We start from the raw sequence: 70467 nt of genomic DNA on the forward strand, positions 1-70467 counted from the left end.
AACACACGTATGGAGTGGATGACGTATCCTCCTTCTTGATCCAGCAAGGGGGAAGGAGAGGTTGATGAAGATCTAGCAGCACGACGGCGTGGCGGTGGATGCAGCAGTGATCGCAGCAGGGCTTCGCCGAGCTTCTGCGAGAGGGAGAGGTGTAGCAGGGGAGAGGGAGGTGCCAAGACTTGAGGTGCGGCTGCCCTCCTCCCCCCTTTATATAGGCCCCCTGGGGGGCGCCGGCCCTAGGAGATGGGATCTCCTTGGGGGGGGCGGCCAAGGGGGAGGCTTGCCCCCCAAGGCAAGTGGAGGCGCCCCCACCCTAGGGTTTCCAACCCTAGGCGCAGGGGGCCCAAGGGGGGGGGGTGCACCAGCCCACTAGGGGCTGGTTCCCTCCCCACTTCATCCCACGGGGCCCTCCGGGATGGGTGGCCCCACCCGGTGGACCCCCGGGACCCATTCGGTGGTCCCGGTATAATACCGGTGACTCCGAATCCTTCCCGATGGCCGAAACTGCACTTCCTATATATAATTCTTCACCTCCGGACCATTCCGGAACTCCTCGTGACATACGGGATCTCATCCGGGACTCCGAACAACTTTCGGGTTGCTGCATACTAATATCTCTACAACCCTAGCGTCACCGAACCTTAAGTGTGTAGACCCTATAGGTTCGGGAGACAAGCAGACATGACCGAGATGACTCTCCGATCAATAACCAACAACGGGATCTGGATACCCATGTTGGCTCCCACATGCTCCTCGATGATCTCATCAGATGAACCACGATGTGGAGGACTTAATCAATCCGTATACAATTCCCTTTGTCAATCGGTACGTTACTTGCCCGAGACTCGATCGTCGGTATCCCAATACCTTGTTCAGTCTCGTTACCGGCAAGTCACTTTACTCGTACCATAATGCATGATCTCGTGATCAACCACTTGATCACATTGAGCTCATTATGATGGTGCATTACCGAGTGGGCCCAGAGATACCTCTCCGTCATACGGAGTGACAAATCCCAGTCTCGATTCGTGCCAACCCAACAGACACTTTCGGAGACACCTGTAATGTACCTTTATAGTCACCCAGTTATGTTGTGACGTTTGGCACACCCAAAGCACTCCTACGGTATCCGGGAGTTGCACAATCTCATGGTCTAAGGAAATGATACTTGACATTCAGAAAAGCTACAACAAACGAACTACACGATCTTTGAGCTAAGCTTAGGATTGGGTCTTGTCTATCACATTATTCTCCTAATGATGTGATCCCGTTATCAATGACATCCCCATGTCCATAGCCAGGAAACCATGACTATCTGTTGATCAACGAGCTAGTCAACTAGAGGCTCACTAGGGACACATGTGGTCTATGTATTCACACATGTATTACGATTTCCGGATAATACAATTATAGCATGAATAATAGACAATTATCATGAACAAGGAAATATAATAATCATTTTATTATTGCCTCTAGGGCATATTTCCAACACAAACGGAGGTGACAAACCGCACGCTCTCAACCCTTCTTCGCGTGCTAATCAAGAAGAACATCAAGGAGTGGGAGGAGTGCTTACCCATCGCCGAGTACGCCTACAACCGCGCAAGACATTCGACTACCGGCAAGTCCCCCTTCGAGGTTGTCTACGGTTTCAACCCGTTGTCCCCATTGGACATCCTACCTCTACCACTCCACGAGCGCACAAACATGTACGCGAGTGACCGAGTCAACCACCTCGAGAAGATGCATGAAGATACAAGGCACACCATTGAGCTCCAAGTACAACGACTCGCGACCAAGCTCAACGTCAACAAGAATCACATGATATTCAACATTGGAGATCTTGTGTGGCTACACCTTCGCAAGGAACTCTTCCGCAACGAACGCAAGTCCAAGCTACTACCACGAGCCGATGGACCATTCAAGGTGCTTGCACGCTACAACAACAACTCATACAAGATCGACATCCCACGTGACAAGTACTCCATGAGCGACATCTTCAACGCCAAAGATCTCTCCCCGTACCATGGTGATGAGGATTTCGATCCGAGGTCGGATCTTTCCCAAGGGAGGGGAGATGATGCGGAGCATCCGAAGGTCATCCCCATGGACCTACCATCGTCTCATCAAGTGCCTAGTGGACCCATGACTCGATCACGTGCAAGAGCTCTCGAAACCGAGGTGACATCTCCCCTCTCACAATTCCACTTCGATGATCTTGAGACATGGCTACTACCTCAAACGGAGACATTGTGCATACTCAGGTATCAAGGAGTTAGCCATGGAGACGCCAAGGAGCGAGGAGAATCCGAAGAGGAAGATGGACGCGAAGACGGAGAAGAAAAAGGGCTAAGTCAGCAGAAGCCTGGACGATCCGGACCGCCGTCCGGACGATCCGGCCTCAGCCCGGATGATCCGGACTCCAGCCCGGACGATCCGGATAATGTGGCCAGAGACACCTGAGAAGGCATCATGAAGATGGGCCATCCGGACCCAGGCCCGGATCATCCGGCCATACCCGGACGTTCGGACAAGGTCCCGGACATTCGGGCCTCCCACAGCCGCTCCAGCACAGGCGGACGATCCAGACACCGACCCGGATCATCCGGACCAACCCCCGGATCATCCGGTTGCCGCCTGTGTGCATGACTTGGGCCGAGGCCCGTGTACCCGTTTCGTTCCCCCACTTACCTATTCGCCCCTAGGGCTATAAATAGACCTTCTACTCCCCATTTTTAGGGTTAGCAAATGTTTAGCTCATATTTGTGAGAGAGCTTTGCTCATCCACTTGGTTACCTTCTCCTCGGAGATTCGAGCCTCCACCGGAGAAGATCCCCCAAGCGGATTCAAGACCCCTCTTGAGGGAATAACATCAAGACCTCCTCACGGAGAAGACCGGTTACCGTGTATCGTTCTTAGTTGTCCGTGGATTCGTGTATCTCTCCCTATGTACTCGAGGATCTAGCCCATGTGTGACTTATTCATGTCGGTTTAGTGTTTCCTCTCATGTTTCTTGTTGTGTTTTCTCTGCGTTCGTCCCCGTGTTCTTCGTGATTTCCCCGGGATCCGCTCCTTTCGTGAAAGATCGGGCGATTAGGGTCTCTACCCTACATCAATTGAGGTGCATCCTTTTCGTGTAGAGCTTACCTCAAATTGAAGCACCGTTGTGTATATCAGAGGGACAAGAAAGAGAGAAGATTAGATGGAAGCTTATTGGAGGTTGAAAAAGACCTCACGTAATCACCTCGCGTCTCTCTCGTCTCCACTCATGCAAGGGCCCACTCGCTTGCGCTCGCCTCGGCCCGCCTCATAAGAAATTGCCGATCTGAGCGTTTTCAGCAAGCCAGATCCAGTAGTGCTTTAAGTTCCGTGCTATGCATGCCCAACGGTGTATATAGGCAACCAAACAGGCTAGATTCTTCCCGCGCAGGTCTGGTCGAGGTGTATGCAGGCAACCAAACACATCTCAAGCTCATGGGAAAGATGTCCTACATGATTTCCTATTTAGATGTCTTAAAGTTGGTCTGCCGTATATCTTACCACTTAGGCTCGGGGCGGGAGTTGAACCCTTAGCACTTAAACTTTGCTTTTATTCGTGTGCTTCCAAAAACTTTGGTTAAAGTAGCGAAGTGACAGATGAGACGAGGCACACACCTTAAATTAAATGTTTCTTATGGTCTAAAGGTTGTCTCCCCTGCGAACCTTTTCTGGTGTACGCGGACAATGTCCACGGCGTCGTCGCCGCCGGACGCCAGTGCCGCTGGGAGAGAAAGGACGGGGGCGCTTCCACCGACGTCATCATTTCGTTTGAGCCGAAAAGACAGTGCCACCTTTTCCTTTATCTTTTGCCTCGATCCGGTTATAAGAGTATATTTTATATAATATATAATATTTTCTTAGCTCCAGCCCGGCAAATTTGACAATTTTTATCTATGGATAAAATCATTTCACAAAATGAACCGCTCCTAAATTTTTTTCACTCAGCTGACCTTTTTTAGTGGCGTCAGACACGAAGGCGTCATGCTAAAATCTGAGATGGGCTCTAGACCCATATTGCAATTTCTGAAAAATCTCTAAGGGCCCATGTGGGTTATATGGCACTAGGTGTAGTGGGAAGTTTAGTCCCACCCTGAAAATGGAAGGAGAGTTGGAGTGATTTATAAGGGTTTCTCTTCTACATGCTATTGGAGCTTGAAAAGAGAAGAGACCCTCGCGCACTCCTTCTCTGCCGCCCGCCTCGCCACGCCTCGTCACGACGCGTCGCGCCGCGCCGCGGGTTGTGGGATTGAGCCGAGCCGAGCTCACACCTACGCGCTTATTTTTGCCAGTCACTAACGGAGAGTTTTCTGACAGCTGGGCCACGATCTGAGACGTCGGATCGTGGGCTGTCATGGACTCGGACGTGGGTCGAGCCCACGTCTCTCCACTAGCCGCCACGAACAGATCACATCTGCTCACGCGCACGCCCACCGTCGTTCCTTTGCTGCTGCTGCCGCCGGTGACTCCATCCCGTCCGTCACATACACGGTCGACGGGAGAGCAGGTCTCTGAAACCACGCCCTTCTGGCTCCTGTACGGGGTGAGGGGCGAATAGGTTTTTGGGCAGCGATTACGCGATTGCTCGCTTCCGATCGTCTACTTCCTCTACGTCCGCGTCGCCTTCATCATCACCATGTCCACCGACGCCAACCGTGCCGCCGCCGAGAAAGCTGAAGCCGACAAGAAGGCCGCCGAGGACGCCGCTGCTGCCACCAAAGCCGCGGCCTCTGCATGGCCTACTGGAGGGTATAACTCATTTATCCCGCTCCTGATTATTTTCATATTAGCAGTACTAGCAGTGTGTGTAGATTTGTCTACTGTTTGCTTAGTACGTGCATGTTTAGATCAGAGTCAGTACGTCATCAACTTAGTCAATGCCATGCTAGTGATTTACTCATGGATTAATTTAATCAAGAAATTGCCTATTTACTCAACACATCAAAAACCTATTATGTGTAGGAATTTCTCGGCAAGTGGCTTTGCCGCTGCACTGAAACCGGATAAGTTTACCGGTACATACTTCAAGCGTTGGCAGACTAAGACCACGTTATGGCTCACGGCTATGAACGTGTTCTGGGTCACCGGTGTCTCCACGGGAACGATTGCTCCTGAACAGGAGAAGGCGTTCAAGGAGGCTACCGTTGTGTTTCTCGGAGTAGTTCTTAGCGTGATCGGAGATAAACTGGTCGACGCATATTTACATGTGCATGTCGCCAAGGACTTGTGGGAGGCGCTCGAATCTAAATTCGGGGCCGCCGATGCAAGGAGCGAGATGTATATTATAGAGCAGTTCCACGATTATAAGATGGTTGAAAACCGTCCTCTATTGGAGCAGGCTCATGAGATAATATGCATTGTTAAGGAACTTGAGCTTCTCAAGTGCGAGTTACCGGGCAAGTTTGTCGCGGGCTGCATAATCGCTAAGCTCCCTAATTCCTGGAGGAATTTTGCCACCACTCTAAAACATCAGAGGCGTGAATTCTCTGTGGAGGATGTCATTGGCCATCTGAGTGTTGAGCAGAATTCGAGGACAAAAGACTCGCATGGAAAAGGGGCCGAAGGGACTTCTGTTGCCAACATGGTGAATCAGAAGAACTTCAACTCCCACAACCCCAAGGGAAAGAATGGTGTCCAACACAATACCGACTTCAAGAAGAAGGGTAAGAAGACCTTCAAGAAGAACAAGAAGGACGAGGGCTGCTTGTGGTTTGGTTGAACATTGGGCCAACAAGTGCCCAAACAAGTACAAGAAGCCAGGACAGGACTCCAAGTTTGTCAACATGATTGTGGGCAACAATGAGAATGGTGCAACTGGGTACGGTAACTTATTTACTGTTTTTTCAGTGTTTCAACCCAACGATTGGTGGGTGGACACAGGTGCAGGTGTTCATGTGTGTGCTAACATTTCATTGTTCACTTCTTACCAGGTCATAGGTCACGGGTCCGTATTGATGGGGAATGGCACGAGTGCTTCTGTTCATGGTGTTGGCACGGTCGATCTGAAGTTTACTTCGGGAAGGATCGTGCAGCTGAAGAACGTGCAGCATGTCCCCACCATCAAGAAGAATCTCGTTAGTGGCTCCCTTCTATGTAGAGAAGGGTTTAAGTTGGTTTTCGAGTGTAATAAATTAGTTGTTACAAAATATGGACTCTTTGTTGGAAAAGATTATGAGAGCGGAGGGATGTTCCGCCTTTCCCTCGCAGATTTTTGTAATAAAGTCGTGAACCATATTCATTCGAATGTTAAAGAATCTGAAGTTTGGCATTCACGCCTTTGTCACATTAGTTTTGGTGTTATGACGCGGCTAGCCAAGTTGGATTTAATCCTGAGTTTCACTTTAGCCAAAGGTTCTAAGTGCCTTTCATGTGTGCAAGCTAAGCAACCTCGCAAGCCTCATAAGGCCGCGGAGGAGAACACCTGGCACCATTAGAACTCATACATTCTGATCTTTGCGAGATGAATGGTGTGTTGACTAAAGGTGGAAAGAGACACTTCATGACATTGATAGATGATTCCACTATATATTGCTATGTGTATCTGTTAAATACTAAAGATGAGGCTCTACACTACTTTAAAATCTATAAGGCAGAAGTTGAAAATCAACTTGAAAAGAAAATTAAACGAGTCCGGTCAGATCGTGGTGGAGAGTACTTCTCGAGTGAGCTTGATTCCTTCTGTGCGGAACACGGCATTATTCATGAGAGGATGCCTCCCTATTCACCCCAGTCAAACGGGGTTGCCGAGTGGAAAAACCGTACTCTAACTGATTTGGTTAACGCCATGTTAGATACATCGGGTTTATCCAAGGCCTGGTGGGGGGAGGCTATATTGACGGCATGTCATGTCCTGAATAAAGTTCCGACAAAGGATAATGAGATCACTCCCTATGAGAAATGCAAAGAGAAGGACGACACTCTCGTACTTGCGCACTTGAGGCTGTTTGGCGAAAGTCAACGTGCCGATCCCCAAAAAGCGTAAGCTTGGACCCAAGACTTAGGACTGCATTAATTTGGGCTACGCTAAGAACAGCGTTGGCTATAGATTTCTAGTAGTGAAATCTGAGTTACCTGACCAGAAGGTCGGTACAATTATGGAGTCTAAGGATGCTACATTCTTTGAGGATATTTTTCCTATGAGAGATATGCAAAGCACTTCTAGACAGGAATCTGAGGAGACTCCTGAACCTGCCATCCCTATGGAATATTATGAACAAACACATGATGGAAATCCCGAGGAGGATGACGAGGAAACCCTTGGTAGGGGCAGGAGACAAAGGACTACAAAGACCTTTGGTGATGATTTCTTCGTGTACCTCGTGGATGATACTCCCACTTCTATTTCAGAAGCGTATGCCTCTCCAGAAGCTGACTACTGGAAGGATGCGGTCCGTAGCGAGATGGATTCCATCATGGCTAACGGGACATGGGAGATCACTGACCGTCCCTATGGTTGCAAACCACTGGGATGTAAGTGGGTGTTCAAAAAGAAGCTTAGGCCCGATGGTACGATTGAAAAGTACAAGGCTAGGATTGTGGCCAAGGGCTATGACCAGCAAGAAGAGGAAGATTTCTTTGATACCTATTAACATGTGGCTCGACTGACCACCATTCGAGTATTACTCTCGTTGGCGGCCTCACATGGTCTTCTCATCCATCAGATGGATGTTAAGACGGCTTTTCTAAATGGAGAGCTAAAGGAGGAAATCTACATGCAACAGCCTGATGGCTTTGTGATAGATGGTCAGGAAAGAAAGGTGTGTAGGTTGATAAAATCTTTATATGGCCTGAAACAAGCACCTAAGAAATGGCATGATAAGTTTAATACAACTCTGACATCTGTTGGTTTCGTTGTTAATGAGGCTGACAAATGTGTATACTATCGCCATGGTGGGGGCGAAGGAGTTATACTGTGCTTGTATGTTGATGACATACTGATATTCGGAACAAACCTCAAAGTCATTGAGGAGGTCAAATCGTTTCTATCTCAGAACTTTGAGATGAAAGACCTTGGTGTGGCTGATGTTATCTTGAACATCAAGCTACTGAGAGATAATGAGGGTGGGATCACACTTCTGCAATCCCATTACGTTGAAAAGGTGTTGAGTCGTTTTGGATATTCGGACTGCACACCATCTCAAACACCATATGATCCTAGCGTATTGATTCGAAAGTCCAAAGGCATGGCTAAAGATCAATTGAGATACTCTCAAATCATTGGTTCACTGATGTACCTAGCGAGCGCAATGAGGCCTCACATCGCGTTTGTTGTGAGCAAACTGAGCCGGTTTGTTTCCAAACCGGGTGATGTACATTGGCATGCTGTTGAGAGAGTTATGCCCTATCTGAAAGGTAGTATGAACTATGGACTTCACTATACCGGATACCCGTCGGTACTTGAAGGGTATAGTGATGCGAATTGGATCTCTGATGCTGATGAGATGAAGGCCACAACTGGATATATGTTTACTCTTGGAGGTGGCGCTGTTTCCTGGAAGTCTTGCAAGCAAACGGTCTTAACGAGATCGACAATGGAAGCAGAATTAACGGCATTAGACACATCTGGTGTTGAAGCGAGATGGCTTTGAGATCTTTTGATGGACTTGCCATTGGTTGATAAACCGGTTCCGGCTATCCTTATGAACTGTGACAATCAGACTGTCATCACCAAGGTGAAGAGTTGAAAGGACAACATAAAGTCCACCAAACACATAAGAATGAGATTAAAACCTGTCAGAAAATTAAGAAACTCTGGAGTGATAGCGTTGGACTATGTCCATACGGCTAAGAATCTGGCAGATCCCTTTACAAAAGGGCTATCACGTGTTGTGATAGATAATGCATCGAGGGAGATGGGTATGAGACCCACATGAGTTGCCATGGTGGTAACCCAACCTATATGATCGGAGATCCCGTGAACTAGGACCTGGGAAAACAAGCCAGTGGTGAACTGAGGAGAGTAATTATACTAACCCACTACGTTGGAGATGCAATACTCTTGATACTGTATGGTAGGATGACTATGGTCTTAATGTGTTCCAAAGCTTATAAAAGCAAGATGCTATCCTACAGAGCAATCTTTGGAGGAACACACCTATATGAGCCCGACTGCTGGTCACAGTCTATGAGATTGGGGTGATCTCTAGTAAGCTCATGAATAGGCCAGGAGTGTGACTTATATGCTCCACCCGAGGGGTCAGCCTTCGGCAACCTAGTACTAGTAAGACATGTAGTGAAACTTCTTTACGCCAAACTGACAATTCAAGGCGTATTCCATTGTTCAGTTGTGAAGGAGTGTAGCCACTTGTTCTAGGTGAAGTTCAACCTTAACAGGTCTTCACTGAAACACTGGTATATCGAAACAGCAATTGGAACAGAGGACACAATGGGCCCTCGAGATCTGGTGGGGGATTGCTGAAATCTGAGATGGGCTCTAGGCCCATATTGCAATTTCTGAAAAATCTCTAAGGGCCCATGTGGATTATATGGCACTAGGTGTAGTGGGAAGTTTAGTCCCACCCCGGAAGTGGAAGGAGAGTTGGAGTGGTTTATAAGGGTTTCTCTTCTACATGCTATTGGAGCTTGAAAAGAGAAAAGGCCCTCGCGCACTCCTCCTCCGCCGCTCGCCTCGCCACGCCACGCCTCGTCACGACGCGCCGCGGGTTGCGGGATTGAGCTCACACCTACGCGCTTATTTTTGCCAGTCACTAACGAAGAGTTTTCTAACAGTTGGGCCACGATCTGAGACGTCGGATCGTGGGCTGTCATGGACTCGGACGTGGGTCGAGCCCACGTCTCTCCACGCGGCTGCGCCTATAAGTATGCGGTGTCTCCTAACCCTAGCCGCCATGAACAGATCACATCTGCTCACGCGCACGCACACCGTCGTTCCTTTGCTGCTGCTGCCGCCGGTGACTCCATGCCGTCCGCCGCGTACACGGTCGACGAGAGAGCAGGTCTCCGAAACCACGCCCTTCTGGCTCCTGTACGGGTGAGGGGCGAATAGGTTTTTGGGCAGCGATTACGCGACTGCTCTCTTCCGATCGTCTACTTCCTCTACGTCCGCGTCGCCTTCATCATCACCATGTCCACCGACGCCGACCGTGCCGCCGCCGAGAAAGCTGAAGCCGACAAGAAGGCCGCCGAGGACGCCGCTGCTGCCACCAAAGCCGCGGCCTCTGCGTGGCCTACTGGAGGGTATAACTCATTTATCCCGCTCCTGATTATTTTCATATTAGCAGTACTAGCAGTGTGTGTAGATTTGTCTACTGTTTGCTTAGTACGTGCATGTTTAGATCAGAGTCAGTACGTCATCAACTTAGTCAATGCCATGCTAGTGATTTACTCATGGATTAATTTAATCAAGAAATTGCCTATTTACTCAACACGTCAAAAACCTATTATGTGTAGGAATTTCTCGGCAAGTGGCTTTGCCGCTGCACTGAAACCGGATAAGTTTACCGGTACATACTTCAAGTGTTGGCAGACTAAGACCATGTTATGGCTCATGGCTATGAACATGTTCTGGGTCACCGGTGTCTACACGGGAACGATTGCTCCTGAACATGAGAAGGCGTTCAAGGAGGCTACCGTTGTGTTTCTCGGAGCAGTTCTTAGCGTGATCGGAGATAAACTGGTCGACGCATATTTACATGTGCATGTCGCCAAGGACTTGTGGGAGGCGCTCGAATCTAAATTCGGGCCGCCGATGCAGGGAGCGAGATGTATATTATAGAGCAGTTCCACGATTACAAGATGGTTGAAAACCGTCCTGTATTGGAGCAGGCTCATGACATAATATGCATTGTTAAGGAACTTGAGCTTCTCAAGTGCGAGTTACCGGGCAAGTTTGTCACGGGCTGCATAATCGCTAAGCTCCCTAATTCCTGGAGGAACTTTGCCACCACTTTGGAACATCAGAGGCGTGAATTCTCTGTGGAGGATGTCATTGGCCATCTAAGTGTTGAGCAGAATTCGAGGGCAAAAGACTCGCACAGAAAAGGGGCCGAAGGGACTTCTGTTGCCAACATGGTGAATCAGAAGAACTTAAACTCCCACAAGCCCAAGGGAAAGAACGGCGTCCAACACAATACCGACTTTAAGAAGAAGGGTAAGAAGACCTTCAAGAAGAACAAGAAGGACGAGGACTGCTTGTGGTTCGGTTGAACATTGGGCCAACAAGTGCCCAAACAGGTACAAGAAGCTAGGACAGGACTACAAGTTTGTCAACATGATTGTGGGCAACAATGAGAATGGTGCATCTGGGTACGGTAATTTATTTACTGTTTTTTCAGTGTTTCAACCCAACGATTGGTGGGTGGACACAGGTGCAGCTGTTCATGTGTGTGCTAACATTTCATTGTTCACTTCTTACCAGGTCACAGGTCACGGGTCCGTATTGATGGGGAATGGCGCGAGTGCTTCTGTTCATGGTGTTGGCACGGTCGATCTGAAGTTTACTTCGGGAAGGATCGTGCAGCTGAAGAACGTGCAGCATGTCCCCACCATCAAGAAGAATCTCGTTAGTGGCTCCTTCTATGTAGAGAAGGGTTTAAGTTGGTTTTCGAGTGTAATAAATTAGTTGTTACAAAATATGGACTCTTTGTTGGAAAAGGTTATGAGAGCGGAGGGATGTTCCGCCTTTCCCTCGCAGAATTTTGTAATAAAGTCGTGAACCATATTCATTCGAATGTTAATGAATCTGAAGTTTGGCATTCACGCCTTTGTCACATTAGTTTTGGTGTTATGACGCGGCTAGCCAAGTTGGATTTAATCCCGAGTTTCACTTTAGCCAAAGGTTCTAAGTGCCTTTCATGTGTGCAAGCTAAGCAACCTCGCAAGCCTCATAAGGCCGCGGAGGAGAGACACCTGGCACCATTAGAACTCATACATTCTGATCTTTGCGAGATGAATGGTGTGTTGACTAAAGGTGGAAAGAGACACTTCATGACATTGATAGATGATTCCACTAGATATTGCTATGTGTATCTGTTAAATACTAAAGATGAGGCTCTACACTACTTTAAAATCTATAAGGCAGAAGTTGAAAATCAACTTGAAAAGAAAATTAAACGAGTCCGGTCAGATCGTGGTGGAGAGTACTTCTTGAGTGAGCTTGATTCCTTCTGTGCGGAACACGGCATTATTCATGAGAGATAATGAGGGTGGGATCACACTTCTGCAATCCCATTATGTTGAAAAGGTGTTGAGTCATTTTGGATATTCGGACTGCACACCATCTCAAACACCATATGATCCTAGCGTATTGATTCGAAAGTCCAAAGGCATGGCTAAAGATCAATTGAGATACTCTCAAATCATTGGTTCACTGATGTACCTAGCGAGCGCAATGAGGCCTCACATCGCGTTTGTTGTGAGCAAACTGAGACGGTTTGTTTCCAAACCGGGTGATGTACATTGGCATGCTGTTGAGAGAGTTATGCCCTATCTGAAAGGTAGTATGAACTATGGACTTCACTATACCGGATACCCGTCGGTACTTGAAGGGTATAGTGATGCGAATTGGATCTCTGATGCTGATGAGATGAAGGCCACAACTGGATATATGTTTACTCTTGGAGGTGGCGCTGTTTCCTGGAAGTCTTGCAAGAAAACGGTCTTAACGAGATCGACAATGGAAGCAGAATTAACGGCATTAGACACATCTGGTGTTGAAGCGAGATGGCTTCGAAATCTTTTGATGGACTTGCCATTGGTTGATAAACCGGTTCCGGCTATCCTTATGAACTGTGACAATCAGACTGTCATCACCAAGGTGAAGAGTTGAAAGGACAACATGAAGTCCAACAAACACATAAGAATGAGATTAAAACCTGTCAGAAAATTAAGAAACTCCGGAGTGATAGCGTTGGACTATGTCCATACGGCTAAGAATCTGGCAGATCCCTTTACAAAAGGGCTATCACGTGTTGTGATAGATAATGCATCGAGGGAGATGGGTATGAGAGCCACATGAGTTGCCATGGTGGTAACCCAACCTATGTGATCGGAGATCCCATGAACTAGGACCTGGGAAAACAAGCCAGTGGTGAACTGAGGAGAGTAACTATACTAACCCACTCCGTTGGAGATGCAATACTCTCGATACTGTATGGTAGGATGACTACGGTCTTAATGTGTTCCAAAGCTTATAAAAGCAAGATGCTATCCTACAGAGCGATCTTTGGAGGAACACACCTATATGAGCCCGACTGCTGGTCACAGTCTATGAGATTGGGGTGATCTCTAGTAAGCTCATGAATAGGCCAGGAGTGTGACTTATATGCTCCACCCGAGGGGTCAGCCTTCGGCAGCCTAGTACTAGTAAGACATGTAGTGAAACTTCTTTACGCCAAATTGACAATTCAAGGCATAGTCCATTGTTCAGTTGGGAAGGAGTGTAGCCACTTGTTTTAGGTGAAGTTCAACCTTAACAGGTATTCACTGAAACACTGGTATATCGAAACAGTAATTGGAACAGAGAACACAATGGGCCCTCGAGATATGGTGGGGGATTGCTGAAATCTGAGATGGGCTCTAGGCCCATATTGCAATTTCTGAAAAGTCTCTAAGGGCCCATGTGGGTTATATGGCACTAGGTGTAGTGGGAAGTTTAGTCCCATCCCGGAAATGGAAGGAGAGTTGGAGTGGTTTATAAGGGTTTCTCTTCTACATGCTTTTGGAGCTTGAAAAGAGAAGAGGCCCTCGCGCACTCCTCCTCCGCCGCCCGCCTCGCCACGCCACGCCACGCCTCGTCACGACGCGCCGCGGGTTGCGGGATTGAGCCTAGCCGAGCTCACACCTACGCGCTTATTTTTGCCAGTCACTAACGGAGAGTTTTCTGACAGCTGGGCCACGATCTGAGACGTCGGATCGTGGGCTGTCACGGACTCGGACGTGGGTCGAGCCCACGTCTCTCCACGCGGCTGCGCCTATAAGTATGCGGTGTCTCCTAACCCTAGCCGCCACGAACAGATCACATCTGCTCACGTGCACGCCCACCGTCGTTCCTTTGCTGCTGCTGCTGTCGCCGGTGACTCCATCCCGTCCGCCGTGTTCACGGTCGACGGGAGAGCAGGTCTCCGAAACCACGCCCTTCTAGCTCCTGTACGGGGTGAGGGGCGAATAGGTTTTTGGGCAGCGATTACGCGACTGCTCGCTTTCGATCGTCTACTTCCTCTACGTCCGCGTCGCCTTCATCATCACCATGTCCACCGACGCCGACCGTGCCGCCGCCGAGAAAGCTGAAGCCGACAAGAAGGCCGCCGAGGACGCCGCTGCTGCCACCAAAGCCGCGGCCTCTGCGTGGCCTACTGAAGGGTATAACTCGTTTATCCCGCTCCTGATTATTTTCATATTAGCAGTACTAGCAGTGTGTAGATTTGTCTACTGTTTGCTTAGTACGTGCATGTTTAGATCAGAGTCAGTACGTCATCAACTTAGTCAATGCTATGCTAGTGATTTACTCATGGATTAATTTAATCGAGAAATTGCCTATTTACTCAACACGTCACACTACACTGTGCAACGACTTACAGATAGACGCTACACGTCCGGCCAGCGTCGCATCCCGAACTGACTAAAAATTACTAAGTCAATGTGCAGCGCCTAAGAGCTAGTCGCCACACTATACAGTGTAGCGTCTAGCCTCTAGGCGTTGCACTAGTGATTGCCTACCAAATGAAGCAACCACTAGTGAAACGTCTAGAGGCTAGTCGCTACACTGTATAGTGTGGCGCCTACCTCTCTGACGCTGCACACTGACTTAGTAATTTTCGGATCACACGGGGTGCGACGCAGGCCAGGCGTGTAGCGCCTATCTGTGAGGCGCTACACAGTGTAGTGTGGCGCCTTCGTGTCGGGCGCCACTAAAAAAGGTCAACTGAGTGAATTTTTTTAGAGGCAGTTCATTTTGTGAAATGATTTTATCCATAGGTTAAAATTGTTAAATTTGCCCTCTAGCCCTGAGACGAGAGAACATAGGTAGTACATCACACATATCGAGATAAAATAGATGATGTGACAAACAATAAATAAAGAAAAAGAGGCATGTTGTAACATAAACTAGTTACTAGTAATACGAGTAACATCACACATATCAAAGCAAGATGAGTCTATAACCTATTAAATAAAATGTTGCATATTATCACATATATGTTATTTTCCACTATAAAGATAGTAACATACCTCCTCCGTTCTTGAAAGAGTGTACACTCTTTCAAAGACGGGGGTAGAGTAGTAACATGAAATGTCTGAAGCTTTTGATGATGCGTCGTCGTTTTCGAGCTGCCTCTCTTTGATGTTCTTAAAAGGAAAGTAGCAGTATATGATGATCATCGATTGTTTATTATCTGGAATACATTGAACTTGTTGTTGGACCTGTATTACCCGTACAGAAACTTCAACGGTTTGCAGCCACGACGCATTCTGTGTCGAGCTCGGCCTTGGCGTGTCATATGGCCGCACGCTATTAGGATGTAGTAATGTCTTCTTCTCGTTCTAAACAATAATAATAAAAGGAAAACGACATGATATATTATTATATTGCGTGTTAGCTGATTAATCATCATCCAGGTAGCTCAACAGTTAGAAGAAAAAGGTTTTAGTCGACGTCGCAAAACCAGAATGATCTCATCGCCCATCATGGCACCAAGAAAGGCTACTACGGCGGCGACCCGTCCTCACGCTGAGGGACAGAGACCTTTCACCTGTGCCCGTGTACGTTGTCTGCAGTGTGCGAGTATTCAGCAAAAACTTTTTTTTGACGAACCGCAGCTGGTGTTGCTTTTCATTCATTAAGAGGGAAACCACAGGGTACATGGCATGACCGTAATCAGGTGGCGGAACTATAAAAATAAAGATGAATGAAGAAGAAAAAATACTAAGGGTCTGTTTGGTTTCAATAAGTCACCCGACTTATAAGTCAGGTGACTTAAAACTAATGACTTATAAGTCACGCTTGTTTGGTTGTCACCTGACTTATAAGTCACCTGACACACCTTTCCACACCAATCAACATCATGCAGGTGATGGGACCCCTGCAAAAGAGGTGACTTATAAGTTTTAAATTGGGGTGAAGCAACTTATGACTTATAAGTTGGGGTGACTTATAAGTCAGGTCTGTTTGACAAAATAAATCACTTTTTTCACTTTTCAATTTATAAATTGGTGATTTATTTGAAACCAAACAGGCCCTAAGAACTAATTACAGAAACTAAGCCGACGGTTCCATCCCACCGTACCGCCTTGTTTGAACCAACAAGTCGCTCCCAAAGAAAGAAAGAAATATATTTTGCCGCTCCACGCACGCACGGTGCACGGAGCAGTAAGAAAGAAGACGACCCGCACATTTGGCAAGCGGTAATAAGATTGATTGAAGAGTACGCTCTGTTGACCAGTAGACGACGCGCCGTTCTCCGACGACGGCAGGCCGGCTACGTGTCGCGCGCCCGTGGGCAGGGGAATCTTTTCCACCCACTTCCGGCCCGAGCGATCCGAGGAGGAGACGCGGCCGCGGCCCGCCGACGTGAGCCCGCGGCCGGGTGCCGTGTCTCCGTCCGCATCACGCTCCCTGTGCCTGCTGCGTGCACGGCTCTCGTTCGTTGCCCCCTTCGTTCCAGAAGGAGCGATCCCGTTGAGTGCTGGGAACTGGTGCCCTATCCTCCCCTTCCACTACGTACTACTACTACTACGTCGGTGCCCATTTCTTTTCGGTCTTCTTGTTGCATTTCCTCTTTCAGCGTGTGTGTATTTGTCCATGGCGTGCGGTGCGAAGGACAAGCCATACGATTATAATAAACAATTCGGCGGGCGTGGAATGCATGAGTCTCCAGTGGCCACGATACACACGAAAGAGCTCGATTTGCGCCCTCACCAGAAAGCTCAGAGGAGGCTACTGCAGTGGTGAGATAGATGTATCCCAACTAGAACTCCTCTGTTACTCTCACGCAAGGACCTAACTCTTTATTTTCTTTTTCTTTTTCTAGAACAGTACAAGGACCCAACTTATCCAACATGAAAAAGTGACTAAGAATTCCTATTATATTTCCGTTTTTTATTAATCATTTTCATTCCACAAATGTGCTTTAGTAGTCCACTTAATTACCTATGGATCAGCTCCGAGCTAGGGAAAAACTCTGCGCGAATGGGTTCCTATGCCACACTAGTAAATGCGCACGTGCAATGCACATTATATTAATTGCATGCGTATATTAGGTATGCTATTATTTGTGTATTAATTGTGTGATTAGTGTAATATTTGGTATGCTATTAATTGCATGTTAAACACGTTTAACGCTCGTCATTGGAGCAGTCTAGATTGTTGCATTGACTTGGTTCGACGACCGAGATCAGTTGAATCTGCCTCTTTGGGTCTTTTTATATTGGTATAGATGACGCCTGATTGGTTGGTCAGTAGTGTAAAAAACCGTCAACAATGAGCGAAATTGCGTTATGTGCGATCTACGAAATAACTATCCCCCAATGGCTCTGGCAATATTTTCAAAACAAAAGTCGTGGCAATGTGATAAAATCCTATGGTTTTGTGGAACCCTAGGCCCCTATAGTTTCGGTTTTGTGATATTTGCTCGCTTATTAACACCAATGCGGTTTTCTATTGAGTCAAACCGATATATGAAGTTGAGTATTTATGTCAGAAATGTCAATCTAAATTTTCCTCAAAAATGCCATTTAGGGCATCTCCAAAGGAGACTCAAAGCTCCAGTATATGTTCGGATTGTGGTGTCCGGACCATTTTTGTCAATTTTTGTCATCCAATGAGGACCCTATCGGTACGCGAAGTGGTTATGACATTCGTTTTCTGACGAACTGGAACCAAACTTGGGGGAGTTATGCCGTGGTCCGGACATCTACTTGACCAACAAAAAGATCACCGCGTGGTCCATCACCTCTCTTTTCTCTTTCCACACATGCATGGTCCCCTTTTCGCTCTCTCCTCCCAACCAGATAAATAAGGATTAATTTGTAAAAAGGGTTGGATGTCTTTCTCATGCACCATATGTCCGTGGACCACGTATGGGCATAAAGCATACATTTGTCGTGTCCATTCGCGAGCCAGTTTGGAGAAAAAAACTCCCGCATCCGTTAGCGGACACGGATGCGGGAGGCAGCCATCCAACGCCAGCTGCATATATTTCACAACAACTTGAACCAACCGGACGAAATTCATGCAAACACGGCCGGAAATCATATAAACATGACAAATTTTATATAAAAATGCCGGATTTTCATATAAACATGACGAATTTCATTACAAATGCATCAAAGCGGTGCTAGGTTGGCTCTAAAGTATAATTAATACCTAATCTAAATGATCGCCGACGCCCGCTCCCCGTGTCCGGCCATGAACCAAGAGAATGGAAGCTTCGCCTTTTCCAGCTCCGCCTCGGCGCTCTCCGTCTTCGGAGCCCCGAGAACTGAAGCTGTCCGCCTTGACATCACCGCCAAGCGACTAATAGGCCGAAGATGCTGAGCCCATCAAGCTTGGCGTCGACGGAAGGGGAGGAGCGGTGGCCTTCCTGGGACATGAGCGGCGGCGCTACTCTTACTCACCTGCCGCGGCGCCCGCGGACATGTCGGCTTCTTCGTGGTCGTGGCGCCTGTCGTGGATCTAAGACTGACAGTAGAATGGGGGGTAAGTATGAGGAGGCAAGATCCTAGCTATGAAGAAGTTGTACACGCGAGTTTTACGAGTTCAGGCCCTTCTCGGAGGAAGTAACAACCCTACGTCTCGGTGCCCTGAGGCGGTCGACTGGATTATGCGTGTGTGTGTGAGTTTACAAAAGATGCGAACCCTTGTCCCAGAGGAGGGGGTGGCTTATATAGAGTGCGCCAGGACCCCAGCTCCCCTCCGTTACACAGGATTCAATGTCCATAAAGGAAAGGCATTAATGGTAACATCTACAGTAAAGCGTCATAACTGCTCATAATGCTATGGTTTAAGTCCTGACCGTTGCAGAGTGGAGGATTCCTCATCTTCTGGTGGTCGAGTGTCTTCAAGGTGGTCGAGTGAGCGCGTCTCCACGGTCGAGTGGATGATGGTTTCTCTTTGACTACTTATGATTCTTTGTAGAGATGTCCTTGGGGAGGGTATGTTGGACTAGTCCATGACCCTACCCTAGGTACATAGCTTCATCATTAGCCCCCGAATGGATCAGGGTTTGAGTGAGGAAGGGGTTGAGAACACTTCCGACCCACTCTTTGTGCTATGAATATGCCTTGTCCTGGACCAATGAGTTGAGGTGACGACATCGACTCCTTTCTCAATCGCCTTAGTCCATTCTTGGTTGTTGTCGAGTGAACTTTCATGGTAAAATTCCGAATGATGATGTAGAGGGTGTTTGTCTTCAGTCTGAAAGGTTGTTCTGCTCTCCGCGGATCTTGCGGGATTCGAATTTTGGGAAGTGCGCCAGACGGGCGGAACCGAAGTTATCGGGACGGATTGGGCAAGTCTCCTCGATCCCCGCGCCACCTTTTTTGCCACGTACCACGCGCGCGACTGTTGCGGGATTTGTTTAGATCGCTTGGGTCCACCAGTCAGCCACTCGGTGAAAGGCCTTATAAAAGGTCTCGGGCCAGGCCTCTGCTCCGCGTGCTCCCATTCTCTCTTCTCTTTCCCCCGATTTCTCCGCCACTCTCGCTTTCGCTTCGTCGCCGGACCTCTGTTCGAGATTGACCCGTCACCATGGGGAAGGAGAAGACGGCGGCGCTAGAACGCGCAAAGAAGGCGACCGCGAAGGCGAAGGGCAAGCAGACCAGCCGGGGCGGATCCTCGTCGAGGTCCGGCCTGTCGGTGGGCTGGATCCAGGGTGACTGGATCCGCTCGGCAATTACGCAGGACGACCTCGACGACCTGGTGGAGGGAGGATTGATCCCTCACAAGTCGGCTCGGCTCCCCGGGGATGAAACCAAGCTGCAGCCTAGAGAGGGTGAGTGTGTCCTCCTCGCAACCCACGTAGATCGCGGATTCTCACTGCCTCCCCACCCTTTTTCCGGGGTTTTTTGAACTTCTTTGGGGCTCAGCTCCACCATTTCACTCTGAACACCATCGTCTATCTGGCCGCTTTCGTGTCCATGTGGGAAAACTTCTTGGGCTGTCGACCGCACTGGGGGCTTTTCAAACACATCTTCACTTGCCGTTCCCAGTCGGTCAAAAAGGCCAAGTCGAGTGACGAGAGGACACAGGTGATCTAGATGTGCGGTGGTCTGGGGATCCAGATGAGGACAAGAGTACTGTCCCAGCCATGATCCTTCCTGACTCAGTCCGGGGCTGGCAGTCGAGTTAGTTTTACTGCAAGGATCAGCCAACCCCTGGCCAGTCGACTGGACTTCCTCCTTTTTCCTTGGCTCGAGTGGAGAAGCCTGCTCCCCTGAAGGTAGTTCCAGAAGAGAAGGCGCAGGTCAAGGAGCTGGTTGAACGGGTCGTCCAACTTGTCCGCGACGGAGTGACCAGGATGGATCTGCTGGAGGGCTTTCTCGGTCGACGCATCCAACCTCTTTAGGCGCGTGATCATCCGATATGGATGTACTCTGGGCTCGAGGATACCACTCGGATCCACCCGGAGGAGGTTAGCGAGGATATCTTGGAGAACTGGTTGAGGGGAATCACTGGCAACAAAGACAACCCTCGGGGATCTAGGAGGGTGATTCCATTCGACAACTTGCACCAGCCAGAGCAGGTATATTTCTGTTTATCAAGTATCTTTCCGATTCACCATGTGATGTCCCGTTTGTGGTCGACTGAATGTCCTTTGATTGCTATCCTTTCAGGCCCTCATTGAAATGTACTCGATGCCCAACGGAGTGCAGGACCCAGGCGCTGAAGAAGAAGGGAGCGGGGGCGAGAGCGGCGAGGAGCATTCGGAAGCCGAGGAGGACAAGGAGAGCGATGAATCGACTGATGAGGAAGAAGTCGACTCGCCTCCTTGCAGGGAGAGGAGGTCACACTCATGACCCGGCAAGAGCTCCGGACTTGGTGGCGGCGCCAATCAGGCAGTCCTCGAAGTGCCACAGGACGTCTTCCCCAACGCCGGCTGAGAAGGCTCCAAAGGAATGTAAGGTCGCGCCGCCCCAGCGCCGAAAGTGCCAAAAGCCATCTCCTCCAAACTGCCAAAAGCTTTGCCCCGGATCAAAGTGACTGTTCCTACAATCTCCGGGTAACCATCTGACTTGTCCTTTATGTGGATTCGATTAACTGGGTGTAACCGATTGAATGCTGGCCTTTGCAGTGCTACTACGTCAGGGACCTCTTCACACCAGTACCGGGACGAGGAAATGGAGGATGCGGTAACCTCCAACCCAGGTATAAACTCTTGCGATTTCGATTCTTGATCCTTTTAGGGTCGAGTGGTTCACTTGGGGTTGAATGTTCTGTCTTGCAGCTCCACCCAACATCATTGATCTTCTGGACGACGACGAAGATGTGGCTCCTAAGCCTAGGAAGAGCAAGAAGGTAACAGCTGGCAGGGTGACTCGGCAAGAACCAACTGCAACGCCTCCCGTCTGTCAAGCTGAAGACGCGGGCAGGGCCACTGTGACGTTCGCTGCACCCTTGCCGAGTGGGCATACCACGCGGTCGACCGCACCTGTGGTTCCTTCAACTATCCAATTCCACACCACGGAGCTTCAAGCAGCCGCACCTGGGTCATCTGCACACTTTTTCACCAGCTACCCCGTCCCAGACAACCAGTCGGAAGCGGCTGCAGAAGCCATCCGACAGGCTGATATGATGATGGAGTGGGTGAAGATAGTGCACGAGAGCAGTCAGGCTGCCTACGACGATAGTGCTGCCCTTCGGGGCAATGTCCAGGTGAGTAGACTTTCCGACTGTTTTTGTTCTCGAAAAATCTTCTTCTGCACAATCTCCAGTTGTTCGCATTGAATTAGAGCACCCACTGGGTGTCGTTGTCATTTTTGGTAGTTTTTCTCTCCCACTCGGTCTTGCCGAGTGGGACCAGAACTAGTGGGGGCACGCTAAGTGCACCCACTGGGTGTAGTCCCTGAGACCGCAGTCGACTGCTGGCAGTCGACTGTGGTCTGAGTTCTTCTTTCTTGACGACACAATTGTTCCTTCTCTCTTTTTCTTTTTTTACTCCTTGCACTCGACTCCGACGGGCCGGTCAAGTCGGATCAGAACCGGTGGGGGCACGCCAAGTGCACCCACTAGGTGTAGTCCCCGAGACCGCGGTTGACTGCTGGCAGTCGACTGGGGTCTGAACAGCTTGTTGCCCACTTCTTTAGGTCTTTTTCACTCGGAAATGAACTGCCTTCGAACCTATCGATTGATCTGTCTCTTGCCTCTTGCAGAAGTCTTATACTCTTAGCTCCAAGTTTGCCGAACTCGAAGAGAAGCAGAGGCAACTCAACTTAGACTTGGAATTGGCTCGGCAAAATCTGAAAAAAAGCTCAAGACGAGGCCGCTAGTATGGAAGGTAACCGATTGCCGACTGAATTTCAATATATCTCTTTGATCTCTTCTTTGCTTCGATTATTTCTTTTGCAGAGAAAATGAAGTTGGCTCTAGACAAGAAGGACTCGGTGTTGGAAATATGCCCTAGAGGCAATAATAAAAGCATTATTATTATATTTCCTTGTTCATGATAATTGTCTTTATTCATGCTATAATTGTATTATCCAGAAATCGTAGTACATGTGTGAATAACAGACACCAACATGTCCCTAGTGAGCCTCTAGTTGACTAGCCCCGTTGATCAACAGATAGTCATGGTTTCCTGACTATGGACATTAGATGTCATTGATAACGAGATCACATCATTAGGAGAATGATGTGATGGACAAGACCCAATCCTAAACATAGCATAAAGATCGTGTAGTTCGTTTGCTAGAGTTTTGCAATGTCAAGTATCTTTTCCTTAGACCATGAGATCGTGTAACTCCCGGATACCGTAGGAGTGCTTTGGGTATACCAAACGTCACAACGTAACTGGGTGACTATAAAGGTAGACTACGGGTATCTCCGAAAGTGTCTGTTGGGTTGACATGGATCAAGACTGGGATTTGTTACTCCGTATGACGGAGAGGTATCACTGGGCCCACTCGGTAATGCATCATCATAATGAGCTCAAAGTGACCAAGTGTCTGGTCACGGGATCATGCATTACGGTACGAGTAAAGTGACTTGCCGGTAACGAGATTGAACGAGGTATTGGGATACCGACGATCGAATCTCGGGCAAGTAACATATCGATTGACAAAGGGAATTGCATACGGGGTTGATTGAATCCTCGACATCGTGGTTCATCCGATGAGAACATCGTGGAGCATGTGGGAGCCAACATGGGTATCCAGATCCCGCTGTTGGTTATTGACCGGAGAGTCGTCTCGGTCATGTCTGCTTGTCTCCCGAACCCGTAGGGTCTACACACTTAAGGTTCGGTGACGCTAGGGTTGTGAAGATATGTATATGCAGTAACCCGAATGTTGTTCGGAGTCCCGGATGAGATCCCGGACGTCACTAGGAGTTCCGGAATGGTCCGAAGGTAAAGAATTATATATAGGAAGTGTTGTTTCGGCCATCGGGATAAGTTTCGGGGTACCTGGTATTGTACCAGGACCACCGGAAGGGTCCCGGGGGGTCCACCGGGTGGGGCCACCTATCCCGGAGGGCCCCATGGGCTGAAATAGGTGGGAACCCAGCCCATAGTGGGCTGGGGCGCCAGCCCCTAGGGGCCCATGCGGCTAGGGTTGGGGGAAACCCTAAAGGGGGCGCCCCCTTGCCTTGGGGGGCAAGCCCCCCACCCTAGGCCGCCGCCCCCCCTAGGAGATCCATCTCCTAGGGCCGGCTGCCCCCCCTAGCACCCCTATATATGGTGGGGGAGAGGAGGGACTTCATACACAGCCCCTGGCCCTCCCTCTCTCCCCGTTACGTCTCTCTCCCGCGTTGTATAGGCGAAGCCCTGCAACTGTGACGCCCTGCATCCACCACCACGCCGTCATGCTGCTGGATCTTCATCAACCTCTCCTCTTCCCTTGCTGGATCAAGAAGGAGGAGACGTCTCCCGTCCCGCACGTGTGTTGAACGCGGAGGTGCCGTCCGTTCGGCGCTTGTCATCGGTGATTTGGATCACGTCGTGTACGACTACTTCATCCTCGTTCTAACGAACGCTTCCGCTCGCGATCTACAAAGGTATGTAGATGAAATCTGAATACTCGTTGCTAGATGAACTCCTAGATGGATCTTGGTGAAACCGTAGGAAAATTTTTGTTTTCTGCAACGTTCCCCAACAGTGGCATCATGAGCTAGGTCTATGCGTAGTTCTTCTTGCGCGAGTAGAACACAATTTGTTGTGGGCGTAGATTTGTCAACTTTCTTGCCGCTACTAGTCTTTTCTTGCTTCAGCGGTATTGTGGGATGAAGCGGCCCGGACCAACCTTACACGTACTCTTACGTGAGACCGGTTCCACCGACTAACATGCACTAGTTGCATAAGGTGGCTGGCGGGTGTCTGTCTCTCCCACTTTAGTTGGAGCGGATTCGATGAAGAGGGTCCTTATGAAGGGTAAATAGAAGTTGACAAATCACGTTGTGGCTTTAACGTAGGTAAGAAGACGTTCTTGCTAGAACCCTAATTCAGCCACGTAAAACTTGCAAACAACAATTAGAGGGCGTCTAACTTGTTTTTGCAGCAAGTGCTTTGTGATATGATATGGCCAAAGTTGTGATGAATGATGAATGATCTATATGTGATGTATGAGATGTTCATGCTATTGTAATAGGAATCACGACTTGCATGTCGATGAGTATGACAACCGGCAGGAGCCATAGGAGTTGTCGTTATTTTTTGTATGACCTGCGTGTCATTGAGAAACGCCATGTAAATTACTTTACTTTATTGCTAAACGCGTTAGCCATAGTAGTAGAAGTAATAGTTGGCGAGCAACTTCATGGAGACACGATGATGGAGATCATGATGATGGAGATCATGGTGTCAAGCCGGTGACAAGATGATCATGGAGCCCAAGATGGAGATCAAAGGAGCTATGTGATATTGGCCATATCATGTCACGTTTATTATTTGATTGCATGTGATGTTTATCATGTTTTGCATCTTGTTTACTTAGAACGACGGTAGTAAATAAGATGATCCCTCATATTAATTTCAAGAAGTGTTCCCCCTAACTGTGCACCGTTGCGACAGTTCGCTGTTTCAAAACACCACGTGATGATCGGGTGTTTTATTCAGACGTTCACATACAACGGGTGTAAGACAGATTTACACATGCAAACACTTAGGTTGACTTGACGAGCCTAGCATGTACAGACATGGCTCGGAACACAGAAGACCGAAAGGTCGAGCATGAGTCGTATAGAAGATACGATCAACATGAAAATGTTCACCGACGTTGACTAGTCCGTCTCACGTGATGATCGGACACGGCCTAGTTGACTCGGATCATGTAATACTTAGATGACTAGAGGGATGTCTAATCTAAGTGGGAGTTCATTAATAATTTGATTAGATGAACTTAATTATCATGAACTTAGTCTAAAATATTTTACAATATGTCTTTTAGATCAAATGGCCCACGTAGTCCTCAACTTCAACGCGTTCCTAGAGAAAACCAAGCTGAAAGACGATGGCAGCAAATATACGGACTGGGTCCGGAACCTGAGGGTCATCCTCATAGCTGCCAAGAAAGATTATGTCCTACAAGCACCGCTGGGTGACGCACCTGTTCTCCCTGCAGAACAAGACGTTATGAACGCTTGGCAGGCACGTACCGATGAATACTCCCTCGTTCAGTGCGGCATGCTTTACAGCTTAGAGCCGGGGCTCCAAAAGCGTTTTGAGAGACACGGAGCATATGAGATGTTCGAAGAGCTGAAAATGGTTTTCCAAGCTCATGCCCGAGTCGAGAGATATCAAGTCTCCGACAAGTTCTTCAGCTGTAAGATGGAGGAGAATAGTTCTGTCAGTGAGCACATACTCACTATGTCTGGGTTGCATAACCGCTTGACTCAGCTGGGAGTTAATCTCCTGGATGATGCGGTCATTGACAGAATCCTCCAGTCGCTTCCACCGAGCTACAAGAGCTTTGTGATGAACTTCAATATGCAGGGGATGGAAAAGACCATTCCTGAAGTATTTGCTATGCTGAAATCAGCAGAGGTAGAAGTCAAGAAGGAACATCAAGTGTTGATGGTGAATAAAACCACTAAGTTCAAGAAGGGCAAGGGTAAGAAAGCCTTCAAGAAGGACGGCAAGGAAGTTGCCACGCCCGGCAAGCAAGCTGCCGGGAAGAAGCCAAAGAATGGACCCAAGCCCGAGACTGAGTGCTTTTATTGCAAGGGAAACGGTCCCTGGAAGCGGAACTGCCCCAAATACTTAGCAGACAAGAAGGCCGGCAAAACAAAAGGTATATGTGATATACATGTAATTGATGTGTACCTTACTAGTGTCCGTAGTAGCTCCTGGGTATTTGATACCGGTGCGGTTGCTCACATTTGTAACTCAAAGCAGGGGCTGCAGAATAAGCGGAAACTGGCGAAGGACGAGGTGACGATGCGGGTCGGGAATGGTTCCAAGGTCAATGTGATTGCCGTCGGCACGCTGCCTCTACATTTACCCTTGGGATTAGTTTTAAACCTTAATAATTGTTATTTAGTACCAGCTTTGAGCATGAACATTGTATCGGGATCTCGTTTAATTCGATATGGCTACTCATTTAAATCTGAGAATAATGGTTGTTCTATTTATATGAGAGATATGTTTTATGGTCATGCTCCTATGGTGAATGGTTTATTCTTTATGAATCTCGAACGTAATGCTACACATGTTCATAATGTGAGTGCCACAAGTTGCAAGGTTGATAATGATAGTCCCACATACTTGTGGCACTGCCGCCTTGGTCACATAGGTGTCAAACGCATGAAGAAGCTCCATGATGATGGACTTTTAGAGTCTCTTGATTATGAATCATTTGACACGTGCGAACCATGCCTCATGGGTAAAATGACCAAGACTCCGTTCTCAGGAACAATGGAGCGAGCAACCAACTTATTGGAAATCATACATACTGATGTGTGCGGTCCAATGAGTGTTGAGGCTCGCGGTGGCTATCATTATGTTCTCACCCTCACTGATGATTTGAGTAGATATGGGTATATCTACTTAATGAAACACAAGTCTGAAACCTTTGAAAAGTTCAAGGAATTTCAGAGTGAGGTTGAGAATCAACGTGACAGGAAAATCAAGTTTCTACGATCAGATTGTGGAGGAGAATACTTGAGTCACGAATTTGACACACACTTAAGAAAATGTGGAATAGTTTCACAACTCACGCCGCCTGGAACACCTCAGCGTAACGGTGTGTCTGAACGTCGTAATCGCACTCTATTAGATATGGTGCGATCTATGATGTCTCTTACCGATTTACCGCTATCTTTTTGGGGCTATGCTTTAGAGACTGCCGCATTCACTTTAAATAGGGCTCCGTCAAAATCCGTTGAGAGGACACCGTATGAATTATGGTTTGGGAAGAAACCTAAGTTGTCGTTTCTGAAAGTTTGGGGATGCGATGCTTATGTCAAGAAACTTCAACCTGAAAAGCTCGAACCCAAGTCGGAAAAATGCGTCTTCATAGGATACCCAAAAGAAACTATTGGGTATACCTTCTACCTAAGATCCGAAGGCAAGATCTTTGTTGCCAAGAATGGGTCCTTTCTAGAGAAAGAGTTTCTCTCGAAAGAAGTAAGTGGGAGGAAAGTAGAACTTGATGAAGTGTTACCTCTTGAACCGGAAAATGGCGCAACTCAAGAAAATGTTCCTGAGGTGCCTGCACCGACTAGAGAGGAAGTTATTGATAATGATCAAGATACTTCTGATCAAGCTCCTACTGAAATTTGAAGGTCCACAAGGACACGTTCCGCACCAGAGTGGTACGGCAACCCCGTCTTGGAAATCATGTTGTTAGACAACGGTGAACCTTCGAACTATGAAGAAGCGATGGCGGGCCCGGATTCCGACAAATGGCTAGAAGCCATGAAATCCGAGATAGGATCCATGTATGAAAACGAAGTATGGACTTTGACTGACTTGCCCGTTGAACGGCGAGCCATAGAAAATAAATGGATCTTTAAGAAGAAGACAGACGCGGATGGTAATGTGACCATCTATAAAGCTCAGCTTGTCGCTAAGGGTTATCGACAAGTTCAAGGGGTTGACTACGATGAGACTTTCTCACCAGTAGCGAAGCTGAAGTCCGTCCGAATCATGTTAGCAATTGCCGCGTTTTACGATTATGAAATATGGCAAATGGACGTCAAAACGGCATTCCTTAATGGTTTCCTTAAGGAAGAATTGTATATGATGCAGCCGGAAGGTTTTGTCGATCCTAAGAATGTTGGCAAAGTGTGCAAGCTCCAACGCTCGATTTATGGGCTGGTGCAAGCATCTCGGAGTTGGAACATTCGCTTTGATGAGATGATCAAAGCGTTTGGGTTTACGACTTATGGAGAAGCCTGCGTTTACAAGAAAGTGAGTGGGAGCTCTGTAGCATTTCTCATACTATATGTGGATGACATACTTTTGATGGGAAATGATATAGAACTCTTGGACAGCATCAAGGCCTACTTGAATAAGAGTTTTTCAATGAAGGACCTTGGAGAAGCTGCTTACATATTAGGCATCAAAATCTATAGAGATAGATCGAGACGCCTCATAGGTCTTTCACAAAGCACATACCTTGATAAGATATTGAAGAAGTTCAATATGGATCAATCTAAGAAGGGGTTCTTGCCTGTGTTACAAGGTATGAAATTGAGCTCAGCTCAATGTCCGACCACGGCAGAAGATATAGAAGAGATGAGCGTCATCCCCTATGCATCAGCCATAGGTTCTATTATGTATGCCATGCTGTGTACCAGACCTGATGTAAACCTTGCCGTAAGTTTGGTGGGAAGGTACCAAAGTAATCCCGGCAAGGAACACTGGACAGCGGTCAAGAATATCCTGAAGTACCTGAAAAGGACTAAGGAAATGTTTCTCGTTTATGGAGGTGATGAAGAGCTCATCGTAAAGGGTTACGTCGACGCTAGCTTCAACACAGATCTGGATGACTCTAAGTCACAAACCGGATACGTGTATATTTTGAATGGTGGGGCAGTAAGCTGGTGCAGTTGCAAGCAAAGCGTCGTGGCGGGATCTACATGTGAAGCGGAGTACATGGCAGCCTCGGAGGCAGCACATGAAGCAATATGGGTGAAGGAGTTCATCACTGACCTAGGAGTCATACCCAATGCGTCGGGGCCAATCAAACTCTTTTGTGACAACACTGGAGCTATTGCACTTGCCAAGGAGCCCAGGTTTCACAAGAAGACAAGGCACATCAAGCGTCGCTTCAACTCCATTCGTGAAAATGTTCAAGATGGAGACATAGAGATTTGTAAAGTACATACGGACCTGAATGTAGCAGATCCGTTGACTAAACCTCTCCCTAGGGCAAAACATGATCAACACCAGAATTCCATGGGTGTTCGATTCATCACAATGTAACTAGATTATTGACTCTAGTGCAAGTGGGAGACTGTTGGAAATATGCCCTAGAGGCAATAATAAAAGCATTATTATTATATTTCCTTGTTCATGATAATTGTCTTTATTCATGCTATAATTGTATTATCCAGAAATCGTAGTACATGTGTGAATAACAGACACCAACATGTCCCTAGTGAGCCTCTAGTTGACTAGCCCCGTTGATCAACAGATAGTCATGGTTTCCTGACTATGGACATTAGATGTCATTGATAACGAGATCACATCATTAGGAGAATGATGTGATGGACAAGACCCAATCCTAAACATAGCATAAAGATCGTGTAGTTCGTTTGCTAGAGTTTTGCAATGTCAAGTATCTTTTCCTTAGACCATGAGATCGTGTAACTCCCGGATACCGTAGGAGTGCTTTGGGTATACCAAACGTCACAACGTAACTGGGTGACTATAAAGGTAGACTACGGGTATCTCCGAAAGTGTCTGTTGGGTTGACATGGATCAAGACTGGGATTTGTTACTCCGTATGACGGAGAGGTATCACTGGGCCCACTCGGTAATGCATCATCATAATGAGCTCAAAGTGACCAAGTGTCTGGTCACGGGATCATGCATTACGGTACGAGTAAAGTGACTTGCCGGTAACGAGATTGAACGAGGTATTGGGATACCGACGATCGAATCTCGGGCAAGTAACATATCGATTGACAAAGGGAATTGCATACGGGGTTGATTGAATCCTCGACATCGTGGTTCATCCGATGAGAACATCGTGGAGCATGTGGGAGCCAACATGGGTATCCAGATCCCGCTGTTGGTTATTGACCGGAGAGTCGTCTCGGTCATGTCTGCTTGTCTCCCGAACCCGTAGGGTCTACACACTTAAGGTTCGGTGACGCTAGGGTTGTGAAGATATGTATATGCAGTAACCCGAATGTTGTTCGGAGTCCCGGATGAGATCCCGGACGTCACGAGGAGTTCCGGAATGGTCCGGAGGTAAAGAATTATATATAGGAAGTGCTGTTTCGGCCATCGGGATAAGTTTCGGGGTACCCGGTATTGTACCGGGACCACCGGAAGGGTCCCGGGGGGTCCACCGGGTGGGGCCACCTATCCCGGAGGGCCCCATGGCCTGAAATAGGTGGGAACCCAGCCCATAGTGGGCTGGGGCGCCAGCCCTTAGGGGCCCATGCGGCTAGGGTTGGGGGAAACCCTAAAGGGGGCGCCCCCTTGCCTTGGGGGGCAAGCCCCCCACCCTAGGCCGCCGCCCCCCCTAGGAGATCCATCTCCTAGGGCCGGCTGCCCCCCCTAGCACCCCTATATATAGTGGGGGAGAGGAGGGACTTCATACACAGCCCCTGGCCCTCCCTCTCTCCCCGTTACGTCTTTCTCCCGCGTTGTATAGGCGAAGCCCTGCAACTGTGACGCCCTGCATCCACCACCACGCCGTCATGCTGCTGGATCTTCATCAACCTCTCCTCTTCCCTTGCTGGATCAAGAAGGAGGAGACGTCTCCCGTCCCGTACGTGTGTTGAACGCGGAGGTGCCGTCCGTTCGGCGCTTGTCATCGGTGATTTGGATCACGTCATGTACGACTACTTCATCCTCGTTCTAACGAACGCTTCCGCTCGCGATCTACAAAGGTATGTAGATGAAATCTGAATACTCGTTGCTAGATGAACTCCTAGATGGATCTTGGTGAAACCGTAGGAAAATTTTTGTTTTCTGCAACGTTCCCCAACACTCGGACCTCGCCGTCGCGCAAAAAGCAGCCCAAGACAAAACCGCTCTCGCAGACAAGAAGCTTGCTTCAGTTGGAATGCTTGAAGGAGAGGTGAATAGACTGAAATCTTGTCTTAATGAAGCTAACCACGAAGTGACCATCCTGAAGAAGGACAAGGTCGTCCTGAACGAAAAGTTGGAGTCTGCGATCCGCAAGAGGAATGACACAGAAGCTTATTTGAGGACCCTCGCCAAGAAGCTTTATCTCGTGCTGGAAGGTATTTCTTTTAATCCGACTGTGTCGATGCTTGCAATTGGGTCTTGCTCGGTCGATGGACTGGCTTTTGGCTACAGAACTCTGCCAAGACTTCGACGAAGAAACTGGAAGGGTCGAGACGGGTCTGGACCCTATCGCTTCTCCAGTCTGCGACGAAACTACGATGAACGTGCTCCGACTGGAGTCCTGTATCGCCAGCGCCACAAGCTACCTCGCACACCTGAAGGAGGTTGTCTCTCGAATCGATTGGATGCTTTGGCCGGGGCGACGCTTGAGAATGATCTGGAACCTCTGATGGCTCGCCTGAACGAGATCCCTGACCGAGTGCAAGAACGGAAGAAATCCTCCGCCCGGTGTGGTGCTGATGTGGCGCTATCCTTGGTGCGAGTCCATTGCAAGGAGGCTCGTGAAGACAAGCTGGCTGCAATCAAAGTTGCTAACACCAAAAAGTATGACTTCTAGTCCTTCATGGAGACTTTCATTGCTGCCGCCACTCGGATCGCTGATGGGATCGATCTGGACGCATTCGTGGAGCCTGCCAGCCCTCCTCCGGCCGAGTGAACAATCTTATGAAACTTGGATACGCTTTAAATTTGCCTCGGAATGTCGAGTGGTTTCTGTAACCGTTAAACTCCTTCGGGCTTGGTGCCCGAGTACTTTTGATTCGCTGCCTGGAACCTTTTAGGATTTATTTGAATTTGGTTTATCTCTGAATGTGCTTGTGTTTGCCTCCGGATGGACTTTGCTCACTGCACCTCGTCTCCCTTGTGGATAGGGATGGAGCGGACTTTGTATTTGTGATGCAGCTTTGAAGGAGAAGGTTGCAGTCGATCTGCACCTCGTCGTCCTTGCGGATGGGGATGGAGCGGACGTTGTATTTGTGCCGCAGCTCCGAAGGAGAAGGTTGCAGTTGATCTACACCTTGTCGTCCTTGCGGATGGGGATGGAGCGGACGTTGTATTTGTGTCGCAGCTCCGAAGGAAAAGGTGGCAGTCGACCTGCACCTCGTTGTCCTTGCGGATAGGGATGGATCTCAAACTTAAGCAAGTGTTGGACTGTCGTTAAGTCTCTTAGTGAGAGGACTTAGGCGAGTGCTCGACTGCAGCTAAGCCCCTGAGTGGTAGGATTGCTCTCCACTCGGTAGGATTTTTCCAAACTTAGGCGAGTGCTGGACTGCCGTTAAGTCCCTTAGTAAGAGAACTTAGGCGAGTGTTTGACTGCAGCTAAGCCCCCGAGTGGGAGGATTGCTCTCCACTCGGTGGGATTTTTTCAAACTTAGGCGAGTGCTGGACTACCGTTAAGCCTCTTAGTAAGAGAACTTAGGCGAGTGCTCGACTGCAGCTAAGCCCCCGAGTGGGAGGGTTGCTCTCCACTCGGTGGGGTTTTTTCAAACTTAGGCGAGTGCTGGACTGTCGTTAAGTCCCTTAGTAAGAGAACTTAGGCGAGTGCTCGACTGCAGCTAAGCCCCCGAGTGGGAGGATTGCTCCCCGAGTGGGATTTTTTCAAACTTAGGCGAGTGCTCGACTGCCGTTAAGTCTCTTAGTAAGAGAACTTAGGCGAGTGCTCGACTGCAGCTAAGCCCCCGAGTGGGAGGATTGCTCTCCACTCGGTAGGATTTTTCCAAACATAGGCGAGTGCTGGACTGCCGTTAAGTCTCTTAGTGACAGAACTTAGGCGAGTGTTCGACTGCAGCTAAGCCCCCGAGTGGGAGGATTGCTCTCCACTCGGTGGGATTTTTTCAAACTTAGGCGAGTGCTGGACTGCCGTTAAGCCTCTTAGTAAGAGAACTTAGGCGAGTGCTCGTCTGCAGCTAAGCCCCCGAGTGGGAGGATTGCTCTCCACTCGGTGGAATTTTTTCAAACTTAGGCGAGTGCTGGACTGCCGTTAAGCCTCTTAGTAAGAGAACATAGGTGAGTGCTCGACTGCAGCTAAGCTCCCGAGTGGGAGGGTTGCTCTCCACTCGGTGGGGTTTTTTCAAACTTAGGCGAGTACTGGACTGCCGTTAAGTCCCTTAGTAAGAGAACTTAGGCGAGTGCTCGACTGCAGCTAAGCCCCCGAGTGGGAGGGTTGCTCTCCACTCGGTGGGATTTTTTCAAACTTAGGCGAGTGCTGGACTGCCGTTAAGTCCCTTAGTAAGAGAACTTAGGCGAGTGCTCGACTGCAGCTAAGCCCCCGAGTGGGAGGGTTGCTCTCCACTCGGTGGGATTTTTTCAAACTTAGGCGAGTGCTGGACTGCCGTTAAGTCTCTTAGTAAGAGAACTTAGGCGAGTGCTCGACTGCAACTAAGCCCTCGAGTGGGAGGGTTGCTCTCCACTCGGTAGGATTTTTTTGAACTTAGGCGGAACGGATTCACGACTAAGCCCACCCACTGGGGGATTTCAAAAGTAAATAAGAACAACACAATCGAATGAGGGAACCGTAAGCTCTTGTCTTTGATAAACAAATTACAAAAGGTGTTGCTTATTACATTTTATTCGAGCGAGTGTTTAAGTATAAAAGGGGCGGAGCAGCTCCGCGTTCCAAGCCCGTGGCTCGTCTTTCTGATGCTTGATACTGTAAAGATGATATGCTCCGTTGTGGAGAACTTTGGTGACGATGAAGGGGCCTTCCCAAGTTGGAGCGAGCTTGTGTGGTTTTTGCTGGTCCACTCGAAGAACCAAGTCTCCTTCTTGAAAGGCCTGACCCCTCACATTCCTGGCGTGGAATCGACGCAAGTCTTGCTGATAAATGGTCGAGCAGATCAAGGCCATCTCTCTTTCCTCTTCTAGGAGATCGACTGAATCTTGTCGGGCCTGCTCTGCTTCCGCTTCGGAGAAGAGTTCAACTCGGGGTGCATTGTGGAGCAAGTCACTTGGCAGAACAGCTTCGGCTCCATAAACTAAGAAGAAAGGAGTTCTTCGAGTCGACCAATTAGGAGTTGTCCTTAAGCCCCACAGAACTGACGAAAGTTCATCGACCCAAGCACCTGTCGCGTGTTTGAGATCATGCATCAGTCGGGGTTTCAGTCCTTTGAGAATTAGGCCATTGGCTCTTTCTGCCTGTCCGTTCGACTGCGGGTGAGCGACAGAAGCATAGTCGACTTGAGTGCCCTGAGAGGCGCAGAAAGCTCTGAACTCATCAGAATCGAAGTTCGACCCGTTGTCCGTGATGGTGCTATGTGGGACTCCATATCTGAATGTCAATTCCCTGATAAAACTGACAGCGGTGCTAGCATCAAGGTTCTTGATAGGTTTGGTTTCTATCCATTTGGTAAATTTGTTGACTGCAATGAGCACGTGAGTGAAGCCGCTTTTGCCGGTTCTCAGCGGTCCAACCATATCCAGTCCCCAAACAGCGAGGGGCCAGATGAGGGGGATGGTCTTCAGGGCTGACTCAGGCTTGTGAGACATATCAGAGTAAAATTGACAGCCTTCACATCTGTCGACTATATCTTTTGCCATCTCATTTGCTCGTGGCCATTAGAATCTAGCTCGGTATGCTTTAGCCACGATGGACCGAGAGGACACATGGTGACCACAGGTCCCCGAGTGGATGTCATTGAGGATCATTCAACCTTCTTTTGGTGTTATGCACTTCTGACCGACTCCAATCACACTTTCCCTGAACAGCTGCCCTCTTATCACAGTAAAAGCTTTGGATCGACGGACGATCTATCGAGCTTCTTCTTCATCCTATGGGAGCTCTTTCCTGAGGATGTACGCAATGTAGGGCACCGTCCAGTCGGGAGTAATGGCCAGAACCTCCATGATCAGGTCGACCACAGCTGGGACCTCGACTTTAGTCGGATCCGTGGCGCTCTTGGGTTGCGGAGGCTCTTCAGTGAAAGGGTCTTCCTGAACTGTTGGCGTGTGAATATGCTCCAAGAACACATTGCTGGGAATGGCTTCTCTCTTGGAACCTATCTTTGCCAATTCGCCGGCTGCTTGATTTTTCAATCGGGGGACGTGGTGGAGTTCTAGCCCCTCGAACTTCTTCTCAAGCTTTCTCACCGCGTTGCAATAACCAGTCATGGCTGGACTTCTGACGTCCCACTCCTTCATCACTTGATTAACTACCAAATCTGAGTCGCCATAGACCATGAGGCGACGGACGCCGAGTGAGATGGCCATGCGCAACCCATACAGGAGTGCTTCATATTCTGCTTCATTGTTGGAGGAATCAAAGTGAATCTGGAGGACATATCTGAGCTTGTCTCCTCGGGGGCATACCAGAACTACTCCAGCACCAGAACCGTTCAACATCTTGGATCCGTCCAAGAACATGGTCCAGTGCTCAAAGTGAACTTGAGTCGGCAGTTGCTGTTCGATCCACTCGGCAAGGAAATCTGCTATTGCTTGGGACTTGATAGCTTTCTTTGCCTCAAACTTGATATCCAAGGGAAGGAGTTCAATCGCCCATTTTGCCACTCGACCAGTTGCATCTCTGTTGTGCAGAATCTCTGACAATGGAGCGTCGTAGACGACTGTAACAGAGTGATCTGAGAAGTAGTGTGCAACCTTCTTCGTGGTCATGTAAATTCCATAGACAAGCTTCTGATAGTGAGGATATCTCTGCTTTGACGGGGTCAAGACTTTAGAAATATAATAAACTGGGTGTTGGACTTTGTACGCTTTTCCTTCTTCTTCCCGCTCGACCGTAAGTACTGTACTGACGACTTGTCCAGTGGCTGCTATATAAAGCAGTAGAGGCTCTTTGCTGACTGGAGTAGCAAGCACCGGCTGGGTGGAAAGCAGGGCTTTTAGCTCTGCGAATGCTGTATCAGCTTCTGGAGTCCACTCGAACTTATCTGATTTCTTCATCAGTCGGTAAAGAGGCAGCGCCTTTTCACCGAGGCGAGAAATGAATCGACTCAGGGCGGCCAAGCAAGCCATGAGCTTCTGGACATCATGCACACACACAGGGCATTTCATTCGGAGTATAGCGCCTTCGGAGGTTGGCAAAGGTTTCAGCGAGGTCGGTCAGCAGGTCAGAACCTTTACGTGACTTGACCACAATGTCATCCATGTATGCCTCCACATTCTGACTGATCTGAGTGAGCAGGCACTTCTAAATCATCCGCATAAATGTGGCTCCGACATTCTTCAAGCCGAATGGCATTGTGACATAACAGAAGCATCCAAACAGGGTGATAAAAGCTGTCTTTATTTCGTCGGGTCCGTACAGACGGATCTGGTGGTACCCGGAGTAGGCATCCAAAAAGGACAAACGCTCGCACCCAGCAGTCGAATCGACTATCTGATCGATGCGAGGGAGAGGGAAGTGATCTTTCGGGCAGGCCCGATTGATATCCTTGAAATCGATGCACATGCGGAGTGACTCATCTTTCTTTGGGACCATGACAACATTGGCTAACCACTCAGAGTGGTAAATCTCTCGGATATGCTCAGCTGCCAAAAGCCGAGCCACCTCTTCGCCGATTTCTTTTCTTTTCTGGACGCCGGACCGTCGAAGATGCTCTTTGACTGGTTTCATTTTCGAGTCAACTCGCAAACGATGCTCAGCCAGTCCCCTGGGAACACCTGGCATGTCAGAAGGCTTCCATGCAAAGATGTCCCAATTCTCACGGAGGAACTGGATGAGCGCTTCTTCCTATTTGGAGTCGGGTGTGGTCGAAATGTGGTTCGGAGCTGCATTGGGATCCGTCGGGTGAATGTGAACAGACCTTGTCTCGCTAGATGACTGGAATGCTGAATCTGTGGCTGGCTTCTTGGCTCGCAGCAAGTCACTCGGGTCTGCATTTTTCTGGTATTCTTGCAATTCTACCACGGCCATCTGGGCATCGTCGATCTTTGAGCCCTTCTGGAAACACTCTTCCCCCTTTTTCTGATTACCAGAGATAGTGATCACTCCTCTAGGACCAGGCATCTTCAGTTTGAGGTACACATAACAAGGTCGAGCCATGAATCGTGCATAAGCTGGCCTGCCCAGAATTGCATGATATGCACTCTGAAAATCCATGACTTCAAACGTCAACTTTTCTTTGCGGTAATTTTTGGCATCACCGAAAACCACGTCGAGTGCAATCTGACTGAGGGACGCAGCCTTCTTGCTTGGGATGACCCCATGGAAACTCATATGGCTTTCACTGAGTCTAGACATCGGAATGCCCATTCCTTTCAACATTTCTGCATACAGAATGTTCAGGCCACTGCCATCGTCCATCAGGACCTTTGTCAGTCGAGTGCCTTCGACCACCGGGTCGACCACCAGCGCTTGCCTCCCAGGGGTGGCGATGTGCGCTGGATGATCAGACTGGTCGAACGTAATGGCAGTCTGCGACCATTTCAAGTAACTGGGTGTCGCCGGAGCGACCATGTTCACTTCTCTGTTGATGACTTTCAATCGACTCTTGTTTTCAACATCAGCAAAAATCATCAGAGTGGAATTCACGTGAGGATAACCATCATCATCTTCTCCTTCACTCTCAGCCTTGTCTGCCTCCTTCTCCTTTTCCTTGGGCTGTTTCTCTCGGCACTGCTGGATCAGGAGTCGACACTGTCGAGTGGTATGCTTTGGATAAATGAAATTACCTTCTTCGTCTTTTTTGGTGTGAATATGTCACGGCAGATCCAACACATCATTTCCATCTTGATCTTTTACTTTCTTGGGGTTCCACGGCCCTTTGGGCTTCCCCTTGAACTTTCCTTGAACCACAACCAAGGCCTCACCCGGAGCAGCTAGTTCGGCCTTGCATTTTCGTTTCCGACTGGAGTTTCCTCCTCCGGCTTCGTGGGCGACTGCTTTGTGCTTGCCGCTCCGCAGTCGCTCTTCCTGCTCACCATTGGCATACTTGGTGGCAATTTCCATCATCCGAGTCAGAGTCATGTTTCCTGTCCGACCGAATTTCAGATTCAGCTCCCGGTACCTGACGCCTTCCTTGAAAGCACAAATTGCCTGATGATCAGACACATCTTCCATTGTGTGGTGCAGTGGGATCCACCTCTGGATATAATCTCTCAAAGTTTCATTCGGTTTCTGGACGCAACACTGTAATTCTGTCAAACCTGGTGGCCGTTTGCAAGTACCCTCAAACGTTCTGACAAACACTCGGGCGAGATCTTCCCAAGTATAGATGCTGCCAGGTGCCAACTGATTCAGCCATACTCTAGCCGAGCCCTCCAACATCAGAGGAAGGTGTTTCATGGCCACCTCATCATTGCCGCCACCAATCTGGACAGCCACTCGGTAGTCTTCGAGCCAGGTGTCAGGCTTGGACTCTCCGGTGAACTTACTGACTCCAGTCGCCAACCTGAAGTTGGGGGGAATCACTGCAGCTCTGATAGCTCTGCTGAAGCACTTTGGGCCAGAGACATGCACCCTATTGCTGGTTTGCGGGCCTCTGTCATGCCCATCTCGATGAGCTCTGTTTCTGTCGACCAAGCCCTGCACGAGAATAGATCTCGCATCAAAGCCTGGCTCCCTGGGGTCAACTGGAATACCTCTTCCGACGCTATTAGGGCGTCTGTCTTCATGTGGCCGCGGCGCGTATGACCCACTCCTTGGAGGAGGCGTGGGCACTCGACGGCGACCATCGCGATCGGCTCGACGATCATACTGCTCCTGGTTTCTGTACTGATCATGCCGCTCTCCACGTCCCTCACGCCTCGGGGGCGATCTCGGGCTATGGGCCGACTGGACCGTATCTGCGGCCATAGATCTGCTATGGATCCTATCCCGTGACTGAGACACGGCCGTATTCTGCTCTCCTGCTGCCCGGAGCAAGGCCCTGATCTGCGCCAGACCTCGGCCAGCTTCTGACTGGGAAGGTTGAATCGACTCTGCTATTCGGGCAGCAGCTGCTAGGTTTTGGATCGGTGTTCAGTATACCTGAGCCGGTGGTGGAAAGAGTTGGCATCGGCTGGACTCAGGAGCACGTTGACGAGCGTGATCGTCGAGTGCGCGCTGGAGGTTCTCCAGCCAAGTGCGCTCAGCCAGATTGGCCAGGCGAGCCTGCTCCAAGGCCTGGGCCTCCGGTGTATCTCCAACTATAGGAGTATGCAGGGCATCCATGTTTCGGCGACGAAGTTCTTCTTTCTGCTGCGAGGAGAGAGGCTTGGGGCGGTACTCCTCGTGAACGCGTGACGGACCGCCGTTCCCGTCACCTCCGTCTTCACGATCGAAGCCAGGAGAGCCGCGTGGTCCATTGACCACCAGGACTTCCGCTGCTGAGTCGTTGCTGCCGCACTCGGATGCAGTCTCTACGGAGCCAGTCGACAGATCGAACAGGCCGTAGAGAGACTCGTCGGGCTCAATCGCCGCGACTTGAGGGGTGGCGGACTGGCGGGCCACCGCATGCTTCACCCGCCGTTGAAGTCTCGACCGGCCGGTGCGCTTGCTCCGGCGGGTCGCAGGGAGGGGGAAAGCCATTGGAGTCGACTGGTACTGGGTTGACGGTTGCCGCAGGAGGACGCCGCGAACGCACGCGTGAAAGTGTGTCGCCCCGCGGGCGGGGAGCGCGTCGACGTCGAGTGGTTCCTCCTGAAGCCAAGCGGAGTCGTCGGCGACAAACACGAGCGCGCCGAGACGGATCTCGCGGCCCTCAGCCAAACCTCCGCCTAGAATCATGGTGATGGGGATCGGAAAAAATTGCAACTTCTCCAATAAGTCGCTAAGACACCGGCTCCACGGTGGGCGCCAACTGTCGTGGATCTAAGACTGACAGTAGAATGGGGGGTAAGTATGAGGAGGCAAGATCCTAGCTATGAAGAAGTTGTACACGCGAGTTTTACGAGTTCAGGCCCTTCTCGGAGGAAATAACAGCCCTACGTCTCGGTGCCCTGAGGCGGTCGATTGGATTATACGTGTGTGTGTGAGTTTACAAAAGATGCGAACCCTTGTCCCAGAGGAGGGGGTGGCTTATATAGAGTGCGCCAGGACCCCAGCTCCCCTCCGTTACACAGGATTCAATGTCCATAAAGGAAAGGCGTTAATGGTAACGTCTACAGTAAAGCGTCATAACTGCTCATAATGCTATGGTTTAAGTCCTGACCGTTGCAGAGTGGAGGATTCCTCATCTTCTGGTGGTCGAGTGTCTTCAAGGTGGTCGAGTGAGCGCGTCTCCACGGTCGAGTGGATGATGGTTTCTCTTCGACTGCTTCTGATTCTTTGTAGAGATGTCCTTGGGGAGGGTATGTTGGACTGGTCCATGACCCTACCCTAGGTACATAGCTTCATCAGCGCCGGGGTGCGTCCTCCTCCTCGTCGGTGTCGCCGAACAACGCCTCGCCCACCTCATCGCTGCACTCCTTGTCGGCGGCCACCACCTCGACCACCCGTTGCTGGTACCGCCAATGGGCGAGGCGGATCTCGTGGGCGAAGCGGTAGGACTCGATCAACGTCTTCTGCCCCGCCAGGTCCGCGTCCGGCGTGGCCACTCTGCCGGCGCCGACCTGCTCGTCTGCCTGCAGATGCTTCTGGAGAGGTTGTGGTTGCAGTTGGTGTTGGCCTGCGCCTGCCGGAACTGCTGGTCCCGCTCCTCCCACACAATGTCCATATAACGGGCATGGGCCTCGCGGATGGTCATGGTGAAATGCACCAGCGAGGGTGGAGCGGATGAGGATGGTGCCGCAGAGGAGGAGGCTGGCGCTAGGTCGTCGGAGGAGGCGTCCTCCATTTGCACGTCCTCCGGCTACCTGCCAGCCTGCCAGTCGGCAACAATGGCGGCCATGACCTTCTTCTGCTCCGACATCAGCCCGTTCCAGAGAGCTTTGGCGGCAGAGGGATGCATGGCGGGGAGTGGTGTGGAGGGGGATGGATTTTGCTATGGTCGGGGCACCGGGGCATCGGTTTATATATCACCGGTGGGCGGCAAAGGGACGGACGGGTGGCGCCGGAGGAGATGCCTTGGCAACTGCGTGCCATCAATGCGGGCGACAAATGGATGGACAGGTGGGCGTCGTGTAGTTTGAACATGCGACAGTCGCCTGCATCGGGAAGCGGCGCTCTCTTGGCCGGCGCGCCGCTTTAATGCCGCGTGCTAGTGAGCGGTTGCGTCCGCTCTGGCCAAGCATGAATGCAGGCGCTGACGCTCTGTTGCTGCACTGAATGAAAACACGCGGGAGAGGAAGAGGTTTCTGATGGGCCAGGTCAGTCAGAAGCGGGCTTGGGATCGATCCGGACTCCTGCAAACCTTTCCCATTTTTGTCTCCGGTTTGCGGAAAAAATCGCGCCCGGACTGCACCGCGGAACGTTACAGACCCGTATTGGATGGCTTTCGCGGTCCGAATCATTGCGAGATGTTTGCGGGTCGGCGTTGGAGATGCCCTTACATCATATTGATGTCCTTGCCAAACTTCATATATGTGCGGTCAAACTTCAAAAGTTATTGCATTAGAAATTCCTTTTGAAGTTTCACTGTACACATTTTGAATTTATTTAGATGAATGGGATGTAAAGGGCGTCTTACTATTTTTTTAATTAATAATTGTGAATAAATTAGAAACGTTTGACCACATGTATGATGAAAGTTCCGTCTATTCCTTCTTGAACGAAGTATCACCTTTCCTTCTAGAGATTTTTGCGTAGTCTGGAGAACAAATTCCATAGCAAATTGCCGTCAATCTGTATTCCACATCGGTCTCGTGAAAAATAACGTGAGATCAGAATATATATAACACGGTTCTCTCTGCCCCAGCTCAAGCTGATATCTAGTCTCACCTATAAGCTCGACTAGGCACAAATCTGTTGTCACTTGTCACGGTGAACTGGGCCTATATTAATCTTTTTTGTGCACATATTTGCCCCAAATTTGGGCTCCAAACCACCCCCATGATCATTTTCCAAGCCTTTAATTCTTCTGCATGCACCAATTAAGCTCCCAGGCGACGGCGAAAACAGTCGATCGGACGTGCATGATCCTTGCGAGCGGTAGATAGATAGATAGATGATCGATGAGACATACGTGCATGGAGCGGTGAACCTCTCAGCTGGCGAGTCGTTGTCTGAAGGAGGGAAAAGAAGAGGCCTGATCCCATGCAATGCAACGCACCTTCGTTTTGGCTGTGTCCCTTTGGAGACTGGAACTGGAGTTGTTCTTTTTGGCGCCTTCGCGGGCGCGCAGCAGGGTTGGAAACGGCGTCCCTCTCGCCGTGGGCTTTCTCGGCCGTTCGCGGGGACCGACACCGACCGGGTGGCGGGAGTGGGTTGTTGTATCGCGGGCCCCCGATCGACTTGTCGCCAGCATTTGTATTTGTTCGTTCTTGTGCTTTGGATCACGTGACCAAGACGACGGGAACTCGTCCTCCTGTAAAAGTAGTTCTGCCGACCTCTATTCCATCCGTATATACCGACGAAAAAAAAGGTTTTTTCAAGGGGCGCCCACGAAAAAAGGCGTGAATAACTTTTTTTAAGAAACATATGCAATTTTATCCATACTCATAACAATTATAGGTACACTAATTTAGATCAAAAATCCAAGAAAATATAAAGTAACTCTTATGGCTAAGATTTTACAACATTTGTTTTTGAAAACACCTTTTTTGCGGTATCAGTCTCTGTTAGAAAAAATACTCCAAAGACTCCAGTAAAAAGGTTGCAATTAAACCAATTAACTTCACCCGCACGAGTATTACCAATAATGATTTTTAAAGCATCTTGTGTCATCTATCCAAAAAGATGTGAAGTCTTGATTGATAAACGTACCTTTTCTTTTTCTTGGGCTGGGGATGATCCCCTAAAAGTGCAGCTCTTCGGATCACAATATCTTCACCACGATGTCGATCAAATTTTTTTTGCAGAAGCCCGATCAATCAAAGATTTCAACTCCACAAAGAATCAAACTAATAAAAAAAAGTTTGACATACCAACATAAACTCATCAGATCCGAATAATCGGATCTACGAGGACCGAAAACTCTCTAACCTCATGGCACCGCCAAATGAACAGGAGTAAATTTATTCTCACAAAAAAAACGATGATCACTCGATGATAACGAAGAACAAAGAACTCCTGAAGATGCGAGGTCCTCTCACCTCTCAGTGCCTAGAAGGCAGCCGGAGGCAAGGGGGCCAAAAATTCTCCGGTGGCGACGGCAACCCTAACCGAAACCCTCAAAGCTGGTGTTCGGCAAAAAAAGGCGCAACTATGTCTTGCCAGATTCGTCACCTATAGGCATCCGACACCAGGCCGACCCGACACTCCAGCATGACGCGAGTTCGTTATTCTGTTGTTGTTTTTTTCATTTGGTTTTTCCCATTGTTGTAGCCCGGATTATCTCAGGTTTTCTATGAATTTTCTTTGGTTTTCCATTTATTTTTCCACTTTATTTTATTCTTTTTTGTGTGTGTTTTCTTTGGTTTTCTACCTTTTTGATTTTCTTTTTGTTCTTTTTCTTCCATGCTTTTCTTTGTTACTTTTTTCTTTTTTGATTCTTTCTTTGGTTTCACACGTTTTCTGTGGTTCTTTATTTTTTGAACACAAGTCTACATTTTTCATACACATATTAAATATTTTTTACAGATTAGGATTTCCTTTTACACAGGTTTATTTTTTTAACATATGATTACATTTTTTCAATATATATTACGATGTCAACTTTTTTTCATACATATTGCAAATTTATCGTATACATCTAAAACATTTTTATATAAACTTTTCACATTTTTAAATATTCCTCCGATCCAAAATAAGTATCATGATTTTGGTTCACAACAACATGTTTTGACCATTTTTTTGAATACATGTTAAATATTTTTAAATACGTGTTGAAACTTTTTTTCGAACTAAGCAAACATTTTTCTAACATTGTACAAACATTTTTTAATATTCACACGAACACATATTGGAAACTTGTGAACATTGTATAAATGTAACGTACATTTTGTAAATGTATGGATCTTTTCTTAGTCACCCAAACATTTTTGTAATGTCCAATTTTTTTCATACACATGATTTACATTATTTACTTTTGTCATTCACAATTTACATTTTTATACATCAAAAATATTTTTCTATACACGTTTAATATTTTAAATAAAAGATCATTTTTGTAATCATGTAAAAGGTTTTTATAATATATGTGTGTGTGTGTGTGTGTGTGTGTGTGTGTGTGTGTGTGTAAAGTAAAAAAATTAGCACATAACAGAAAGTACAAAAATGTGAATAAAAAATATGACATGTTGTGGAACACGTTAACAGGGCCGGTCCAATAGCTGGTCATGGCAGGCGAGCCGTTGTACAATTCGCAGCGGGCGACATATAGCCACCCCCACAAAATGAATGTGACGGGCTGGCAAGCTGTGGCCCACTCCTCTCTCCGTGGCCTCCATCCATGCGGGAACATATCTGATGCATCAAGGGAATTGGTGCTACCGATGCACCAAACTCCGTTGCACATTAAAAAATGTTCAAAAAAATCCAGAAAAAAATTAGTTTATCGACACAACATCAATGTATGTTGTCACAAAAATTTGAATCAAAATTTAAAACAATGCTCAAGATACAAAAATGACAAATTTGACGTCAATGTGCTAATGGGCCAAAACTGAAGCCCAACTTGTGTTATGTACTATTCAATGTCAAATTTGTTATTTTTGGCATCTGAAGCAATGTTTCGAATATTGATTTAAATTTTTGTGACAACGTACATTGATGTTGTGTCAATACGCTAAATTGTTTTTGGATTTTTTGGAATATTTTTTAATGTGTAACGGCGACCGGTGCACCGGTAGCACAAATAGTCCGGTGCACCAGATACATCCCCCCATCCATGCTGCGCGCAACGCAGAGGTACCAAGACTGAGCCGGCGCACAGGGAGGCACCGAAGCAAAATGGTGTTTATAAAGCGAAAAACTAAGATGCTGCTCGTGTGGTTTAGCTAGATGTTTGAGTTGTTTTCCCCTGCGCGGGCTTGAAACTTTGTTGCTCAGCTGTTGCGAGCTTTTGTCTTGTGTTCTTTTGGGGTTGTAGGCTCTGGATTCTAGTCACTGAGAATTGGTGTCGTCAGGTTTTCGCCCCACGGTGAGTAATCTCGATGGCGAGTGCTCACAGTGGGTTTTCCGGCGATGCGTTGGACTCGCTTCCCCTTTTCTCCTTTCTTTGAACTGCTGTATTTTCATTATGTTGCAGTAATAGAAAGGGGTAATGCCCGGTTCAAAAAAAAATAACGTGAAAAACTGCAAAAAGAAACAGTGTTTTTCTGCGGAATCAAAATTATGACGTCCCATTCCTCTACGTGTGCTACTAGCCACTAGAGCTTATGGCTACTAACACATATGCCAGCGTCAATGTTATAAAGAACTCACTGCAGCGGGATATTTGAAGACATTTCGAAAAACACAAACAATTTTTTGAGAAATTGGAACAAAATATGAAGTTCAAAAATAATTTTCAAAAACATAAACACATTTATAATTTCATTTTTTTAAACAATAACAGAAATTCTAATCATGAACTTTTCAAATTTCAATCATTTGAAAAAATTAGAACAAATAATGAAAGTCTGAATGTTTTTCTAAAAATACTGAACAAAATTTGGAATTCTAATATCGTTTTGAAAAGCACGTTTGCAATTGAGAATTTTGAAAATATATATTAGAAATATATGAATATATACATTTTAAATGTGAGAATTTTAAATTCTGAATATTTGTCACTTTTAAAAATATATGAGCATTTTTTAAAACCCAAACCTTTTAAATTTTTGAAAATTTGAATTCCAAATATTTTTTAACAAATTTTATTTGTTTTGAGGAAATGAACGACTTTCGATATTCGTACCATATTAATATTCGTGAACAAAATTTATAATTCCTGAACAAGAAGAAAATATTAAAAAATAGTTTATAAAAATTAAAATGATAAACAAAAAGGAAAAGTAAAACTAAAAAAAAGAAATAAAGAATAGCCGGAAACTAACGAAAACCTTTTTAAAAGAACTAATATAAAACTTGATCGTCCTCGAGCAACATAAAGAGAAATCCGAATCATAAGGAACTCAGTTGTTTAAACCGAAATAATGAGAATGTTTTGGTTCACTTACAATCGGTACGCCTAGATAGACCTCCGCTTCTTGACCTGAGAACTTAGCATAGCTGTAGCGGTGGCATGGTTATAGTGCAAGTGTTAGTGAAGTAAAGATAATCAACACAGAGTTCTTGATCTAATAGATAAAACAACTTTGCAACACTATATTCTATTTATTCTAGACAACACTTGCTTGCCGGGAATGCGCGGAAGAGTTTTCTTTTGATAAAGCCAATAAAATGTAGGTTAGGGAGTGAAAAACATATAGTAAAATATGATACTCTAATGCTCTTAAGCACATCCACAATCATTTCCTCCTCAACAGTCTCAAGCACTTTATTCGAATCATTGTTCTTTGGAACTTTGATTATCACGTGAAGGGATTATGCCAACTAAGTGATCATGCATAGGTTTTCGTTGTGGCTTAATGTTTGGGAACTATGGACCTTTGATATATGTCTCTTTCGAGCTATTTTGATCAGTCCCATGTATTTACCACATACACACCATTTCAAGAGAAAGCTAACAATATGCGTTTGCAGTGTTGCCACTTCGTACGGTAACAAATTCATAGCCGAAATCCGAGATATCGCTCTTGGTGGATCGTTCATTGGCTAGCAAAGTCCTCAACATAACATCAAGAAAGGTGACGAAGCCACATTTACACACGTACACGTGCATAGAGTAGCGGGCCATGGCACCAGTAAGGAGCTAAAGCACCATATAAAGATACAACATAGATTTTTGGCATAATCTCGTTCACCCTTAAACTAAGTTCCTATAGACAAGTGCTATTAAGTCTATTAAAATTAATAACATGGGGTTGAGCAATTCAAACATCACTTCTAATACAAATTTCTCAAGTCCCAAGTCTTGAAAGACTTTCCATTGTGCATAGCTATTCTTGATTAATATCATTTCATTTAAAAACAGTCCCACGGCGAATCTTGATTGTCTAAACTGAACAGAACAAAGACTACAAAATTATTTCGGCTACTGGAACAAATTGTTTGTCTTAACTATCATGACTTACTCCCATCTCATAATACTACTACATCTACTCTAAGTATTCCAAGTGTAAAAGACGGGGGTCGTAGGACATACCTTCACGATTGCGAATTTACACACTTCTCTTCCTTACTCTTGCATTCCTCGTTGTTCTGCGTTGATTAACTCCTCTGAAAACAAAATGTAGATGAACTCCAAAGGGCAAGATAAAGAACAAGAGCAAAGCACAGCTTATTCTATTTTTTTGGTTTTTGGTTTTTTGAAAACTAACTTGCAAACGAAAAATTGCAAAGGAAAAATAAAAATAAAAAGCAAAATAAAATAAAAGCAAAGTGATGGAACAAACCAACACGACCGTTTTGAAGCTCATCGAGTTTAAGTACAACCTCATTACAAATTATTTAAGGACGCGTCTAGCCAGCACCCGTTGGCTGGCTAGTGCCCCCGAGCACACACCCCCAAAAAGTAAAATTCTGTCCACACCGTCCTAGAAAGGAAAGGTTGTCCCCATCCCATGTGGCCCTCAACGGAAAACATCTTGCCTCCCCACCAAGTGGTTCCATCACTCCTTCCTGCTCATATGGAGCACACAAGTTAGGAAAATGCATCTCGTGCATTTAGTTCATTCAGAAAAACGTAAAAAGCTATAACTTCGAAACTGAGCGTCAAAATTAAATTTCGTTTTCACCGCTTGCTTTCTTGCCATGAGCTCTTCGAAACAAGACGTCATATGGGTATGTTTGACCGAACTTTTTTTTAAGAAACTTTGATGCTATCTGAGGCAACTTTGGTGTTCCAGGAAGCAATTTTGCAGTATCAATGAACACAAGAAGACTTTGGTGCTATATAAGGCTACTTTGATGCTTCCCCTAACTTTGCCTACAACACTACAAAGTTAGGCAACTTTGCCACGAAGTACTTTCCCCGAATATTATCCTAGCCTACAAGTACTTTCTAGTACTATAAGGCAACTTTTTTCCTAACATTATCCATGTATCAAATAATGGGTGTTGATTATGTTACAACCGAAATGGTTTGCATATTTAAGTGGACCAAACGACAAGCTATTTCCGTGTATCAAATTAGTGGATAACAAAATATCTACAAACTTAGTTGATTTAGGCAAGTACTGTCTATATGTAGGCAACTTATCCTATTGAAAATAACAACTTTTGGGCAAACTAAATTAATTTGTTTCTAAAAAATATATTTGGGCAACTCGTGTCAGCCTCTCCAGTAATTAACTATCATGTGTTGGGTAAGTTTTGGGCGAAAATAAAACCCAACACTCTCAAGAACGGATCTCTAGGCAACTAGCGCCAGCATCTCTAGGAACTAACTGCTATACGTCGGGCAACTTTTGGACAGTTTCGGTTCAAAATGTCGACGATTCCACCCCTTGCATCCCCACGCCGCAAAACCACCCCTTGCAGAAAATCATCGATTCGCCCAAAAACCTGGGACTGCGCATACCCCTCTTCAACCATGCTTAGGGGGGGAGATTTTGAGATACTTACTGGAGATTTGCGGGCCAATTCTCGACCACTAGGAAAAAGATTTTCTGGATCTAGCTCCTCCCTGCTAGGTGGTCACGACACATAAATGGTGGCGCCCTCTTGGCTCTCGCTCCTAATTCGCTTGCTGGTTACCGGCACTACAAGACCTCTCTCCTCAATCTCTTACTGGTTGCCACATTCATATGCCAAAAACATTTATTCTGCGCAACTTGCTGACATTATTAGGCAAGTGGGTAGGTTACTGTAGAATCATTAACTTAGAAGAAAGCATAATCATCAATTATAAAAACTACTACATTCTCAGGCACAAGTTGTGTAACTACTACAACACTCATCAGACAAAAATCAAATCACCAACCTAACATGCAGATCATGCGCAAAGGTCTTTGTCATTCCAGTCTGCAAGAAGATCCTCTATACGCATCGTTTCCGACGAACACCCGAACACCGACACAACTTCATCATCCTGGTACCAAGAAGCAAAAAACAAAATTATATTGACAAGTTTTCAGTGCACCTATTTTCAGTTTTCACACACAAGAAAACATCCCTCAGATGTCACTAAATCACCTTCTGTGTGAAAAATGTACAACTCACAACTCCTTAAAAAAAGCAAGCTATAAGGAGGACCAATTCATGTAAAACACGGCGCCGTGTTTGTCAGGGATGTGCCATGCTTCTCTTGCAGTTGTATTCTACAAGAGCACACCTGCTGGCCATTGCATTTTGCATTGCCCCCAAACTACACATGACAACAATTCAGAGTTGACACAGGGAAAATACACAACCTCGGACTCATTGAAAGCAACAAATGAATATCAGGACAGGGTGAAGAACTACGAAATGGGCAAATTTGACATGCATGATAAACATGAGTTCCCAAGAAGGAACAAGGCAGGGAACATGCTGACAAACTCTGATATATGCCTAGGACGGTGACATTAATCATAAAGTCTCAGGTAATGATGATGATACTTGTAACATACAGATGGATTGTGTTCACTGGAAGATCTAAGCCAGTGGCAAAAAGCAAGTGTTCATGTGATGTAGGCAATTTGCATATAAGTTTCAGGCAACTCCATGTATTTGCTGGAACAAAAAAGCTAATAGCCAGCTACTGGGGAGGCAGAAAAAACTAGTTGGAAAGCTATTGGGGATGTGTGAAATTTACCTGGAAGTAGCTGGCAAAGCTTCTTGCTTGCAAACAGGGAAAATAAAAAGCAAGTCCCGCTGGGATATAGGCAAAATGCACAAGTTTGAGGCAACTCCTCTTTTTTGCTGAAACAAAAAAATTGAATAGCTTTGTACGAAGATTACCTAGAAGTGGATGTTGAATCTTCTTGCTTGAGCATGTGCACAAAACCTCGAAAACGTTGCTTTGACATCATTTTAGAATTTAGTGAGGCCCTGCAAACAAAACAAACCATTTGTTTAGGTAAGAACGTCTACGAAAGCATATTTATGAAACTTAGGTGATCAGGGTAGCGTTTTGAGCAATGGTTTTGGTTTGCTCCAGCATCTTCTTCTCCCAAGCCAGGGGATGGGATAAATTAACATAGCAGCAATTTTTTATGCTTCAAGTCTGCACGAGGGATCTTTGTAGCCGACATAGGCCTCTAGACCTGTGTGGTAGTGTTGCAGGCTTGAAGCAAATGCAAAAGGCGGGGTACGGCCAAGCGGTCAGGTCAAAGGGAGGGAGGGGGTCTGGGTCTCTTGTGTAGATTGGCTGTGCTGTACAACTACAAGTATCCTTTCCTGTGTAGTACTGTACTTGATACGGTAAGTAGCCAACTACAAGTAGCCTCTATAAAGTTATACTCGGTTTGTAGGCAATATCCATAGATTCTGCAGCCAATTCATTAGCTTAGTTACCAAAGAAAAAAATAGTGGAAGTCAGAGAAACTACTACTTGGTTTGTAGGAAATTCGCCTACATGTTTCGGGCAAAAAAAATGTGGACACATATTGTGTGGAACATCGAGTTGTGATGTGTCCCCTGGGCAAATGCATTAGTGGTTGAAGGCAAGTTGTACTCTGATCTAAGCAAATTGCATAGTATATCCAGGCAACTCCAGATTTTGTTTAGAAAAAGGATTGAATGGTAGCAACTCGTACTAGGTTTATAGGCAGTTTCCGTAGATTCTGTAGCCAACTCATAAGCTTGCTAGCCGAAGAAAAATAAATAGTGGAAGTCAGGAGCAACTACTACTTGGTTTGTAGGCAATTTTCCTACAAGTTTCAGGCAAACCTATGTGTGGAACATCAAGATGTGTTGTGTCCCCTGGACACATGCTTTAGTTGTTGCAGGCAAGTTGTGCTCTGATCGAAGCAAATTGCTCACTATATCCAAGTAAACCAGGGTTTTGTTTAGAACAAGGATTAAAAGTTAGCAACTCATACTGGGTTTGTAGAAAATTTCCATAGATTGTGCAGCCAACTCATTAGCTTGCTTGCCAAAGAAAATAAAATAGTGGATACAAACTGCATGTCAACCCATTCAGCAAGTCCAATAGCAGAAATGAGGCAACTACTTATCAAAATACCATGCAAGTTTGAGCAAGTCCAGTAGAAGAAATGAGTCCAATAGCTCAATATAAATCTTGATTTTTTTTCTGGATTATTATATGTTGCAATCACTTGGACACAGATAAGCAAATATCGACAAGTTTTCATACAAGACACATGTTCTTTATAATGGATAAAAAAAGAACACGTGTCCCTATCCGTTATAAAGCTATAACAAGGTTGTGATATTCTTTTTTATCCATTATAAAGAACATGTGTCCCTATGCGTGATGACCGCATTATGAAGTAATCTGCTGGACCTTCCATGCCACCTTGTTGTCCGCGCGACCCGCCTTGGTCCTGTAGATCCGTTTCAGCAGAAGCTATCGCAACCGAACCAGAAGTAAAGAAATTGAAGGAGAATGACTCGCCTCCAAGCTCGATGTGGCCCGCGAGGAGAAGCGAAGAGACGGCGGGTCAGGCGGCGGAGGTGCTCGCAGTACACGTAGGCAGTGATGATGCCGCCCCCTAAATGTGTGCCTAGTGCCTACCATGTCACTTACCTGACTTATCTCTCTCTTGCTGCCATTTGCCTAGAATAGTTTTTAAGTTGCTTGATCTATGTGTTTCAATTGCCTGGTCTAGCTGTCTGAAGTCGCCTAGCCCCTAATATGTGTGTGTTTTTTGAACTATCATGGGGGGCTACACTCTAAGCACAATTTTTTTGCATCATTTTGAGGAAAAAATACACATAAAAAATGGATAGGCAAGTTTAAACACATGATCAAAGTCCATGTAAACCTAGTGACACATTTGTATAAAAAACCCAAGCATGGACTGACTATCATTTTCTAAAAAATACTTTGGGCAACTCACAACAGCATATGTAGCAACTGTCTGCTCTGTGTTGGGAAATTTTCGGCACTTTCCCGAGGCACTCCAACTCACGAAACCACCCACCACCCCAACCACGAAACTCCACCGCCATGCAAAATGGTCGATTCGCCCCCTCGAATCCACATACTACGCCAACCCCCACCCCTGCTTCCCTCTCCCAACCTCCAAACCAAATTTCGGATGATAGAAGTGCAAGGGAAAATTTCAGATGATAGAAGAGAGAATTTCATACAAATTAATAAATATTTAGTAGAAAATGTTCAGAAGCAAAAGCAGGTGGCAAATCTTCACAAGATTAATGCCTAGACAGACACACACACGCACACACACACTCACACACACACACATACACACGCATAAATCAAAGGAGTGCATCTTTAGTAGTATTTCCCATAGAAATCAGTGTACAATGCCGCCCTTGCTCGACGAATCTGACGAAAGGGCAACTGCAGACTACCAGGAATTACATACAGGATCCATCTTGTCCATGAGAAATGGAACAAAGCAACTCGGGATGGCTACTCCTTGGACATGTGGATTCATCTTTTTTTTCTTCTTATTCTTTTAAAACGGTTTCTGTTTCATACAATTGGTGTTTGTATCATCATTCTGGCAAGACCGAAGTACACACGAATCTTCTCACCATTTGTAGAGGATAGCAAAGTAGAAGTACATTCATTTGGATATTACACATATCGTCCTTCATTCTGTTCTGTAGTACAAGTACACGAGAGGGATGCATACCTGTTTATTATGATTCTTTAGCAGGTGTACGAAGGTGGACAATCTTGGCATCCTTCCTTGTCTTCCTCTTGAGCCACTGGCAGAGCTCCGCCGGGTTCACCTCGCCCGCCACGGCCACGACTCCAGTGCCGACGTCGCTCCCACTGACGTTTCAACCCCTGTCAAACCAAAAAATCAAGAAAATTGGATGTTCCTGCAAACCAAGTAAGAGGGTTCAGGCCAGGTAGGCTGCGCAATGCATGCGTACCTAAGAAGGTCCTCACGGAGGGCATTGCCTTGTCGACCTTGCCGACGCAGCCCATGCACCGGCACTGTATGTTGACATATGGATTCACAAGTCCACAGCGAGCAGGGGGGCGCTGGTTGGAATCTGCGATGGGGCAGCCAGAGCAGCCGCTGCGTGCTTTTGTTGTCGTTGTTGGACAAGAAGGGCCAGGATCTGACGGGGATCGAAGGTCCCAGCCGCGGGATGCATCGAATCGGCGAGGGATCGATGCGGCGGGGCGCAGGACGATGCCGGAAGGGAGAAGCGGGGCGTGGGGCAACGTCGGCGCCGGTCAGAGGCGGGGGAGCGCGTCCGCCGGTGCAGGATGCTTCGCTGCCGGTCTGGGGTGTGGGGTGCGTCGGCGGAGAAGAAGGCTGGGGAAGGAGGAGCTCCGGCGTGGCCAGGTCGATGGAGGCTGGGCGCAACGGATCTCGCCGGGGCGCGGAGGAAGGTGTGCATGGGGAGGAAGAAGATGAGTTCGTGGATGAGGGAGAGGAATGGGTCGTGGGGCACGACCGCACGGGGCAGAGAAACGGGGTGAGTGAATAGTTTGCTTTCGGCCCAGACCGCCCAGCACCTGAGGCCGCGATTTCGATCGGACGACGCGGAAGGGTGTGTGCTCTGTAAGACATAGAGCCCACGAGCACTTTTTAGGTTTTAGGATTATTCAAATACCATCACATCTTGGAAGTGGTGACACAGGTAATTATGTCACCGAGATGCCACAACATGAGAACGAGAAAGAAGAACAAAACTGGCAACGAGGAGACCGGTATAGTGAGCATGTGTATGAATCAAGAGGATACCGATATATGTCACCTTGGGTTTTGTAAAGTATCTTGAAGAAAAGGGAACATCACATGATAACCAAAGGTTCACTCGAATGACATTCGTGTAATCATAGGGATCGATATGGACGTCCACGGTTCCGCTATCGATCGTTGAATGAAGGGGTTTCATTCATGTCTATGGTTTACCGAACCTACAGGGTCACATGCTTAAGGTTATCGTGATCTGCTGAGTGTTAGTAGGATGAGAGTATCAAGGATTTATTAGTGAAATAGTTTCGTTAATATTCAGAATAGTTGCGAGAGGATCCGAAAGCGTTTCAGGGTCACCAAAAGGGTTTCAGAGAGTATTGGGTAATACCAATGATTTAATATATAGGTGGAAAATGTTTTTGGGGCTGTTAAATTATACATAATATGCTCTAGTAATTTTAGAGGGCTTTTATATTTAATTTAATATCAATGAGCCTTAAAAGGCCAAACGGTGGAAGGCAACTTGGGTCACCAAGGCCCAAGTGGGGAGGCTGTAACACCCCGAGACAGATGTGCCAGGTGTCCTCCAGTTATTCGCTGTTGTTGCCTTGTCTTTGCTTTACATATCATGTCATCATGTCCATTGCATTTGCATATGTGTTCGTCTCATGCATCCGAGCATTTTCCCCGTTGTCCGTTTTGCAATCCGGCGCTCCTATGTCCTCCGGTGTCCCCTTTTACCTCTTTTCGTGTGCGGGTGTTAAACGTTCTCGGATTGGACCAAGACTTGCCATGCGGCCTTGGTTTACTACCGGTAGACCGCCTGTCAAGTTTCGTACCATTTGGACTTCGTTTGATACTCCAACGGTTAACCGAGGGACCGAAAAGGCCTCGTGTGTGCTGCAGCCCAACACCCTTCCAAAGTGGCCCAAAACCCACCTAAACCTCCTCCATCATCTCGGTCATTCGATCACGATCGCGTGGCCGAAAACCGCACCTCATTTGGACTCTCCTAGCTCCCTCTACATATATATATGTGATCCCCTTAAAAATCTCGCGGATGAAACCCTAGCTCCTCCTACCTCGCGCCACCGGACACATTATTCCACACACGACATGTCCAACCGCCGCCCTCCGACGAATCCGCCGCCGCCACTTGTCCTCGCGCCGCCTCGTGCCGCCGCGGCCCGCCCGGCCCGCAGCCGGCCCGCCCCGGACCGCGACCGGGCCTCGAGCCACCGGCGCGCGCCGCGCCTCGCCGCCGCATCCCCGACGCCGGCGAGCGCCGCTCCTCGCCGCCCTCCGCCGCCGGTCCCCTTCCCCAGCTCCGGCCGTCCCTCTCCTCCATGCCGGCGTCAACTCCGGCGCCCCAAGCTGCAGCTCCGGCGAGATCCCGGCCGCCTCGGTTTCCACGCCCGATCTGGATCCAGATCCAGATCCACCTCGGTTGACTTTTCCCCTCCGAAACCCTAGTTTATTTGCATACTTTGATGCATCATAACTTCATCATCGTTGCTCCGATTTGTGCGTGTAGCATATCAAAATGTTCGTCTCGTCGAGTACATCATTTCATCTCATTGCATCATTTTCATTTGAGTTCATCTTGATGCCCGAAATGTTGTTGGAAGAGGGCTATGTGATGAATATGTCAGATCTGTTTCAGCAAATGGCATTTTGTCATTTTTGCCATGATTGATGTGTGCATGCTATGATCCTGAGCTCTACATGTGTTTTGTTAAATGCCATGCCATCTTTACAGGGGTGTATGCCATGTATTTTTTTATCTTTGTGGTGACTAGCACAAGCATGCAAAGTAGCTTACTCAATGATGCTGATTTCAGGGACTTAGAATTTCACTAAGTCCTTGTCCTGATATTATTTTTATGCCATATGTTCATGTTGTTTCCTAGTCATCCGTGCCTCTTTTGAGGATGATCAGTAAGGATGTTTGGTTAACATTGTTGTGCTCTATCCATCCATGTATTTGTTTGCATTTATGGAGCACCCTAGCTTGAGTCAATCGAACTCTACTTTTGCTATAAAATGTTCCTGGCAGGTTGTTGACATGTTTAGCGATTTTACCGAGGATGTTGCTATTGATCCGTGCATGCTATGATGTTGTTCTTGCCATGTCTAGCTTCTATGCCATGTCTTCTTGATGGGTGTATGCTTATTTTGTCATGCCATGCCTCATAGTGAGTGCATCGAGCTCGTAAACATGCCTACTTGTTAATCTATTTTGCATGCTCCAGTTTTTAACTAAGTCTGAATTTGTTTGTGTTTTTGCTATGTTCACATGCTTGCAATTGTATTTTCTGATCCCTTTTGGCTCACGGTCACTAAGGGATTTTTGTTATATGCTTAGAGTAGATTCATGCCATTCCTTTCCTTGCCATGACATGTTCCTGTAGCATGTAGTTTTCATGCTCTAAACATTGCTTCCTCACGATAAATTCCTGACATGCTGTTAATTTCACCAAGTCTGAAACCTGTTATCATTTGCACTTTTGCCATGCTTGTTTGAACCTGTTAATGAGTGAATTAGCCGTAGCTCAGTGTTCGTCTTTTGTCAAGCATCATGAGTGGATCCCTGCCATGTATTTTGTTGCCATGTTTGAGTGCAGTAGTTTAATTATCTTGATGCATTTAGAAGGCTACTTGCTGTTTATCGTAGACCGGTGCCATATTTGTTTTGCTTGTCATTTCGAAACCGTGCATCCGATTCCGGTGATCTTTATATCGGTTTCGACCGAAATTACCTCACCTTTCCAGTGGCACTCTTGGATTTCCAAGTTGAGGCCAGGTTCAATCATTCATTTCCAAATCATGCATATGCACCGCATACCACATCCCGCATATCATACCATGTTCATGTGTTGGTTGTTTACTATGTTGTGTGCTTCTTCCCGGTGTTGTTTCTTCAGGTTGGTTCTGATAACGTCGCGTTTGTGAGGAACCGTTCGACTACGTCCGTTTGTCTTCTTCATGGACTCGTTCTTCTTCCTTGCGGGATTTCAGGCAAGATGACCATACCCTCGAAATCACTTCTATCTTTGGTTGCTAGTTGCTCGTTCTTTTACTATGCCTATGCTGCGATACCTACCACTTGCTTATCGCGCCTCCTATATTGTTGAGCCAAGCCTCTAACCCACCTTGTCCTAGAAAACCATTGTTTGGCTATGTTACCGCTTTGCTCAGCCCCTCTTATAGAGTTGTTAGTTGCATGTGAAGATTGGAGTTTGTTCCATGCTGGAACATGGATATTTTGTTGGGATATCACAATATCTCTTATTTAATTAATGCATCTATATACTTGGTAAAGGGTGTAAGGCTCGGCCTTATGCCTGGTGTTTTGTTCCACTCTTGCCGCCCTAGTTTCCGTCATATCGGTGTTATGTTCCCGGATTTTGCGTTCCTTACATGGTTGGGTTATAATGGGAACCCCTTGACAATTCGCCTTGAATAAAACTCCTCCAGCAATGCCCAACATTGGTTTTACCATTCGCCACCTAGCCTTTTCTTTCCCTTGGGTTCTGCAGACTCAAGGGTCATCTTTATTTTAAACCCCCCCTAGGCCAGTGCTCCTCTGAGTGTTGGTCCGACCGAGTAGACTACGGGGCCACCTCGGGGCAACTTGAGGGTTGGTTTTACTCGTAGGATGTCTCATCTGAGTGTGCCCTGAGAACGAGATATGTGCAGCTCCTATCGGGATTTGTCGGCACATTCGGGCGGTGTTGCTGGACTTGTTTTACCTTTGTCGAGGATGTCTTGTAACCGGGAAGCCGAGTCTGATCGGATTGTCTTGGGAGAAGGAATATCCTTCGTTGACCGTGATAGCTTGTGATGGGCTAAGGTGGGACACCCCTACAGGGATTTGATATTTCGAAAGCCGTGCCCGCGGTTATGGGCAGATGGGAATTTGTTAATGTCCGGTTGTAGAAAACCTGAAGTTTATCTTAATTAAAATACATCAACCGCATGTGTTACCGTAATGGTCTCTTCTTGGCGGAATCCGGGAAGTGAACACAGTGTTGGAGTTATGCTCGACGTAGGTTGTTCTAGGATCACTTCTTGATCATAGTTGTTCAACCGTGCTTTTGCCTTCTCTTCTCGCTCTCATTTGTGTATGTTAGCCACCATATATGCTAGTCGCTTGCTGCAGCTCCACCTCATACCTTTGCCTTACCTATAAGCTTAAATAGTCTTGATCGCGAGGGTGTGAGATTGCTGAGTCCCCGTGACTCATAGATACTTCCAAAACCAGCTTGCAGGTGCCGATGAGACCGTGCAGGTGACGCAATCAAGCTCAAGGAGGAGCTCGATGAAGTTCGTGTTTGTGTCGTTCCATTTCCAGTTGATCAGTAGTGGAGCCCAGTTGGGACGATCGGGGATCTGTGTAGAATTTGGGGTAGTCTTCTTTTATTTTGGTCCCATAGTCGGACCTTGATTGTATCTGGATGATGTAATGCTTTATTCATGTATTGTGTGAAGTGGCGATTGTAAGCCAACTATGTATCTCTTTCCCTTAAGTATTACATGGGTTGTGTGAGGATTACCTCACTTGCGACATTGCTTTCAATGCGGTTATGCCTATAAGTCATGCTTCGACACGTGGGAGATATAGCCGCATCGAGGGCGTTACAAGTTGGTAGAGCCTTCCCCGACTTAGGAGCCCCCTGCTTGATCGAATCGTTGGCGTTGTTGAGTCTAGAAAAATGTTTTGAGTCATTTAGGATTATATATATCGGAGAGTAGGATTCTTTTCACTCCTCAGCCCCTTCGTCGCTCTGGTGAGGCATCCTGACGTAGAGTTTTGACTCTTCCCTTCTCAAATTTCACTAAAAATTTTTTAGGATCACGCGGGTATCTTGGAATCATTCCGATGGTTTTGTGACGAGAACATTGTTCTTGGTGCCTCCTGACATTTAGGGGTTGTGGCAGTGTCTCGGGGAGTTGAGCTCCAAGGTGTTGTCGTCACAATTTTATCGTTGAGATTCTGGAATACCTGAGTTTCGCCGACATCGAAAATCTCTTTTATGCAATTGTTGGTGAGATAACCTCGACGCCACCCAGTACTGGGGCGGGAGTTCGGGAGTATTGCCATAACTCGTATAACGGATGCTTTTTGAAGGTTGAGGTAAACAATTTCCGAAGGTTTCTTGGTTATGTGTTGAAGGATGGATACATCTGGATGTAGGATTTGCTAGTTTTGGGTGAGATATTATGCTTCCCCTGTATCCCCAACACCTGATTGCATAACTGGAAAATTCCGGGAGTTTATAAGTGGGAATTCAAGTAGCTCTTAGGATATCTTTCCGACAGATGTATGATATGAAATTGGGGTTCGACGTCTAGTGGTCCGCCTATTCACGATTGGTTTTACAGTGGTCTCGTTGTGTCTTAAAGAGTCCTTGGCTATGCCGACTCGGGGACACTTCGTATGTCATGTGCACTGCCTTGTACATGATGGTGCTGTACGATCGAGCCCGTGTAGGCCCCACCACGAAAACTTCGGACGAAATCTCTATCATATGTTTGTTCCGGCTTATTCTGCAAGCCAATCCTTGGTTTTGTTTTGAGTTGTGGTATTCGAGTTGCTTCAATGTCAAGTGTTGATTCCATACCTTTCCTAAGCGGTGTTCTCATACTCCGATGTGAATAACAATCCTTCATGTTAATTGAGATTGTCATGTCAATCCTTTTTAACCAGTGTGTTTCTCTTCAAGTGGATCCGATCATTTTCAACATCCGCAAGATCAACTCAAGTTTTCTCAATGTTGTTTGTTTCATCCATCTCCAAGTTGCCTTTGTTTTTCCCGCCCTCCCTCCCTTGTTTTTCTCTGAGGACTCATATATCTCAATCAAGTATCATTTTATTGATGTGAAGTCTCTTCTTTCTTTCCCTTCAATGTTCTTATCCGGTGATTCTCAAGAAGAAACTAACGGAGCTTCAAGTTCGTCATTCTTCGTTATCTTTTCTTCTCCGGTGGACTGAACTCAAGCTTTCGTGTTGATCATATCCTTTTTCCTCGTTTCAAATGCTTTCCCATACTGGTGCACCTCATAATAATTCACTCACTCGCTATTCAATTGTTCCGGAGTGCTCAAGATATCTCGAAGATTCGTGTTCCCACTCTGCATTCGTTCAAGCTTTTGCGAGGATGTTATCTCATTCAAATCGTTCAACGGTGTTTCTTTTGAGTGGGCCCTAACCCACAGGTCTTTTCCTAGGATCTTACCTGACTCTTCTTATTTTCCCGGAGTTTCTCAAATCTTTCATAGTTTGACGTAAGAATGATTTATCATCAATCAAATGTCTTTCTCCAAGATCTTTCAAATTCTTTTCATCGTCGGCTCAACCTTTCTATTCGTCATCCCGGAGTATCTCAACTATTCATGGTGGTGTTTATCGTTGTCATTCAACATTTGAAGACCGAAGAAGAGTTTTACCTCCATATCTTATCCGTGCTCTCAGAGATTCGTGATTCTAGTTCGAGCCCATCCTCTCATAATTGTTTTTGATTGTCAGAATTCTTTTCACCCATCCGGAGCAGTTCTCATATATCTAAATCCTCTCAAGTATCTTCGTTCTTTTTATAATTCTTCCCGGTGTTTCTTTATCTTTACTTCGTTCATTTCCAATTCTTACGTTGGTTTGTTCAAGAGTTCTCTTCCTTGGTTATTATATCAATTTATTCGTTCTTCCAAATCCTACCGGTGGCTCGTTGAAGACATTCTCAAGTTTATGTTATATCTCTCATAATCTTTTCTACAATAATAAGTAATATGTCAAATCCGTTGATAGTCATCAATTTAATTGGTGAAGGAGAAGCATAATGTAATTCTTATTCTTGTTTCATCGAGTGAACTCAATTCTTTATTCCGGAGGCTCATCAAATTCCTGATTCCAATTGTTTCATTTTCTCTTTTTCCCGGAGTTCCAACCTCTTTCAATTATTTCACCACGGGGATCCATCTAATCATTGCAAGTCTTCACCTTGTGTTTTCAACTTCTCTTTCCTTTCATGTGATCATCCTTTTGTTACCGGAGTTCTTCATGGAGGCTCTACATGATGGTTCATCAAGGATTTAATTCCTTCTCGAAGTGTTCATTGAGATTCTCTTCAAAGGAGCTCAATTATTCTTCATCTTGCATTCCAAAGTGCAATTCTTTCTTCCGTATCATTAGAGGTGGTATTATGTCATTCTTGTTAATTTGAGTTCATGTTCCTGTTGGGCAATGTACCAGAATTTTAAAATTTTCTACGCATCACCAAGATCAATCTATGGAGTCTTCTAGCAACAAGAGTGTAGGATCGAAAGTATGTCTAGAGGGGGGGGGTGATTAGACTACTTAACCAAATAAAAACTTAACCTTTTCCCAATTTTAGTTCTTGGCAGATTTTAGCTATCTTAGGACAAGTCAAGCAATCATCACACAATTCAAGCAAGCATGCAAAGAGTATATTGGCAGCGAAAAGGAAATCATGCAACTTGCAAGAATGTAAAGGGAAGGGTTTGGAGAATTCAAACGCTATTGGAGACACGGATGTTTTACCCGTGGTTCGGATAGGTGGTGCTATCCTACATCCACGTTGATGGAGACTTCAACCCACGAAGGGTAACGGTCGCGCGAGTCCACGGAGGGCTCAACCCACGAAGGGTTCACGAAGAAGCAACCTTGTCTATCCCACCATGGCCATCGCCCATGAAGGACTTGCCTCACTAGCGGTAGATCTTCACGAAGTAGGCGATCTCCTTGCCCTTACAAATTCCTTGGTTCAACTCCACAATCTTGTCGGAGGCTCCCAAGTGACACCTAGCCAATCTAGGAGACACCACTCTCCAAGAAGTAACAAATGGTGTGTTGATGATGAACTCCTTGCTCTTGTGCTTCAAATGATAGTCTCCCCAACACTCAACTCTTTCTCATAGGATTTGGATCTGGTGGAAAGAGGATTTGAGTGGAAAGCAACTTGGGGAAGGCTAGAGATCAAGATTCATATGGTAGGAATGGAATATCTTGGCCTCAACACATGAGTAGATGGTTCTTTCTCAGAACATATGAGTTGGAATGATGTATGTGTTCTGATTGCTCTCTCCACGAATGAAGAGGAGGTGGAGGGGTATTTATAGCCTCCACACAAAATCCAACCGTTACACACAATTTACCAATCTCGGTGGGACCGAATCAAACAACTCGGTCGGACCGAAGTAGTAAACCTAGTGACCGTTAGGAATTTCGGTGGGACTGACATGCAACTCGGTAGGACCAATTCGATTAGGGTTTGGGCATAACGTAATCTCGGTGAGACCGATTGCACAAACTCGGTGAGACCAAGTTTGGCAATTAGCTAGCCAGAGAGTTGGTCAGGTAAACTCGGTGGGACCGACTCGCTCTTTCGGTGAGACTGAAAAGTTACAAGAGGGAAACAGAGAGTTTACATTGCATTCTCGGTGGGACCGATTCGCTCTTTCCGTGAGACCGAAAAGTTACGAAAGGGAAACATAGAGTTTGCAACCCCATCTCGGTGTGACCGAGATCCTTATCGGTAGGACCGAATTGCTAGGGTTTGGCAGTGGCAAATGACAAGTGAAACTCGGTGGCGCCGGATTGACAGAATCGGTATGACCGAGTTTGGCTTAGGGTTTAGGTCATTTGTGGATATGGGAAAGTAGCTGAGGATTTTGGAGCATATCATTAAGCACATAAAGCAAGAGGCTCATTAAGCAACACCTCATCCCTCCTTGATAGTATTGGCTTTTCCTAAAGACTCAATGTGATCTTGGATCACTAAAATATAAAATGAAGAGTCTTGAACTTTTGGGCTTGAGCCAATTCTTTGTCCTTAGCATTTTGAGGGTTCCACTTTCACATCCATGCCATGCCAATCATTGAGCTTTCCTGAAATAATCATCTTGAGATATCATTAGCTCAATGAGCTATATGTTGTTATAAATTACCAAAACCACCTAGGGATAGTTGCACTTTCAATCTCCCCCTTTTTGGTAATTGATGACAACATATAGATCAAAGCTTCGACAAATTATAATAATCATGAAATACATCGTCGCTTTGAGAAGTATGTGATAAGTAAGAGCTCCCCCTAAATTTGTGCATATATAGAATTTGCTTTGGACTGCAAATGCACAAGGAGTTAAAATCATGGGTTACTCTTCCATGTCACATACATCTTGGTGGAGCGCTCAAAAATGATAAGATTAAAATACATGCACTCATCACCAAGAATAGTGAGTGATCACATAAGATAGATAGAATGATAATATTTAAGCAAACATTAAGTGTAGCTTATGATCAAACACATGATCATCGATGTCTCACGAATAATGACATAGTATCTCACACACAAGCAAATAAAGTTCGAAAAACCACCAAATAAAACAAGAGAGAATAAAGCAACACTCTCTCTCGAAGCCTATGATCTATACATTTTCTCCCCCTTTGGCAACAAGTTACCAAAAAGTTCCTAGAAAATGCATAGTGCTAAGTCGACGCTCAGGCTTGATCTGCAGGTGGTGGTGGAGTCCGGAGCACTCCAAGGACGAAGCCTTCGGTAGACGTGGTCGGAGTTGAGGCTGAAGTGGATGCTGGAGCTGGTGGAACGGAGACTGTGGCTGGTGCAGATGTGGTAGCTCTGGTGTCAGCAACTGGCAGTGCAGACGACCTTGGACCTCGTGGCACCCTGGCAAAAGCATTAGTCGTGGTCCTGCCTCTCCTCTCATTCATGTCATCCTGGAGCTGCTCCACGGCAGTCTGTATCTCTGTCACCTTGATGTCCATGTCATAGAATCTCTGTTCCATGATCCTCTCTAGGCTTGCCTGGTTCTGAGTCAGGGTGGCTAAACCTTGCTCAATCTGCAGGGTGGACGCAATCAGGTAACCAAGCTGCTCTTGTTTGGTTTTCAGAAAATATTCGGATGCCTCCGCTTGAGTAGGTATCTTGGCAGCTTTCTCCTTCCTCGCCTTCTCCTTCTTAGCTTGTGCTTGGGCAGATGAGGGCTCATTCTCAGTCATAACCACTTGGTTATCTTCAAAATCTGGACGGATGGGCAGGTGTTCCTTATCCAATAGATATACGCCCGTACCCATCTTGGAGTTGATGAGCTCCTGAATCTGAGGTGCATATCCACAGCTCCTCTTCTGATCTGCCGCAGTCCTCTTGATTGTTTCCACTATAAGGCTCATGACCTTGAATTTCTGAGGCACGTCAAAGACATGAAGCAAGTTGATCGCGTGACCTCTGATCATCTTGTGATCTCCAGACTTGGGCAGAAGAGTGTGCCTAAGGATCCAGTTGATCGTAGGCAATCCTGACAGAAGATAGTGCACTGAGCCAAACTTGAATGTGTCAAGTGCTTCATTCGGGATCTCCTTGTACATGTTGGACATGGAGTTGTGATCCATCTTTTTCTTGGCATAAATGTCCAAGTCATCATCCTGCTCCTCTGGGGCATTGATCAACTTCGCCCATTCCTCAACAGTAGATTGGTACCTTGTACCCTCTGACATCCAAGTGATCCTGCCATCCGGATAAAAGTGTGTTGTGGAGTAGAATTGCATGATTAGCTCCTCGTTCCACTTTGTGAGCTTCTGCCCAACAAAGTCTGCAACTCCACACGCACTAAAGCTGTCAAATACTCCAGGGTAGTACTCTTCATGTTCCTTCATGTAGGTCCAGTCGACCCATCTCATGTCACAAGTGATTGGCTTCTTGTCAAGCAAAACAGTCTCATAAAAATCTTGCTGCTCCTTGGTGTGAAATCTGTAATCCACGACAGTTCTTCTCCTAGAAGCATACGGATCTGCTTCTCTCCACTTTTTGAGCCCTGAGTCTCTCCTGAGCTTCATGTCCTCAGCCACAGGATGAGCATCGTTGTGGTCTGGGATCTTGGGCTTGAGTTTTCTGAGAACTTGCTCTTCATCCTCTTCTTCAGCAGCTTCAGGCACTGGGGCCTTGTTCTTTTCAGTAGCAGGTATGCTCCTTGTATTTCTCTTGGGTGCACCTTTTGGCTTGGATGCAGCCTTGGGTGCTTCCTTGGGCTTGGATGCAATTGCCACTGACTTGATTGCATCACCCATTAGCTTGGGTGCCTTGGGTGCTGGTGCAGCAACCTCTTCTTCTTCCTCTTCTCCCTCGGAGTCTCTTCTCATGGAGGGTTTGCCAACAACTCTGGCAGTGGTAGTTCTGGCTCTTTTCTTCTTCTTATCTTGGCCACCTGCTTCCTCTTCAGATTCCATGGTAAACTTCATGGTTTCTTCAGTTGCAGCCTTCCTAGGTTTGGAAGTGGGAACTCTTGCTTTAGGCATGGGCTTCCTGCCTGCTGTCCGTTTGAATTTCAGACCTGGCTTTGTGCCTTGAGCTAGCTCAACTCTCTTTGATGTGGCCTCCTCCTCTGCCACATAGTCTTCATCCTCAGAATCAGACGTTTTCTTCTTCCTTTGACGTGTGGCAGCCTTGGGCAGATTGCTGGGTGTGCTCCTGCTGCCATCATCTGAAGAGCTTGAGGGGCTAGTGCCCTCACTCATCACAACTTGCTGCTCTGAGAGGTTTTGGCTATCACTCTGATCAGACATGTTGCAAACTGACTGCTGACCCTGTGAATAGATTATAGATGAGGTAGAGTGGATAAGCATCACAAAAAGCAGAGATTTTTGCAAAAGATTAATTCAAAAACTTAGTTTTAGTTTCCCACTGAAATCATCTCGGATCTACCGATTTTCAAACTCGGTGACACCGAAGCAGTTTTGGAACCTAAACTAGTAAACTCGGTCAGACCGAGTCACAGTTCGATGGCACCGAGACTGCTAGGATTTCACAGAGTTCCAAAATCGGTCGCACCGATAAGTAATTCTCGGTCAGACCGAGTTTCACTTGTGCAATGGCATAAGCCAGATCGGTGGGACCGAGTTTTTCAACTCGGTGGGTCCGAGATGGTTTCGGCGGAAACCTAACCCTAAAATTTTCGAATTAAACCTAATCTACGAGTTCATTGACTGGATAGGAGTTTATCAAACATGGCAAGAATCATGATGATCACAATGTGCTAGGAATCAGAGTGGAGAATAGCACAAAGAACGAGTCCATACCTTAGTTCGGCGGAGACTCGCTACGGCGGCAACGGCGGGGCAGAATTCCCGTTGACGGCGACAGAGACCAGCGACTGGAGGCTGCTGGCGGCGAGAAGACGATCCGGAGACCCAGGAGGCAGAGCGAGCTGTGCGCGGGCGAAGAGGTTTCGGAGAAATTTCCAAAAAATTTCCCGTCACTATATATAGCCCGACCCTGTCGGTGTGACCGAGTGGAACAACTCGGTGGCACCGAGATGCAAAACTGTATACAGTTATTGCAACTCGGTGTGACCGAAGTGTTCAAATCGGTTGCACCGAGATCGAAAACCTAGATCAACTTAATGAACTCGGTAGGACCGAAAGTATGGTATCGGTCAGACCGAGATTCATAAAGAGGTTTTGGAAGTTAAGTCTATGATGAATCGGGGACTCCGAGTGCTCCTCACACAGAGTGGTTTGAATCTGACTAGATCAAATTTTGTGATGCAGCATGAATAGAGTTTGAGACGAGAAAAGCATAGATAGCTAGAGGAGGTTCTTAGGCATTCTTGTCCATCCACTTGGCAAAAGAAGATAAAGCCAAACAATCAAAACAACAAGTGGATGTCCTCGAATGAGTAAAATATGCACCCAACATGCTCACACAATAAGATGGCAAATGAAATATGTGGCAAAGCATGCACAACCAATTCTAGCATCTATCAAGCAATTTGCGATGACTAGGTCATCTATATATGAGTACATTGACTTAGGAGTCAAGTGAGAACACTTGATCGTAGGTCATACTCATCGTTTAAGCTCGAGTGGGGTTACCACTTTTACATAAAGCATTGTTGTATTCACACCTTTAGAGTTGCTTTAGCTCAAGTCTTAGAGTAAAGCTCCCCCTAGATGTGATATCCCCCCTAAGAGGGATGAACTAACCTTGGGTTTTGTCGATGATGACTTCATGTAGATGTTGAAGATGTGGATGCTCATTGTTGATGTAGATCACTTGGAGCTATCCATTTGAGTGAATTGCACTTTCAATACCTACATGGGTTAGTCCCACAAGGAACAAACACGGATATCCATAGACATAGAGTGATGCACACACAAGATGATGTCCATGAAAACTTTAGGTTACCTTGTCCCTTGTCTTACCAACAAGAGGGTTTGTGACTCCTTGAACTAGTGCAAGATGTGGAAGTTGATTGCACTTGTTCTTGCCAAAATGATAAGAGTGAAGTATGTTGGCGGAGTCACCCTCAAGAACTCTCTAGTTCTTCTTCTTTTGGATCCACACCATCTTGATGAGAATCCTTGGAGTTGTAGTCGTACTTGATGTAGTGGAACTTGAGGTAGTCTTGGGAATCCACTTGACTAAGGTCTTAGGAGCTTCTTCAAATGCATCAATCTCCTCTTGAAGCTTGTCCTTGCCTTTTTGCTTGTAGTCTTGTGGTGGAAGATCGTCTTGAGCTTGTGTCCCCTTGAAAGAAGTATCATACTTCTCTTGTTGAGGGACAAACTTTGTCTTGGGGTATTGATCTTCTTCCCACTCAACTCCATTGGCATTGAACTTTCATTCAAAACCAACACCTTGATTCTTCCGGTGCATCCCTTGCTTGCGTACAATTTCGGTGGGACTGACATGCAACTCGGTAGGACCGATTCGGTTAGGGTTTGGGCATAACGTAATCTCGGTGAGACCGATTGCACAAACTCGGTGAGGCCGAGTTTGGCAATTAGCTAACCAGAGAGTTGGTCAGGTAAACTCGGTGGGACCGACTCGCTCTTTCGGTGAGACCGAAAAGTTACAAGAGGGAAACAGAGAGTTTACATTGCATTCTCGGTGGGACCGATTCGCTCTTTCGGTGAGACCGAAAAGTTACGAAAGGGAAACATAGAGTTTGCAACCCCATCTCGGTGTGACCGAGATCCTTATCGGTAGGACCGAATTGCTAGGGTTTGGCAGTGGCAAATGACAAGTGAAACTCGGTGGCGCCGGATTGACAGAATCGGTATGACCGAGTTTGGCTTAGGGTTTAGGTCATTTGTGGATATGGGAAAGTAGCTGAGGATTTTGGAGCATATCATTAAGCACATAAAGCAAGAGGCTCATTAAGCAACACCTCATCCCTCCTTGATAGTATTGGCTTTTCCTAAAGACTCAATGTGATCTTGGATCACTAAAATATAAAATGAAGAGTCTTGAACTTTTGGGCTTGAGCCAATTCTTTGTCCTTAGCATTTTAAGGGTTCCACTTTCACATCCATGCCATGCCAATCATTGAGCTTTCCTGAAATAATCATCTTGAGATATCATTAGCTCAATGAGCTATATGTTGTTATAAATTACCAAAACCACCTAGGGATAGTTGCACTTTCAAAGAGGAAAGGAGTGCATCTACATACCCTTGTAGATCGTGAGCGGAAGCGTTCAAGAGAACGGGGTTGATGGAGTTGTTCTCGTCGTGATCCAAATCACCGATGACCTAGCGCCGAACGGACGGCACCTCTGCATTCAACACACGTATGGTTGGGAAGACATCTCCTCCTTCTTGATCCAGCAAGGGGAAGGAGAGGTTGATGGAGATCCAGCAGCAAGACGGCGTGGTGGTGGAAGTAGCGGTGATCTCGGTAGGGCTTTGCCAAGCTCCAACGAGAGAGAGAGAGGTGTTACGAGGGGAGAGGGGGGGCCAGGGACTTGGTGCGGCTACCCTCCCTCCCCCCACTATATATAGGGCCACTAGGGGGGGCACCGACCCTAGAGATTGGATCTCAATGGGGGGCGGCGGCCAAGGGGGGTGGCTTGCCCCCAAAGCCAAGTGAGGCGCCCCCACCCCTAGGGTTTCCAACCCTAGGCGCAGGGGGAGGCCCAAGGGGGGCGCACCAGCCCACCAGGGGCTGGTTCCCTTCCCCACTTCAGCCCATGGGGCCCTCCGGGATAGGTGGCCCCACCCGGTGGACCCCCGGGACCCTTCCGGTGGTCCCGGTACAATACCGGTGACCCCCGAAACTTTCCCGATGGCCGAAACTGGACTTCCTATATATAATTCTTCACCTCCGGACCATTCGGGAACTCCTTGTGACGTCCGGAATCTCATCCGGTACTCCGAACAACTTTCGGGTTATCACATACTAATATCTCTTCAACCCTAGCGTCACCGAACCTTAAGTGTGTAGACCCTACGGTTCGGGAGACACGTAGACATGACCGAGACGACTCTCCGGTCAATAACCAATAGTGAGATCTGGATACCCATGTTGGCTCCCACATGCTCCTCGATGATCTCATCGGATGAACCACGATGTCGAGGATTCAATCAATCCCATATACAATTCCCTTTGTCAATCGGTACGTTACTCGCCTGAGACTCGATCGTCGGTATCCCAATACCTCGTTCAATCTCGTTACCGGCAAGTCACTTTACTCGTACCATAATGCATGATCCCGTGATCAACCACTTGGTCACATTGAGCTCATTATGATGATGCATTACTGAGTGGGCCCAGAGATACCTCTCTGTCATACAGAGTGACAAATCCCAGTCTCGATTCATGCCAACCCAATAGACACTTTCGGAGATACCCGTAGTGTACCTTTATAGTCACCCAGTTACGTTGTGATGTTTGGCACACCCAAAGCACTCCTATGGTATCCGGGAGTTGCACAATATCATGGTCTAAGGAAATGATACTTGACATTCGGAAAAGCTCTAGCAAACGAATTACACGATCTTTGAGCTATGCTTAGGATTGGGTCTTGTCCATCACATCATTCTCCTAATGATGTGATCCCGTTATCAATGACATCTAATGTCCATAGTCAGGAAACCATGACTCTCTTTTGATCAACGAGCTAGTCAACTAGAGGCTCACTAGGGACGTGTTGTGGTCTATGTATTCACACTTGTATTACGATTTCCGGATAACACAATTATAGCATGAACAATAGACAATTATCATGAACAAGGAAATGTAATAATAACCATTTTATTATTGCCTCTAGGGCATATTTCCAACAGTCTCCCACTTGCACTAGAGTCAATAATCTAGTTACATTGTGATGAATCGAACACCCATAGAGTTCTGCTGTTGATCATGTTTTGCTCTAGGGAGAGGTTTAGTCAGCGGATCTGCCACATTCAGGTCCGTATGTACTTTACAAATATC

General features: G+C 47.0%; 1 long non-coding RNA gene across 5 annotated transcripts; it reads right to left on the minus strand.

Annotated features, from left to right (window-relative positions):
- Positions 1–47871: 47871 nt before the first annotated feature.
- Positions 47872–54059, minus strand: LOC125531579 (uncharacterized). Of its 5 annotated transcripts, none has more exons than XR_007293344.2 (8): positions 53443–54059; positions 53196–53353; positions 50368–50457; positions 50222–50280; positions 49621–49792; positions 49409–49516; positions 49051–49250; positions 47872–48105 (listed from the first exon to the last, which is right to left on the minus strand). It is a non-coding gene; the product is annotated as an uncharacterized LOC125531579 (long non-coding RNA). The 5 variants fall into 5 exon arrangements; XR_007293342.2 differs by having other exon boundaries at positions 49051–49262; positions 53443–54058; XR_007293341.2 differs by lacking the exon at positions 49621–49792 and having other exon boundaries at positions 53443–54055.
- Between the last annotated feature and the right edge of the window lie 16408 nt (positions 54060–70467).

The sequence above is a fragment of the Triticum urartu genome, chromosome 4A (genome assembly GCF_056163025.1).
Source record: "Triticum urartu cultivar PI428250 chromosome 4A, HENAU_Tu73, whole genome shotgun sequence".
Lineage (NCBI taxonomy): Eukaryota > Viridiplantae > Streptophyta > Magnoliopsida > Poales > Poaceae > Triticum > Triticum urartu.